General features: G+C 34.5%; 2 protein-coding genes across 3 annotated transcripts; both read left to right on the forward strand.

The window, feature by feature from the left end:
* The first annotated feature begins 17,792 nt into the window (after window positions 1–17,792).
* On the forward strand, window positions 17,793–21,293 carry LOC140890546 (exocyst complex component SEC15A). Of its 2 annotated transcripts, XM_073298416.1 has the most exons (3): window positions 17,793–17,808; window positions 18,007–18,194; window positions 18,768–21,293. In XM_073298416.1, exon 3 carries the CDS (start codon window positions 18,792–18,794, stop codon window positions 21,156–21,158), a length of 2,367 nt encoding a protein of 788 aa, XP_073154517.1. In that variant the 5' UTR covers window positions 17,793–17,808; window positions 18,007–18,194; window positions 18,768–18,791; the 3' UTR covers window positions 21,159–21,293. The 2 variants fall into 2 exon arrangements, with proteins under 2 accessions (XP_073154517.1, XP_073154516.1); XM_073298415.1 differs by lacking the exon at window positions 17,793–17,808 and having other exon boundaries at window positions 17,837–18,194.
* Window positions 21,294–28,427: 7,134 nt separating this feature from the next.
* Window positions 28,428–51,207, forward strand: LOC140889738 (protein NRT1/ PTR FAMILY 3.1-like). Its single transcript, XM_073297459.1, has 8 exons — window positions 28,428–28,574; window positions 32,357–32,568; window positions 34,452–34,510; window positions 34,588–35,494; window positions 45,457–45,565; window positions 48,220–48,437; window positions 49,347–49,906; window positions 50,271–51,207. Exons 1-8 carry the CDS (start codon window positions 28,454–28,456, stop codon window positions 51,205–51,207), a joined length of 3,123 nt encoding a protein of 1,040 aa, XP_073153560.1. The 5' UTR covers window positions 28,428–28,453.
* Window positions 51,208–72,089: the final 20,882 nt, after the last annotated feature.

Consider the following 72,089-nt stretch of genomic DNA (forward strand, 5'->3'; position numbering starts at 1 on the left):
CGGTCCAAGTGGTACCCAAGAAAACCGGAATTACTGTGGTGAAGAATAAGGATGATGAGATGGTTCCCACCCATATTCAAAATGGGTGGAGGGTTTGTATTGATTATAGGAAGCTTAATGCCGGAACCGGAAAGGACCACTTTCCTTTACCCTTTATTGATCAAATGATTGAAAGGTTAGCGTGTCACCCTTACTATTGTTTTCTTGATGGATATTCTGGTTATTTTCAGATTGCTATCGCACCGGAGGATCAGGAAAAGACGACATTCACATGCCCATTTGGTACCTTTGCATATCATGGATGCCCTTTGGACTTTGCAATGCACCTGCCACTTTTCAACGGTGTATGGTTAGTATTTTTTCTGATTTTATCGAGCATATCTTAGAAGTTTTTATGGATGATTTTACTGTCTATGGTGATTCATTCGAAAACTGTCTGTCTAACCTTGCTCTTGTCCTTAAGAGGTGTGTCGAAACCAACTTAGTCTTAAATTTTGAAAAATGTCACTTTATGGTTGGGCAAGGTGTTGTGTTAGGTCATGTTGTTTCATCTAAGTGAATAGAGGTAGACAAGGCTAAAATTGATATTATTCAGTCTCTTCTTCATCCCACGTGTGTGCGGGAAGCGCGTTCTTTTCTTGGTCATGCAGGTTTCTACCGGAGATACATTCAAGACTTCGCCCAGACCGCATCCCCCATGTGCAAGTTGTTGCAAAAAGATGTCCCGTTTGAGTTTGATGAACCATGCAAAACATCTTTTGATAAACTCAAAAACTCCTTGACATCTGCACCAATAATCCAACCACCGGACTGGAGCCAACCATTCGAGATCATGTGTGATGCCAGTGACTATGCAGTTGGCTTGGTTTTAGGCCAGAAAGTTTGGAAAGCATCGCATGCTATATACTACGCTTCGCGTATCCTGAACGATGCCCAATGGAACTATTCCACCACTGAAAAAGAGCTTTTAGCTGTTGTTTTTGCATTAGAAAAATTTTGCTCTTATTTACTTGGTGCTAAAGTCATTGTTTATTTTGATCATGCAGCTCTTCGTTTTCTGATGGCGAAGAAGGAGGCAAAACCAAGGCTGATAAGCTGGATACTACTTTTGAGCGAATTTGATGTGGAAATCAAGGACAAAAGAGGGACCGAGAATCGAGTTGCTGACCACTTGAGTCGTCTAATTCATGTCGACGAGGAGCTGAATTTGCGAGAAGAATTTCCTGATGAGCAACTGTTTTCAGCAAGCACGGAATTACCCTGGTACGCAAATATCATTAATTATTTAGTTACTAATGGGTTTCCCTCTGAATTTTCAAAGGCGCAAAAGAACAAAGTGAGAAGCGATGTCAAGTACTATGTGTGGGATGATCCATACTTGTGGAAACACTGCGCTGATCAAGTTATACGTTGATGTGTACCCGAAAGCGAGGTAATCCCTATCCTTACGTTTTGTCATTCTTATGCATGTGGTGGCCACTTTGTAGCTAAAAGGACCGCAAGAAAGGTATTGGACAGCGGATTTTTCTGGCCATCCTTATTTCGAGATGCTTACGTGTTCTGTAAGTCGTGCGCTCAATGCCAAAAGACAGGTAATATCTCCCAGCGTAATGAGATGCCCCAGCAACCCATTCTAGTTTGTGAAATCTTTGATGTTTGGGGCATCGACTTCATGGGACCTTTTCCAAGTTCATATGGATTTATCTATATATTACTTGTTGTGGACTATGTCTCAAAATGGGTGGAAGAAAAGGCCACCCGTATTGACGATTCTAAAGTTGTTGCAGAGTTTATCAAGCATAACCTTTTCTCTAGGTTTGGAATTCCGAGAGTCATCATCAGTGATAGAGGAACACACTTCTGCAACCTAACTGTGGCTACTTTGCTTAAAAAGTACCATGTGATGCACAGGGTCTCCACTGCATACCATCCACAATCCAACGATCAAGCTGAGGTATCGAACCGTGAGATCAAGTCCATCCTAGAAAAGACCGTGAATTCTACAAGAAAGGACTGGAGCTTGCATTTGGATGATGCCTTGTGGGCGTATGGAACCGCGTTCAAGACGCCGATTGGAATGTCCCCATATCGGCTGATTTTTGGAAAATCATGTCATCTTCCTGTGGAATTGGAGCATCGAGCCTATTGGGCTATAAAATACTTCAACATGCAAATGGATGAGAGTGGCGAGCACCGAAAGCTGCAGTTGCAAGAATTGGAAGAGATCCGCAATGATGCTTATGTCAGCTCCATGATTTACAAGGACAAAACAAAGGCCTTCCACGACAAGATGATCTCTAGATGGGAATTCGAAGTCGGTCAGAAAGTTTTGCTCTATCATTCACGACTTCGGTTATTTTCAGGTAAGTTACGTTCATGTTGGAATAGTTAGTTTGTTGTTACTAATGTCTTTCCCCATGGTGCAGTCAAAATTCAAAGTTTGGACACATCCAAGACATTCAAGGTCAATGACCACCGGCTTAAACACTTCTATGAAGGAGTCCAAGCGAACGTCGGAGGGGACTAGCATGATATCACTCTAGATGCTCCGCTCAATATCGAATAAATCGTGGCATGCAGTCGAGCTATAGACTGACTGTAAATTTAGCACTGACTGGCAGACGACCCAGTGTTTCTTTCCCTTTTGTTTTGGATTGATTTTCTTTATTGGTTTCTTTTTCTTTTGTTTGTGTTTTTTTTTCGAAAATTTTGAAAATAAATTTTTCTGAAGGCATTGTGCGCTCGATCCTGTGAACTCATAGGATCGAGCGCACGGTTTTACCCCAAATCTCTGCCCCGGATTTTTTTATTGGGTGCGCTCGATCCTGCGTACTCACGCAATCGAGCGCGCGTTTTTCCCCAATTCTCTGCCCCTAGTTTTAAGAAGCGCGCTCGATCCTGCATACTCACGCGATCGAGCGCGCTCCCCTGCGCATGTTTTATTCCCTCTTTTCTCTCTTTTCTCCCTCACTTCTCCTTTTCTCTTACTCGGTTTCCCTAGAACCCTAAACCCCCAAATTTTGAATTTGTTCAATCTTCACCAATTTTTCCTCATCTCTTGCAGGCATCATTCCAAGGATTGCATTCTTCATCCCTTCTCTCATCTCCACTTCTCCATCGCATTATTTTCCTCAGAAACACCGGAAATATTAGTGCACGCCAAGTGTTCGATAAATTGCCCCTGTCAAGTTTTCATGCAATTCTCACGACATTATGGCTCCAAAACGCAATCGCGAGGTAGGCAAATCTTCTCGCCAGGGTACCCATGCTTCAAACGCTCCACTCCACCCAGCCGGCCAATTCGTCAACCAAGCGGCTCGGGACCGGCATGATCATGCAAAAATCCATCGCTCCCCTATTACTGAGAGGGGTTTTGATATCAAGGCTTACGACAGTAATGTGGCTACCCAAATCTTGAACCGTGGGTGGGGAAAATTTAGTCAACAACATTCTCCGGCCATTGTCTCTCTTGTTAGGGAATTTTACGCTAATGCTGCAGAGCGCACGGATAGTAAGGTTTTCGTTCGAGGAATGTTGATTTCTTATGCGCCCAAAGATCTGAATAGTCTGTTGGAGACGCCTGACATTGATGATAGCTTGTACCAGAGCATCGCCCTCGACCCAGATTTGCACGAGGTCCTTCAGCAATTATGCATGGTAGGGGCTGCCTGGCGGGATCCCGTTACGTTCAAATGATTTAAGGAGAAATACCTACTGATGGATCCGACCACTTGGTACATTTTCGTTGCCCGTCGTCTGATGCCCATCTCCCACACTAGTGAAGTCCATGTAGAGCGTGTCGTGCTCCTCTACGCTCTCGATCTAAATCTGCCGATAAATGCGGGCCAAGTGATTCACGCACAGATGAGGCATTCCATCACTACCAGGACATCGGGTCTTTTCTTCCCAATGATCATCACACATCTGTGCTTGCGTGCCGGTGTGCCACATCGACCCGGCGAGGAATGGTTGCCACCAATGCGCCCCATTGACAGTGCGACTATCGATGCCAAGCGTGCATATCAGATGAGCCAGTTCATGGTGGATGATCGTTTTGTACCGGTCCCCGATCTCGTACGACCTATGCCTCTTCCCCTCCACACTACTACCATCACTGTTCGAGAATTGGCCCAACATGCTCGGTACCAAAATGAATTCAATGCCGCCATGGCTTCCAATTTTCAAGTCCTGGACTCCATTTGTCGTGGCATTTCTGAGCGGCTCGGGATTGACCCTACCACTCTTACACCGGATGTCCCATTCCCGCCACCTTTTGCATTTCCCTTTGCCGATCCTGTCCCTCCTCCCGAGCATGAAAAGGAGGACGACGCCGACCGCTAAACCAGGGGAGTCTTATTTATTTTCTTTGCTTTGAATTTTGTCTTTGGTTTGTTGGTTTTTTTGTTCGTTTAGTTCTTGAGCAGTGAGGACACTGCTTAGTTTAAGTGTGGGGGGTGTTTCATGCATTTGTTTCTTGCATTTTGTGTGCATCCATGCATTTCGTTAATGTTAGTATCATATCATTTTCATTGTATTGCATTATCTTGTTTTTTTATTGCATATTGTTGTTGTCGTTTGTGTTGTTCGAATGCATGAGTTGAGGATGAGTTTGTTAGCCTATGATGAGGTAATTGAAACAATGCGCAATTTTTGAACAATTTTCACTCTTGATCAGATTTGAGAAACCGTAGGTTGTTTGTTGAATATTCTTAAGCACGCATGTTTAACCGGTGAAGTGTAGCGATGTATTGGATATTGTGAATGTTTGTTGGACCATTGCACGACAATAGGTATTTGTGGAACATGATAGTTCTTGAATTTTGATGATTTCTTTGATGTGGCATATACTTTCTTGGGCGCACCTAAAATTTTTGGTTTTTAAGAAGGAAAATTAATTTTTGGAAACTAATTAACTCCATCCGGGTTGCTAGCGAGATGTTTGAAATTCTATTCATCTTGTTTGTGGCTAAGTATGCGGATTACATGAGGTTAATCTTTTGAAAAAAAAAATAATAAGACTTTAATTCCATCCGGGTTTGGAAAGTGATTGAAATTCTAGTCACTATTCCATAGCTAAGTTTGCGGACTTAATGGGATTGTAGTTCCATCCGGGCTATAGACGAGGGGATTGAAATTCGAATCCTATCTAGTTATAGCTAAGTATGCGGGTAATTATTGGGACTTTAAAAATGTCGGGTGCAAAATCCGACGGTGCGTAATTATTCTCAAGGAAGTTGTGTTGTGTTGAAGGATTGTTGAGAGGAGGGTTCTGGATTGTGAGGCTTACACTGAATTATTCTAGGTCGACGAAAAGTCTTGAAGTTTTGTCTTTTGAAGTTGCATGTAACTGGGATAACATGACACGCACACACATTCGCATTCGACTGAAGGTGTATCATTGATGATTGAGAGTAGCTATGAATTTGTTTTAGATGAAAGTAGTCTTCTCTGAGGCTATGTTGTGTATGCTCATTCTTGCCTATGTATTTGCTTGTTTCTTTTGTTTTGCATGACGTGCTCGAGGGCGAGCAAGGATTAAGTGTGGGGGTATTTGATAGTCGTGTTTTGTTTGCATTTGTTAATGTTATTTTGTTAGTAGTTTGCATGCATTTATTTGTTTTAATTCATGTTCTATCTTAGTTTTGTTGTTTGTATACATTTATCTTCATAACATGCTCCCGGGTTTAATGTGTAGGAGGTATCAAATTTGAAGAAGAAAAGCAGAATTTTGGCAAAGTTTCATGCGTTCGATCCCACGTACTCATAGGATCGAGCGTAGCATCTAGAGATTCAAGACAGTGGGCGAGACATTTTTACAGCGCTCGATCCGAGGAACTCATGCGATCGAGCGCGGCCAAGGAATTTCAAAACAGAAGATTCCTAATTTTCATGCGCTTGATCGGACGTACTCATGCGATCGCGCTAGTCTGTTCGGGAAGATTTGTTTTAATTTTGGAAACTTTGTTATTTTAGATTCTAGGCTTTATTAGGCTTTTAATTTCGTTTTGAAGGGATTATTATCAGACTTTGGAGATCTCTAAGGAGGCTAGGTTTTATTCTTACATCTCTCTCAAGTTTTCTTCTTTTCTTTTGAATTTTTCTTGAGTTTGAGATAAATCGCTGTAGCTAAACTTTTATTCTTGGTTGAGGGAGACGAAACCTTGATATAATTTATTCATGAGATTTGATTTTCAGTGTTTAATTCTTATTCAGTATCAATTTCTGATCTGTTTTATTTCATGTTTGTATGTGAATTTCTTAGACTGGTCATCTTAGTATTTTGCTATATAAACTATAGCTAAATTAGAATTCAAATCCGTAATTGTTTGAATCAACTAATTTGCGAAGCAACAACGTTAGATATTTTTTGCTGTTGAATTTATTAAATCGTAGGGTCAATTATTGACTAGGCTAAATACAACCGCTGGTGTTTGTGTTGTTTAGATTCGTCAGTTTTACTCGTTTAAATGCTACCTTAGATTTAAATCTAGATCGCTGGAATCCGGATTAATTTATTGGTAAGAGTTAATCTAGAACGCTGGTGTTTAATTAACTAAAATTAAGGTGAAACAGGAATTTGGTTTTCAATGACGAATATTTGATAGGATTAATTATTTTTAGGGAATCGATGATTAAATGAATAAATATCAAGGGTGTAGTCGACTGATACCAAGGCTTGTCTCCTATTGATTTCTTCAATTTAATTTTCATTCTTGCATGCTAGTGATTTTATCAATTTTTAATTGCTTAAATTTTTAGTAGTTAATCCAAAACTCAAAAACCCCTTTAGTTTACTTAGGACACATTAAATTTACCTTTCCTCGTGGGAACGATCCCTACTCACGCTACTACATTTTTGTGGTTATCTGATTGAGTTGGGTAATTTGGGTGCGATACGGCTTAGCGCTACCGGTTTGGATCAACTCAGATTCTCAAGGTTTACATCAAATTTGGAAGTTATCTTCAAGATTCCAAGTTCCATTTCAAAACAGAGACACCGGATATTTTTGACAATTACTGCAAACTTTATTCAAGAATGGTTATAGACATGCTTCAAGATGACTTTGATCCAGAATCAATTAATGATGATGAGCATTATGACCTCATGGATCTTTTAGGAGAAGAAGGATTACATAATATTGATACATAATTCAATGTTATGTTCCATTTTAAAATTCAAGTTCCTTCGAATTTTCAAAACCCCGGGGAGGGAATAGTAGTTATGACAATATTTTCAAGAAGTTGTATTATTGTAATCAATTATTGAAAAGAAAAAACAAGAAAAAACAAGACAAGAAAAAGAAAAATAAAAAGCAGACTACACGAGAAAAAATCAGTAGTCAGTTGTCAAGAAAAAATACATTTCAAAAGCAAACTACACGTCAATAAAAAGCAGTAGTCACAATTTTATTTTCAAAAGATGCAAAAATTATGTTGGCCAATTCAAGCAATTATTTTGCTTTACGACAAAGAAAAAAAAAAGAAGACAAGACATTTGCTTCAAGACAAAGCAAAGGAAAAGAAGATAAGACGTCCACTTCGCCACCAAAAATGCAAAAGAAGATCAGACGTCCACTTCGCTCAATAGTCAAGATTTCCCTCAAGTGCTTTCAAGAAAGAAAACGAGACAAGACCCTTCATTATCTACAAGAAAGGAATTCTACTACAGGCGTTCCTCATTCTCTATAAAAGGAGACGAAAGATCAAGAGCAGAAAAAGAGCCAATTTAGACAGAGCAAAACATAGAGAGATAAATTTTAATATTTTCCCTCTGTATCTATTTTAAATTCCTCTGATCAATTCAAGTTTTTGTATTCAATCTTTCAAAATCTTTGTATTTCAATTTGTATTTCAATCTTTCAAACTCTATCAATGAAATTATTCTTCGATCAATCTATCTAAATACTCTATTACTACTCCAATCATGCCTCTGATTCACTTCCATACCCTGTCCCCCCGTCATCCTGGTACATCTGGTATCTCTAAGCTAGATCTCAAGATGTCATATAAGCGCAAGAGTCCAGTTTCACAAGATAGATCACAAGATGATAAGTTTTTAGAATTTGGAGATATGTCTCTTCCTTTACTCCCAGAGTCATCAAACAAATGTTTCAAGCCAAGCCAGCCTTATAACCTAGATCAATATCAAAAAACCCTTTTAAATTCCTTATGAAATATTTCCTCAAATAATTCAAAACAAAAAGCCTTTGTTTTAAATGCTTTAGCCAATTATTTTTCTTTCCAGTACAAATATCCTCAACCACAACCCAAGTATTTTGTCCTATTTTATGAGAAGTTTCAGGAATTTGCATCTCGGAACTTGTTGGAGAAAATTCAGATTCTTGATCCGTTTTTTCGTAAAAAGGTTGAGGAATATTTGGAACAAAATTAACTCCACGAAGGTGTTCAAACGATTTAGAGTGTCTTGAAGGTTGATGAATATTTTCAGAGTTTGAAAATGGTGAATATTTTGATGAAAAGTGAAGTTCAACACTTCCATCATCATTTTCACTTATTTGAGAAATGTTTTTATTTGATGATTCTTGAGGACGTGTATTGACATGCTCAAGATTCCAAATTGGAGAATTAGTTATAGTTTCCCAATTTAATCTTTTAGGAATTATAACACTTGTATGTAATGGATTTGATTCCATTAAAAGAGTTTCTCCTTTTGGAGAAGATTTGAGTGTACGCGGTGCGAGAGTCGTACTCATTACCTTGTAATAAACACGGTAAATAAGTGCAACAGCTTTTGATCTTTCATCAATTTGTAAATTTTTACTTTGAATATCTAAAGTAAGAGAATTTAAAATTGCACCATCATCTAATGATATTGAATAATTTGGATAACAGTTAAAATAAACTGGACCACTTTCTAGATTTGATTCTAAAATTGATAATAAGGAATTTGAAAATTTTAAATGTCTTTTATCTTTTAAGAGTAAAAGAATTGGAATATCTAAGCCTAATCTAAATAAAGGCTTTTCTGCTACTTGAACTAAACCGATATGAAGTAAGTCTCGTTGATGATAGAGCAGTAAGTCGATTGGTGTTCTCTCTACGTCAGATCTCAAGGTAAACTTAAGCGATTAAGTTGCAAGGTAAAATTTAATTGTTTGAATTAGCTATGTCTTGGTCTATTCCTTTGTTCTCTAGGATGTCAAGGTCCAGTAGTATGAATTCAAGTAAGAACTATGATTGTAATGGTAGTATTATTCAAATAGATGAAGAAGACGAAATAAACGTTGATAGAAATCAAGAAATTAAGTTTAAATTGTAAATAAATACAAATAGCTCAAATCGAACAAAGATTACAAAATTGGTCAATTCCTAAAATAAATTATAAAATAATTTATGAAGTAGAAAAGTTTGATTTTAAACAAGATTATTCAATCAAGATTTGTGAACAAACAATTTCAATTACTAAAAATCTTACACAAATAAGATTATTTTCAAAAGAAACAATTTTAGAACATCGTAAGAAGCATAAGTTTCTTCATATCGGTTTAGTTCAAGTAGCAGTAAAGCCTTTATTTCGATTAGGCTTAGATATTCCAATTCTTTTACTCTTAAGAGATAAAAGACATTTAAATTTTTCAAATTATTTATTATCTATTTTAGAATCAAATTTATAAAATGGTCCAGTTTATTTTAACTGTTATCCAAATTATTCAATATCACTAGATGATGGTGCAATTTTAAATTCTCTTACTTTTGATATTCAAAGTAAAAATTTACAAATGTATCAGGATGACGGGGGGACAGGGTATGGAAGCGGCGGAAAGGCATTATTGTAGGTATGTAGGAGTAGACAAATGGATTGATCGAAGAATGATTTTATTGATAGAGTTTGAAAGATTGAAATACAAATTGAAATACAAAGATATTGAAAGATTGAATACAAAAACTTGAATTGATCAGAGAAATTTAAAACAGATACAGAGGGAAAATATGAAAATTTATCTCTCTATGTTTTGCTCTGTCTAAATTGGCTCTTTTCGCTCTTGATCTTCCGTCTCCTTTTATAGAGAATGAGGAATGTCTGTAGTCGGATTCCTTTCTTGTAGATAATGGTGAAGGGTCTTGTCTCGTTTGCTTTCTTGAAAGCACTTGAGGGGAATTTTGACTATTGAGCGAAGTGGACGTCTTATATTCTTTTGCTTTTTTGGTGGCTAAGTGGACGTCTTATCTTCTTTTCCTTTGTTTTGTCTTGAAGCAAATGTATTGTCTTCTTTTTCTTTTCTTTGTCATAAAGCAAAATAATTGCTTGTATTGGCCGACATAATCTTTGCATCTTTTGAAAATAAAATTGTGACTACTGCTTTTTTTGACGTGTAGTCTGCTTTTGAAATGTATTTTTTTCTTAACAACTGACTACTGTTTTTTTCTCATATAGTCTGCTATTTCTTTTTCTTTTTCTTGTCTTGTTTTTTCTTGTTTTTTTTTTTCAATAATTGATTACAATAATACAACTTCTTGAAAATATTGTCATAACTACTATTCCCTCCCCGGGTTTTTGAAAATTCGAAGGAACTTGAATTTTAAATGGAACATAATATTGAATTATGTATCAATATTATGTAATCCTTCTTCTCCTAAAAGATCCATGAGGTCATAATGCTCATCATCATTAATTGGTTCTAGATCAAAGTAATCTTGAAGCATGTCTATAACCATTCTTGAATAGAGTTTGCAGTAATTGTCAAAAATATCCGGTGTCTCTGTTTTGAAATGGAACTTGGAATCTTGAAGATAACTTCCAAATTTGATGTAAACCTTGAGAATCGGAGTTGATCCAAACAGAGTGTAATTTTCTCATCTATGGTCTAGGAAATGGTGTTTGAAAGCAAAAGTCTTGAGTCTTTGATGTTTCATCTGTTCGTCCATAGGTCTTGAACAATTGTCAATATAAATTGTTTTCATTGGATCTGTAAAAATATTGAAAATTGAAGACCTCTGACCCATACTCTATGAGTAGCTGGGTGATGTTCTGTGTTTTTCCATCTGTATCTGTTTTAAATTCCTCTGATCAATTCAAGATTTTGTATTCAATCTTTCAATATCTTTGTATTTCAATCTTTCAAACTCTATTAATAAAATTATTCTTCGATCAATCTATTTGTCTACTCCTACATACCTACAATCATGTCTTTCCGCCGCTTCCATACCCTGTCCCCCGTCGTCCTGGTACATCTGGTATCAATATTGAAAGGATAATTATTCCTTGATATCTTTCCATGTTTTGAAAGATTATAATATTGTGTTTTGCCTTTCTAGGATTGATAGTTGATAATTGTGTTTCCTATCTATATGTTTGATATATTTTAAACTAGGAATTGTTTTGATTTGAATTGAGATAATATAATATTCCTAAATTTAAAATATGGTTTCTTGGACTTGAAGTTTAGATATTTTTAAATATCTTATTGGTTGAGATATTTTAAATAGGAATTATTTTATATTGGATTATAGAATGATATATTCCTATATTTTAAAGGGCTTAAATATTTCTATATTTACTTGATTATTTGTAGGAGATATTATGCACTTATCATAATATATCTCTATCTCCTAACTTATCTTTGTTTCCTTATCATTGTAGATTCAAGTTTGAATTAAGGAAACAAGATCAAGACTCTTTTTGAAGATAAGTTTACACGCTTAAATAGAAGAAGATCGTAGAGATTCAAGAGGCTTGGAGAAAAACGAGAGAGAGCAGAAAAGAAAGATCTCAAGCCGTAGAAGAGAGATTTAAGCGTACAAAATAAAAGAGAGAGTGATACGACCAAGAGAGCTTTGAGCGTACATTGTGAGAGACTTCAACATACGCATAGAAGATCTGGAGAATCATAGAAAAGCTGAAGGACTCGTAATAGCTCTGGTCGTTGTTTTCCGTAGATGTCTTGAAAGTTTAGAGAGCACATGAAGATTGGAGATTGAAGTTTGCGTTGCTCTCGTATTTTGGCCTCTAAGGGCCAACTCTATTCTTTTGCTTTTATTGTCTACCTATAGTAGACTTTTAGGAGTTGGTTTATCTGTTTTGTTTATTTATTTTCTCACATGTTTTGAGAAAATTGATTTTTACAATAATTCACTAGTTTTAGGGTTTGTAAAACTCTTTGATTATTTTCTAGTGAAAATTTTGCCCTGAGGCGCTGCAAGAGTATTTTATACTCTTGCTTAAATACTTGAGTCTAATTTATTTGGTTGCTTATCTATTTTATTCATGCAAAGCAAAATTCTGATGCATGTTAATTAAGGTGTTATTGAAGATGTTGTCAACACCTTGTGACAACACCTGAATCTGTTTTATGTGCAACCTTTTATTACTTTAGTACTTGTGCATATTTACTCTTGAGTATTTATATTGTTGGTTTGCTGTTACTATTCACGTTTTAATATTTCCGCTGCATGTTGTGTAGGATATTGTCAACACCTAGTGACAACATCTGATTCTGATAATTTTTATGGACTATGATATCCCTTACTAATATATATATATATATATATATATATATATATATATAGAGAGAGAAAGAGAAAGAGAGTTTCTTTCAAGTGCTCACCTATCATGCCCACTACCATGCCCACCAATGATGTGGCACTATTCTATTGGATGTGATCCAATAAAATAGTGTCACATCATTGGTGGGCATGGTGGTGGGCATGATAGATGGGAACTTGAAAGAAACTATATATATATATATACCATGTAGGGGTGGTATACTGTAACGTACCGAAAATCGTATACCGTATATCCTACCGAAAATTATGGTATAAGAAAATGTTACACCGATGCCGTACCCAGGAACGGAGCCAGGATTTTATATTTGGGTGGGTTGAACTTGATACAAATTATAAACTTTTAGTGGAAATATAACATATCAAGATTAATATATATATATATAATAAATTAAATATATCATAACATATATATATATATTTAAATATTAAATGCTAAAAATAAGTAAAAAACAATTTTTAGTACTCTAGTTTTTTGAGGTATTTTTGTATATTCTTAACCATCATATAATAACATATATATAGTTGGACTAATATTTAAGCCAACTATTATTTTTTTGAAAAATTCTTGAGTCAATTTGGATCGATTAATATTGATATATTATTTTGAAAAATATAGCATAATTAAGTAATAAATTCACTATCATTTTATATACATTTCAAGTACAACCACATATATTTACATTAAGTTCAATATCTATATTCAAAATTAAGCTCAACCAACACATATAAAAAATTAACTAATAGATTTTCTACCATTTTTGTTAACATGGAAGCCCAATAAATATAATTTCAAAAACAAGCCCAATAAATATATATATATATATATATATATATATATATATATATTCACACATAAACCAAGAATTGGGGTGGGCTACAGCCCACCATAGCCCTTACATAGATCCGTCCTTGAGTCCGTATTGAAACTCTCGGTATACCGAAAATCGATATATCGAAATTTTTGGTACATATAAATAGCATACCGATCATACCGAAATTTCGGCACGGTATCGGTATATACCGTTTCATACCGAAAAAAACCTTATATTTTTAAAAAAATTAAAAATTTATTGTTTATAAATATTATATATATTTTTATTTTTTTATATTTTTTGGTATATCAATATACCGGTATATACCGAAATTTTTAAAGTTCATACCGTCCGTACCGAAATAATTTGGTATTATTACCATACCATACCGAAATCTTCGGTATACCGAAAATTCGATATTTTTCATAGTCTCTAGCCCCAAGGTGGGCTCATCATGCAACTATTTTAAAAATTTTATAAATACAGAGTTCATCCTAATTTTCAAGGTATGCTTTCTAGTTTTCTGAGTATATATCTAGAGGTTATCACTAACTTAAGCGTCATATTGGGTATCTCCAATGCTTTTAGCTCTATTCATAACGCAGGTAACGACCCTTAAAACTTACTTGTTAAAGACGTGAAAGGATCTTATGTCCACCCGAATTGACTAATTAGCGGGATCTTTAATTTCAGATAACATATTTGCTTAATCATCAATGAACATGCACATTCAACTATTATGATATGATCTCTCGTAGCTCTCTGTCATAAATCTGAAAAATCATTATAATTTTATTACGACCATCTCTAAAAATTTCTTTTCAAATTTAACATAACTTAACTAAAGGACACATGCAAAAGACAAAAATCTTTAATACACGGAATTAATTTGTAAACCTAACACAATAAATATGGTATATAATTGCTACTATTATGAGAGTGATCGAATGTAAGGCTTTAACTACTTTATGATTTAAAAGATTGGTATTACATCATTACTGTTTGGTTCGATCCTACGTACAAATAGTATATATTGCAGTTACAATTTCGTATGTTCTTCTATACATGTCATATTAAAGTATCCACATTATGCTTACTGAAGAGAATTTTGTTACTAAACTACATGCGTGCACATATTATATATACTATTAATAAAATAAGAGATTTTGATGTTACCAAAATTTTATCTCGGGTTCGGTCTGATAGAGCGGATCTCCAAATCTTCAACAAAGCAGGTTGGGTCGGGTATAACGTGGTTCTGCACAGACAGGGACGCCGAAGGTATTTTCGGCGTGACCTATCCGATTCCTAAATTAATGCTCAGAAGATGAAGAGAGCAATAAAACGAGAATAAAAGTGAGTGAATATGTGAGCAAGAATGAATGTGTCAAACCATAAGAAATATCTGGTATTTATAGGGGCTGGAGGGTTGAGTTATTGTTGCAGTAGAATTCTTGCTAGGGCAAAATTTTACCCAAGGTAGGAAACTAAAATAGGTACGTAGGACTCAACCATAATGGCGACCAGGACTCTTGAGCCGACTTAATATTTGATCATATCTCGAATTTGTTATAGCTTATCCTTATCTGTTAAAGATTCTCAAGTATTTCTGATTACCAAGCTTTTAAATGTTGGGCTCGGGTCGGGCCTCTATATTGCTCAGTCCTGGCTCGGCCCGTTGGGCCTCGGTAGGTCTTAAACTATTGCCTTTCACCTTGACAAGGCTATTCTAGCCTGGGCTTCTCATAAAATAGGGTTTGATGGGCTTCGGAGTACCCTTCCAAGAACATGGATTATTGAATTCGGGTTGGATCAGACCCATATATTTTTAAGGACATCAATAGATTTTATTGGTAAATTATTTTTTGGTGAACCAATATCATAATTCTAATACTGCTTCTGCAAGAGATCCTATTAGTTTGAACACTAAATTGTTGGGGATCAGGTGTGTGTACGTAGAGGGGGGGGATGAAAACACACTTTTAAACTATTTTGAGCTACAATAACACGTTCTCGAAATGTTCAAATATGAACCGAGCACTGAGAAATTATTTCGAGTTTGGTTACAAAATCAAGAGAAAAACACTCGAAATAATCCCTCTAAAAACTAATTATGCATTTGAGAATTCGTTTGAAAAGATTGCAAGTTTAGATATATAGTAAAAATATTTTGGTTGAAGCATTTTATCAAACATTTTGTATGCAATATTTTGGTATTTTATCAAACACATAAAATGCTTCAACAATGCATCTCAAAACATCAATGATAAGTAAATACGATAAAGTAAAGAGACAAGAATTTGTTTATGGATGTTCGGAGACTCAACCGCTCTTACGTCACCCCTTCTTCCCCATGGAAAGATACATTAGAAAACTTTGGCTATTATAACGTCATGTAATACACCCACTCCAACCTTAGGACTTATCTCACAGTCTGAGTCGGAACTCCTAGATTCTCAATCTCTCTCCAATGACATAATACTGAAGATACAAAGTTTACACAATCTATACAAATTATTTTGCAAATGTGTGTGAGTGAGTTGGGGTTGAAATGTGAAGAACTTGACTGTGAAAGGAACTTGACTGTGAAAGCTCAAGAAATCTGTTGTGTTCTTCACACCAAGGGCAAACTCTAAACTGAGCTGAATTATCTATTTTGCACCCTCTTTATCTGGAAAAGCTCTAACTAGTTGAATACTCTTTTGGTTGTCCACACTCTCTTCTCCTTAATCTTCAGATCTTGTATTTATAGCCTCCAAGAATAATATAAACATTAGATACAAGAATATGATTGGTGAGTGGTCGGGTGAGAGCTTCACCGGTTGAGGAGAGCTTCACCGATGAGTGAATGATTTCTGTTCTGATGCTTATAATTCTTGTTGCGTTGATTTCTAGACAAAGTGATAAACATATAAAAGTTGTAGCCCTTCATCTTGGATTTTCAATTTCATTAAGAATCACTCAATTTGGAGTTCATATGAGAAAGTTATGCTAAAAATACCAAAGCTGGTCGACAACAGTTGAGGAGACTTTTCACCGGTTGAGGACCTCAACGGTTGGGGAGATGTTGCCCGGTCGAGTGCTTATAGATCTTGATGCATTGATTTATGGGCAAAGTGGTAAACATGAAAATTGTAGCCCTTTGTCTTGGCTTTCAAATATGTAATAAAAAATCACTTTATTTCGAGTGTGTATGAGAGAGATATGCTCGAAATACCAAACAACGTATAGACTTGAGTTTTGTCAGCAACTTAGGCTCTGATTCAGACTTCGACTTGTGAAGATTATGTGTAGATCATATTCTTAGCTTTGCAACATATACTGAATCATTTCATTTGAATAACAGAGTTGAAAGATATGACCATTAAATCAGATCTGGTCTGTCAATCCATTTTCCGTTTCAAGTTCATCAAACCCTAATCTTCCAAAATATGATTTTGCAATTGCACACTTGAGTAAATTAAATATGTTGGAAACATAATTGCAAGTTTTGTTATAACCAAAATCAAGATTACTTGTGTTTTCGGAGCCAACATAAATATATAATAAAAAATATATAACAAATATTTTTATAGAATAAAAATTCATTACGTGCTAGGAGTGTTCACGGTGTGATATTGCAATTTTTTTAAAAAAAAATTCAAAGTGAATTGCCATATCTAGTCGACTAGTATTTTAAAAAAATAATCGCGGTTTTACACGCAGAATTAATTTTACGATTTTAACCGGTTTCAAGCGGTTGCGGCGGTTTGCGGCTTTTTTAATGAAAGATATTAGAATATAAATTCAAATTGATTCGAAAACAATAACAATATAGTATTTTTCAAATACAAAATATAACTCAAATAGTATAAAAATAAAACTAGATAAAACAATAATTAAGATTCAAAACTAAGTTAATAATTGAGCATAACAAGACACTCATTAGAAAATGATATTCACACTATGTTGTTTACGTTCAAGGTTCAAACAAAATATTTGCAAACAAATAAATACTTTAACAAATAAAGAAACTAATTTGAAAATATTTAAGAATCAAATGAGTATTCTTTGTCGGAGGAATAATTGTCAAGAGAGTTGAGATATATTGAATTGCGATTTCTTTAATTGAGTATTTTGTTTACAAATTATTATAATCTTATGTCAAAAACTATAACAAACGATTTAGAAGGTGTGGTTCCTGACCAAAAAAAATAAGCGAATCATGTATGCGATGTTCTTTATGATTATTAATTTTAATCACGATTTTTAGAAAAAAAAAATAGAAAAACATGATATAATGCAATTCGGTTCGGACGATTACGGTAGTTAATAAAAAAAACTTTGATCACACCCCTATTACATACACACAACTAGTGTGATTGAGTGTGTGTATATATATATTATAGTACCGAAAACAATTTAATATTTCGGAAAGAAAATGTATGGTAACATGGGGCATTGCCATTGGACTCGTCACTTTTTCTTTAAAGTGGGAATATCTGTCTCACTTTCCTAAATTGATTTATGGATTTCTTAAATGAAATACAATTGATTTATGGATTATGATTTCTAGATGCTTGCTTTGATTATGATATCATTATCTACAGATTAGTATTAATAAAGAAACACAATTCGAAGAAATTAATTAATTACAGCTATTTAACCAATAATTATTGATTAATGTCAGCAATCATAAAAATCATCGAAAAGAATTAGCAAATCCTCGGACGTCAACAAAGAGAAGAACCCAGAAAGATTATCAATGCTGAGAGCCGAGGAAACAGAATTTTGGGCTCACATTCGATCGAAAAGACAAATCGGAATTCTCGGGCTCGTTTCTTGACTTTGATCAGAGTCGATCTTTCTCTGTTTCAGGTAAATGGAGTAATTTCTGTGTGTGTGTTGGCGCTTGGTTTTTTAAAAAAAAAAAAAAAAATTACCTCAGACTTTTGTATTCTACTTCTTTTTAGGTGTAATCTCTATTTTTATTTCTCATTTTTCGTCATATCTTCGTTGAGAAGAAGTGAAACTCAATTTCATGGAATGTAGTCCCCTTGCCTTGCAGTGTTTTGTTTTTTGGGTTCTATTTGGTTTTTATTTTGTCAGGATTTGAAAGACTAGATCTTAATAATGGGATTGTAAAATTCCCCAAAAGGCAATTTCTTTCTGTGATGGGTTATGGCTATTTGTTCCTTTTTAAAATTTTCTTTTTTGCCTTTGGTCTAGATATCAAATATTGAGGAAACAATTTTCCAATTATATAACCGTGATTGTGTTTTGCTTTATATAGATGGAATTATTTGTTTAGTGTAACTGACTAATTGTACATTTCCTGTCTTTGCTATGCTTTTGGCTTTTCTTTTTTATGAAAATAATTCACCAGGTGTACGAGTGTTTGGAGGTACTGAATTGCTAAAGTATAATGAATTTTATTTTATTTTCCTACAGGAAGTTTCATTTGATATATCAACCATGAATGCAAAAACGAAGAGGAGAACCGTGACTGAGAATGGTGATACGGGCGAGGACTCTGTTCTTGCTACCATGATCAGTAATGGGGAGGATTTGGGACCTATGGTTAGGCTTTCTTTTGAGACAGGGAAACCTGAAGCTCTTTTGCAGCAGCTTAAGCATGTTGTTAAAAAGAAAGAAGTTGAGATTGAGGAGCTTTGCAAGCTTCACTATGAAGATTTCATTCTTGCGGTTGATGAGCTACGTGGTGTCTTGGTTGATGCAGAAGAGCTGAAAAGTGAGCTGGCGAGTGATAACTTTAGGTTACAAGAGGTGGGTAGTTCGCTCCTTATGAAACTTGAAGAGCTTCTTGAATCTTATTCAGTCAAGAAGAATGTTACCGAAGCCATTAAGATGTCGAAGAGCTGTGTTCAAGTGTTGGATCTTTGTGTGAAGTGCAATAATCATGTTTCCGAGGGTCGATTTTATCCTGCTTTAAAAGCTATTGATCTGATAGAGAAATATTTGCAAAACATTCCGGTGAAGGCACTGCAATCTCTTATAGCTAAGCGGATACCGTTACTAAAGTCACACATTGAGAAGAGGGTATGCACTGAAGTTAACGAATGGCTAGTTCAAATTAGGAGCGGTGCAAAGGATATTGGACAAACTGCTATTGGATATGCTGCATCTGCTCGGCAGAGGGAAGAGGACATGCTGGCTCGTCAAAGAAAAGCAGAGGAACAGAGTTGTTTGGGTTTAGGAGATTTCACCTATACACTGGATGTCGAAGAAATTGATGAGAATTCTGTTCTAACATTTGATCTAACACCTCTTTATCGAGCTCATCACATTCACAATTGTCTTGGTATCCAAGATCAATTTCGTGAATACTATCACAAAAATCGTTTTTTGCAGCTGAATTCAGACTTACAGATATCGTCAACCCAGCCATTCCTTGAATCCCACCGGACCTTCTTGGCTCTTGTTGCAGGTTATTTTATTGTTGAAGACCGGGTCTTAAGGACTGCTGGTGGGTTACTTTCACCTACAGAGCTTGAGACAATGTGGGAAACTGCTGTAGCTAAAGTAACTTCAATCTTGGAAGAACAGTTTTCTCATATGGATACTGCAAGTCATCTCCTCCTGGTAAAGGATTGTGTGACCCTCTTCGGTGCAACCCTTAGGCAGTATGGTTATGAAGTGGCCACAATTCTTGAGACCTTAAACAGTAGTCGTGACAAATATCACGAACTTCTTTTGACTGAGTGCCGACAACAAATTACTGACGTCATCGCAAATGACACGTATGAGCAGATGGTGATGAAAAAGGAGTCAGATTACCAGGCAAATGTTCTGTTATTCCATCTTCAAACCTCAGACATAATGCCGGCCTTCCCATATATTGCTCCTTTCTCCTCCATGGTGCCTGAATGTTGTCGCGTTGTTCGTTCATTTATCAAGGATTCTGTTAATTACTTGTCCTATGGGGCGGAAATGAACTATTTTGATTTTGTCCTGAAATACTTGGATAAGCTCTTGATTGACGTGTTAAATGAAATCATACTTAACACAATTCATGGTGGCAGCATTGGTGTATCTCAGGCAATGGGGATTGCTGCTAATATGGCTGTTTTAGAGAGGGCTTGCGATTATTTTCTCCAGCATGCTGCGCAACAATGTGGAATTCCCCGCAGATCAATCGATAGACCACAAGGTGGTTTAACGGCCAAGGTTGTTTTTCGAACCTCAAGGGATGCTGCTTATCTTGCTCTGCTGAGTTTAGTTAACTCTAAGTTAGATGAATTTATGGCACTTGGTGAAAATGTGAACTGGACTTCCGATGATGCATCTCAGCTCTCGAATGAGTACATAAATGAGGTCATCATTTACCTTGACACTGTTTTGTCCACCGCTCAACAAATTTTACCTCGGGATGCTTTGTACAAAGTTGGTAGTGGTGCCTTTGAACATATATCTAACTCTATTGTCGGAGCTTTTCTCAGTGATAGTGTGAAGAGATTTAGTGTTAATGCAGTCATGAGCATCAACAATGATTTGAAGGCTTTGGAGTCTTTTGCAGATGAAAGGTTTCAATCAACTGGCGTACATGAAATATACAAAGATGGGAGCTTTAGAAGTTGCTTAGTAGAAGCCAGACAATTGATAAACCTTCTTTTGAGCAGTCAGCCTGAAAACTTTATGAATCCCGTGATACGGGTAAAGAATTACAATGCTCTTGATTATAAGAAAGTGGCTTCCATCTGTGAGAAGTACAAGGATTCACCTGATGGACTTTTTGGCAGTCTTTCAAACAGGGCCTCGAAGCAAAGTGCCAGAAAAAAATCCATGGATGTGCTGAAGAAAAGACTAAGGGATTTCAATTAAAAGAGCTTGGAATGTTAATGCTGGAATTAATTAGCTGATATTTTCTAGTTATTTGACTGTTCAAAATTTTGCAGACATTTCAAATATTTCTGAAACATTCTTTACTAGAATATAGTTTGGATAGAATTTTTCTCATGTCTACTTAGTCCATTGAATTCAAGTAACTTGGGTATTTATGTCTCGATTATTTGGAAAGTTACTGATGAGAGCTGAACCTAATTATTCCATGCTGCGATGGATAAATGCTTGGAATGCTCCTTTATAGCTCTAGTTTTCATTCTGAGCTACCTGGAATTTATGATGGACTGGTATTTGTTTATTTTTGATTGCTTTTATTGAGCTTTATGCATAACTGTCATATCTTCCAATTTGTCAGTCCAATTCTTCATGATTTGGTGAACACTGAGCAGACATATCTAATTTGCCATTGCATTGGCGCACCAAAATTTTTTGATGTTGGTTTGAACGTACATCAGACATATCTAATGGCTAGTACTCAAGAAAAAGAAGGTATCTAAGTACTGCTAGTCCAAATATTGCTATGGGTTATCATAATGTATGTGCAAGTTGCCAAGATTTCTGCATATGAGTTATTTTTGTTTTGTATCTTCACTTTTACCTTAATTACACGGCCCTATCAAATGTGCTTTACATATTTAGGTTCCTGTTGTTTGACTTGAAAAATATTATTGATTGCCTCATCAACTTATTTAATTTTCCATAAAGGGCCAGAAGTACAAGGCCGAGATTCATGGATTGTGATATTTGTGCAAAATTTTGTATACCAGGTTTTCCTGAACTCTTGTAAATGCTACCGAAGTTTTACTTTGTCCCTGCACCAAGATTTATTCTCATATAATTGATGCGTAACTCATAACTTATATGAATGGTACTTAATGTTTCTGGTTTACTTTCTTTGGACTCATAACTTATGTGAATGGTACTTCATGTTTCTATTTTACTTTCTTTGGATTCCTTTCAGATGCCATTAAATTTCAGAGTATCTGTTGCATTTACATTGACGAATAGGATAACATGATTCTTGGGCTAAACTTTAATTCTTCAGTTGTGTCTGATTACGGTTCAGTGCTGTTTTGTTGTGTGGATCTTGTAATATTCAGGTGGTTGGCCTCCCATTATTTCAATAAAACATCAAAATATAGATGGTTGAGGGCTTGAGGCAGCTTTTGATGGGGAATTTTTCGGGTTACTATTCTTATTTTGTTTCATTTCTTGCACGCGTGGATTATTCTTTAAATAAGTTATTGCCAACCCCTCGAATGATCAAACTCTTCTGTTTATGATACTCGCACAGTTTTTTCAACAATATCGAATAATTGTGCTTATGAATCTTTAACATATCAGTGTGCTACAATGATGATTTTATGCATTGGGATACATCTTTTTTCTTGAATTATCTGCACTTCTTGTGGCTCCAAATGCTAGTGATTGATGACTGTAGACGACATTTCCTGCAAGAAAAATGTGAGCTCAAGGTTCATCAACTAACCAAATGGCCTAAAAAACTGGCCAATGACGACCAAATGCATGCATAGTTCTCCGTTGCTCCCATTCCATTATCATCAGTTGGGTGCGTGGGAATAGGAAGAGGCACTTAGACTTGAACGGCCCCGCATTTCACTCTAAGCAGTGTTCCACTCTTAAAGGCAGGCTAGGTTTTGGAAATGGCCATTTTCTTTTTTGATTGGCTTTGGTCCCCTCCCTCTTATTTCATTGCTATTACTGAAAGGACATTCGTTATCTGTTATATGTAGTGGATTCAAGGATGCTTGTTGGTTGTGTTATCATTGCTTCATTAGTGCATGTTAGCTTCTTGCACCTTCTCTGGACAATTTACAGAAGATGGCACATCTTGATTCTTGGCCTAATTCGTGTATCCCCCCCCACATCATAGTGTCTTTATTGCATCGAGGGCAGTTTATTTTACTAGTAATTGCTTGGATGGATGCATTTGATTTGGATGGAAGAATTCGATCTTGGGAATGATTTGATGAAGGAATTTTTCAATGACGTTCATCTTGCGTGTTTGAAATCCACTATGAATTATGTTGAAATGGCTTAGGTAGTGTTGGGATTGCTTTTAAGAAGTATTTTTGCAATATCAAACACTACCTTAATTTGATATAAAGTGGATTTGAGATTTCACCAACCTGTCAGACGACGGGTTGCCCTGTCTCGCCCCGCCCGTCCCGTTTGATGTTCGGTTGGGCCAATCCTCCGAATTGACAAATGTAATGGGGAAAATTAAAAATACTCCCGTTTTAGCATGTCCTCGTGTGAAACCTGCTCACATGGTTGACATTGATCGATACACAGTAGCTCTTGTTTAATTGTTCGTTCTGCTAAATTGATTTTTGAAGCACAAAATGGTAAAGAGTTTCGGAATTATTTTCTATGTCTTGGGGAAAGAGTTCTGCAATAATACGGAGATATCTATACATCTATACCCACGTATCTTTTCTATTATGGTCAACCCCTTTACTTTTATCCCTTTGATGACCATGTAATTACAAAAATACCACTTTCACATTTTTTTTTTCTTCAATTTTTAGAGATATCCATTTACAAAATTTCCATTTTTCATTCCACCATTTTTTTGTTTTCATTTTTCAATTAACAAAATTTACAAAATTTCCATTTTTTTACTTTCACTATTTTTTTCCATTTTCAATTAAAACATTGGAACGTATAATGCACGCAACGTGTGCGTTTATGTGCTAGTTCTATTTATTAAGTGAGAGGGCCTTAGAAAAACCAACTTGGTCTCTTGTTATCACCTTAATTTGAATTTTAAATTATTTGAAAAAAATGGTGGGAAATAACTAATATAAATGTATAATTCATGATCTTTTAACTACTCCTCATAGACTTATGACAATATTTAACTCAAGGAACATTCATTTTTTGTTCTCATAAATTTATTAGATTTTTTTCTAAAACAAATCAAATTTTTCGTCATACACAACGGATGTGCAAATACGCTAGTATTTATTATGTAAGAGGGTCATAACATGGTCTCTTGGTATGATCACAAAAAAAAAAAAGTAAAACAAAACAAAACAAAACAAAACAAAATTTAACCGCACCCTTCAATTAGGTTGGGAAAAAAACGTGGGAAAGAGGTTAAACAGCTACCCCAACCTCTCCTCTATCACAATATTCATCTTTACACTTCAAATCAAACATTAATATCGACTCATTTTAGCAAAAAGTATAATATATATAAAAATATAATATTTTTTTGGTTACATTGCACACACAATGCGTGTACGGTGCCGCTAATATGATTTATGAATCGATGCTAATTTGAAATTCTCTTATGCGGTTTTGCTAGATTCAATGATCTTGCGTATTTGGAGATGTGGATCCACATGATGATATCAAATCATCACATTATTATTTTATTGGATTGAAGATTTCCATCGGATTTTTGTTCTCAAGCCATAACATGTTAAATTTAAAAAAAAATGAAAACTGCAATTTTGGTCTTGTATGTTTGTCACTTTGCGATTTTGGTTCTATGTTTTCATATTTCAGTTTTAGTCTTGCATGTTCTGATTTTTGGAAATTTCAGTCTCTTTTTTTCGAAAATACTTACGTCGCAATATATACGTCAGCTCCACGTCAGCACTGCAATTGTGCCACATCAGCGCTACATCAGAAAAAAGACTAAAATTGCAAAAAAATAAAGATAGCGGACTAAAACTGAAACATGAAAACCTAGAGTACCAAAATCGCAGGACCAAAAAAATAATTTTCCCTTTAAAAAATTATTTAAAAAATCATAACGGCTAGGATTATTTTAATCCAAAAATGTGGTCGGGACTAAATTGAGAAATTAAACAGACCATGTAAGATTTTAACACATTTAAAAATAGATGAATATAATCCATAAATTCCATGTTCCGCTTTGTAGCAAGTACATATTTCGTAAGAGCGTGAGTCATTTTTGTAAATGCTTAATGATCTATACAATTTCATTTAAAAAAAAAAAGATATTAAGATCAAACGGGGACTTTTCCCAAAAGTAAATGTTGTCACCACTATATATTGATCAAGAACCCCGGACATTAATTTCAAACAACTCTTGCGTACTTACCCAATAATCATCTATCGAGAAAGATTAATAAAAAATGTGAGGTTCATTGAAAAATCAATGAACATTGTATTGATAAATGTTCATTTTTACATAAATAATTAGGATAATAGCTTAACGATAGCATCTAAGAAGTGGGTTCGCCATATCTTTCCCATACTATTTGTTATTATTATTATTATGTACCAATGTCATAATAAATGCTTAAATACAAAAAGCTCAACCATATTTATTTGTGTCTTTTTGACGTAAGAAGATATGTCAGCAATTTCGTCAATTCCCCAGAATTATTGCTCAAATATTTCCGTGTAAATTTTGCGGCCACTGCTTAATTGGATTTCATTCTGTTCTTCACATGGGAATTTATTTATCTTCTTCTTGTTGAAAGGAAAGTGTTTCTAATAAAATATAAATGTCCAGAAAATGCAGCTTCCTCTGTCCCAAGATATAAAAATTATTTTACTTTATTTAATTAGCTTCGTTAAAGAAAGAAAATGTTTGAGTATTTTATAAAGAAATCTACTAGGAAACATAAATGTCCATAAAATGCAGCTTTCTCTGTCCCAAGATATAAATATAAAAAAAATTGGAAACGATGGATGATTTGATTGATGGAACTGCTAAATATGCACACTTGCCTGTCACAAACGAAAAAGGGAATGTATCTTCTAAATATGGACATTTGTCTATATTTGAAATAAATGAAAAAAGGAGATATATATAATTAAGAACTATCATGAGTAAATAGTATTTATCAGCCTCGAGTGCGTGACAAATGCTGTAGCTGATGCATGGTAGTAATTAGGCTGTCAATTTGAGTTATGTCCGTCGGATCGGTCAGTTCCTTCGTATCATTTAAGTGGGTTATGTGAGCCTGGAGAATTTTTGTTTTAATTTTTAATTTTTAATTTTTTTACTTTATGGTTATATATGTATTTTTAAAATAAAAGTTGTGAATTTTTTTATATTAATTACTTTATATAAAATTTACACGTATGACATCAATGATTAGAAATTTTATTAATATGTTTCTATTAATATTTATTTATTTATGAAATTTATAATTAATTATAATGATTTTATTTTTATTTGTAGTGAGTCAACCCGTGAGCTGGTCTACCTAACCTACAACTCACAACCCACCTTGAGTTGGGTTGGGTTGAGTTGAGGATTTACAGTCTGATCCATCGGGATGGTGGGTGGCCCGTCCTCGACTCACCAAACGATGGGTTTTTGGTGCGCCAGCCCGCTCTGCCATTGATTGGCCCGTCTAACAAATTGTATGGTAATGCTTGTTGATTTACTAAAACTATAACTTGTGATTAACAATGCAATTCAAATTTTTTAAATAGTACAACATCTTAAACACCACAACTCGATTGCTCTATGTTAGATAAATAAATATTGCACCTACAACACACAAAAAAAGTACATAATTTATTTATATAAAATAATTATATGTGATATTTTAAAAGAATGTATTTTTAAAATCAAGCATAAAGCCTCCAGTAAATGAGGCAAAATGCAAATGACTTTTGAGAACATGAGGTTTTGGACGATGTTTAATTTTATGTAGGGGTTTTATAACTGATAGAGACAATCCATCCTAATTATAATATTTTACAAATTAAAAATCCTTCTCAAAAATTTATATATTTTCATGGATCTAGCGATGGGATTGCACGAAGAGCATTTTCTCGTATGAGAGAGAATCTATACGTCTGCTTCACGGAAAATGGACTCAATCATGGTTTCATTACAATTAAAATTTCGGTTAATTATAAATTTCTTAAGTTGAGCTTATCATGATTTTAAATTTCTATTCAGATTTCAGATCACACATATTGTGTTTTTTCCCTATTTTTCATAATCAACTCACACATATTGTTGTGCATGTTTGAAAATATTAGAATTTGTTTGTCAGGGGCAACAATTAACCCATGATAGGACAATGATTGACACGTGACTCTTGAAATACTATACAATTGCGTTTACTTGTTATGATAAGCATATGATTATATTAATAATCTTATTAATTTCACGTTTAATTGTTTGTTTAGGGCACGTATTAACTCATAAAACTCATCCATATTTATCTTATTTAAACTCTAAACCTTGATTATTTGTCACAAATAAACGGTGTGATTAATTAACTATTTTTTCATATAAGAAAATTTATATTAATATCATTTACTTCCCAAAATATAATATATTTAAAAAATGATAAAACATGAATAAAATTCAAATAATTTAAGACATATTTAATATATTTCATTTGATTTTAATATATGAAAAATCCATTAATTAAAATATTATAAAGCATGAATAAAAATTCAAAAAATTTAAGATATAATTAATACATTTCATTCGATTTTATCCTCATTCATGATTTTTTACTCAAATTGTTTTTAAAAAATAAATAATATTTATTCTCAATAATTGTGGTGAATTAAATAAGTTATATGTGGATTAATAATAATTTAAATTTTCAGAAAAAAAAACACCATCCCAATTTTATAAATACAAACTAAAAATAAGATTATATATTATAAGCAGATAGCAAAATTGTAACTCTTCACTAAATCATAATTTCAATCACAAAATTGATCAATCAAAATACATGTTATTACTTATCTATCATTATTAATCAACATCCCATAAAATTAGTTTAATAATCACAATATTATTTATCTATATATAATCAATTTCACCAACTAAACAATATAATTACATATATATTAAAATATTTGAGTTACAATATTATTGCTAGGATAAAACGACACTCGCTCGAGTAGTACCTCTCACATCATATATGTTTGTGCGGATGTATATATACAAACGCACTTTGTTGATTACAATCTTAAATGCTGCTTTCATATAAACAATGATGAAAGGATAGATACCTCAATTCTTATGTGGGTAATTATGCATATATAATTTTAGGTGGGGAAACAAATAAAATATTAATTTTTTTAATTATTTCTTTTACTGCTTTATCCTCTGTCTTTCAATACAAAGACAAGGAATAAGAGACAGCCAATTTGGGGTCCCCATCAATCACTAAAACTCACACACTCTTTAGGCAAATAAAAACACTGAACTAATTAGTTAAGTTCCCACACTAGTTTCTATAAATTCCGTCTACATTTTGTTCCAAAGTCTCGCACCTGAATCAATCATGGGGAAGCTTGATAAGTTTCTGCAGAAGGGGAATGAAAACGGAGATAACGAAGAAGAAATCGAACAAGAACGGCGAAAAAGGAAGTTGGGAGGTGTTAGAACGATGCCATTCATCCTTGGTGAGAATCCCCATATATATATATTTTCTCGTATTCTCTAGTATTATCTTTTGGTTGGTTGGAGAGAAGAACTATCTCATATGATAAACTTACGATGATCATCTTGCACGTATCCAATTACTCACTAATTTTATTATATTTGCGTCTCGAACTTGATATCACTTTCCAAATTCGAGATTTTGATGTCAGATGCACTACAAGTCATTGACAGATAAAAAATAAGGGTAAGTTGCATATATCACCCTTGTGAAATCCCGTGTTAACTAATAACCCCTGTGAAAAATTTTTAAGCTAATAAACCCCTGTGATTCTAGATTTGTAGCATACACACCCCTTCTGGCTAAAAAATGACGAAAATGCCTTTGAATTTTATGAACTATTTAATTTATCATTTATTTTATGTAGGGGTATTTTCGTCATTTTTTAGCTGAAAATGGTGTGTATGCTACAAATCTAGAATCACAAGGAGTTATTAGCTTAAAAAATTTTCACAGGGGGTTATTAGCTAATACGAAATTTCAAAATGGTGATATATGCAATTTTCTATAAAAATAACGATTGTTTAATGTATTTTAAAGGTAATTGGTGATAGAAAATAGGAATTTTAGTTAATCTCGAACTTGGCAGCATTTAATATCTTCACATGGTGAACTACACTAAGGTGTTGTGCTGTCTGATATGCAAAAGTTCCAAGTCATGAATTTTTGGTAGCCCTTTTAAATTAACTTATAAGTATATTTTAACTCAAGTAGCATTGATCGTGTGTTATAGAATTATGATATGATAATTATACCGTAATTATTAAGTAATAAGGATATGGTGATAATAACAAATGATTTTGATTATAAATATAGTTTTTGGTGCAAATGGTTTGGCGTGATATGATGAGTATGATTGAATGATAGATTACAACTAAACCTTTATTTTTTTTTAAAAAAACTTATATTTTAGTAATATCCAGTATTATGTTAGTATTTTAACAGGATAAAAAATTAAAAAACAAAAGATAATCAATTACGTACACTAAAAGCATACTTGTAAATCATTCCTTATCAAACATGTTTATACTAGCTTTCATGTAAAAATTACGTAAACAGTACGTATACATAACTTTATTATTGAATGGTAAATAAATCATATCTGAAAAAATATTGAGTGTGGCTTAGGGTGGAAAATTATTCCAATAAAACAATAATTGTACCCTCTAAAGTTCGTATCAAATAGGCCCGATATATAAGCAAGTTAACTATAAATATAGACATCATTTTCTTGAATAGTTTCCTTTCGCCTAAATAATTTAGAGTAGGTCTCCTGTGAGACGGTCTCACAAATGAGACGGGTCAACTCTATCCATATTTGCAATAAAAATTAATACTTTTGGCATAAAAAGTAATATTTTTTCATGGGTTACCCAAATAAGAGATCCGTCTCACAAAAATGACCCATGAGACCGTCGCATAAGAGTTTTTGCCAATAATTTATATGATGCATGGGTGATCCATATTTTTCTTTAGTTAATTATTATTTCCACAAGATTTAAACCAAAGCAAAACTTACAAGACTAGATCGTGATAGCTGGCTACATGGGCGTCAAAACATAAATTCACAAAAACTTACAGACGGTTTATATGATCCGACTTATAAAAAGTATTTTTTATGCCAAAATATTTTATTTATTTTTTTATTATAGATATGAGTCGAATTAACACATCTTAGATATAGATCTGTGACACCGTCTAACATGAAACTTACTCATTAAAATTTCACAAAAATTGACGGGCTCACAGAACAAGCATGTATTATCTTCCTACCTCGAGGATAGTGTCTTTTACAATCAAGGTATAGATTAATGGTGTCACGCCCCAGCCTCGAAGAATTGGACACCAGTGTTGTTACGAAATTGTAACTTTGAAAACAACGGCCTTAGGAATACAGATTCGAAAATAACACCAATCTATCCATTCATAAAACTGAAATGCATCGTCTTTATATAATCAAAACGTTAACAGGAGTCTAACGCAGCGAATTAACATCATAAAACTGAACTGATATAATATGCAGCGGACAAGTTTTAATCAAACTGAAACATATACTAAACGTTAGAAATCATTGGTCTTCTTCACCAGCCTCAGAACTGATTCATCCTCTTCAATTTCCTCTTCGTTCTGATCTGAGATGGTTTTAGGTGTAGGGATGACAACGGGACGGGTTCGGGGCGGGTTTTGCCATACCCGAAACCCGTTCCGCCAAGAAAAAATAGGACCCGGACCCGTCAAGCCTCTTTTTTGGACCCGACCCGGCCCGCCTCAAAACCCAGGTCCAACCCGGGTTTGGACCCGAACCCGTTAATATTATATTTTTTAAAAAAACTTAAATAAATTATTATTTATATTATAATATATAAATATATATACATGCATTTATATATTTTTATTTATTTTATATGAAATGTATATATATAGTGTATTAGCTTATATATATATTTTAAATATATATATATTACATATTATTATATATATATGATATATACATGCAATTATATATTTTTATTTTATTTATTTTATATGAAATGTATATATATGGTGTATTAGCTTATATATATATTTTAAATATATATACTACATACTGTATATATATATATATATATAGTTATACAGTATATTATTATTATTATTATTATTATTATTATTATATATTTTATATAAATATATATACGGGCAGGTCCACCCAAACTTGGGACCCGCTCCGGACCCGTTGACCTGGACCCGCCTTGCCAGGGTTTGAACCCGTCCCGACGGGGGCGGGTTTGAGACGGATTAAACCCAACCCATTTCCATCCCTGTTTAGATGGGTGAGTGATATGGTCGTCATTCAGTAAATGAGAGAATCATCTCATCTTGTAAAATCATTTTTTAACAGAAAATGTTATACATATAATTCAAAACAGTAATCATGTATATAGAAAAACAAGAATCGGTTTTATATGAACTAAAATGCTTATGATTTTCGTGGCTAATTGATCTCAGTCCCTTATATGATAATTCTCAAAAGGTGAGTTCGGTAATCAATAATCAGTAGTGTTCATAATACATATTCCTACCACTAGTTCATAAGATTCAGTGCATCAAAACTAAAAGTTTCAAAATTCATGCTTTGTATACAAAACAAACATGTTGGACTTGGAACAGTTTTAAAACATATTATCGAGTTTTATATCAGAAAGCTTACTTATGCATAATTTGCTAAGAATGTTTCAGTTGTCTTAGCAAAGAGTCTGCACTTGCTCAATTGCTCTACTTGCTCAACTAACTTCTTCTCCTCAACTGAGAATTTCCTCACTCAAATTTCTAGGTGTTTTTGCTCAGAATTTCGTGTAACATCCTTTCAAAAATCCGAACGCTATTTATAGGCAAAATCTGACTGTTAAACTCTCATTTATGTCATTATTTGTCATGATCTCGAGTTAATGTGTCAGTTACAACTTTGAAGCAGCTGGTATTTTGAAATTTTAGAGTAACTACTGGTCTTCCGAACTGATCCCAACGGAATTGAACTTGTCTAACTGAAATGAATTTTCCCCACTGAAATTTAGTCTAACTGATCCAGTTTCCCTCACTCCAACTGACCATTTTCTTCCCCATTTTCTCAACTGATTTTCGGGTTCTCACAAATGGTCCAAATTTTTTTATTAGGAAAGATTTGCAGAAAAAAATATAGACATTATGTGCCGAAAAAACCATTAGACACGAATAGAAACTGACAAGAAATGAGCATTTTTACAGCAAATGAAATGTGCGACAGATTTGCTGGTGCTGGATTTCATGCCAACATGATCACATACCTCACTCAAGTCTTGAACCTCCCTCTCGTTAAGGCCTCCAACACCATCACCACTTTCGGCGGAACCTCCAACTTCACCCCGCTTCTTGGCGCCTTCATTGCGGACTCGTTCGCAGGTCGTTTTTGGACCATCATCGTCGGTTCCATAATATACATCATGGTTTGTCGACCTCTTATATTTATTAACATACATGTACATGTCCATATTATTACGAGTGCGTTAGGAAGTATGCAACACATTGCACAATACTATTTTGACAAACAGACATCATCATTTAAAAAAAAAAACTATTTTTGTGCAAGAATATTTAATTTGCCCAAAAAATCTAGAGATATTAGCGTCCATCTTGCAGTTTTAAGTAGTATTGTACATACCCAATAATTTTGCAATTTTAAAGATATAAATTTGGTCTGTCAATACAAAATTTTAAGAACTGTATGTAGTTTGGAGCTATGTAGTATGTAATGAATATATATTTGAGTAAAATATATATTTGAGTACAGTGAAAATGTACTCTTGATTGTTGTATAATATGATGAGTTGTGATGACTGGATTGATATTATAATATACTCAAATTATAACGAATTATTTATTATAAAATTAGCTTCTTCTTCTCCTTGTTGTTGATGAAAAAATTAGCGAAATTTTAATTATTGATATGCATGACGTTTATTCCATTATGTACCTACACATGCACACATAAAATTATTTACTAAAAAATATATAACATCCGTATCCGTACAATATTACATAATTATTCTACGTTATTTTTGAAAATATTTTTCCAAATAAAGTGCATGAATCAGTGTTATAAAAACCGAAACGAACCGGCCGGTTCGACCGGTTCGACCGAAAACTGGTCCGGTCCGAAATACCCCTAAAAACAGTTTTAACGGTTTAACCGCTCAAAACCGGTCAAGAACCGGTCAAAACCGGTCGAACCGGCCAAGAACCGATTGAACCGATTTTTGAATTTTTTTTTAAAATTGTTTTTTTTTTAATTTTAAAATCTTAATTTAATATTTTATTATATATATACACATGATTATTTGAAATTTGTACTTCATTAAAAATATTATTTTATTATTATTATATTTTTTTAATTAATTTATTTATTTTTAAAAATATAGTATATATAACTATAATTCATATTTTGAATATATTTATATAGTTATTTATTTTTTAAACTATGATAAATATATTTTTGTTTATTTATATACATCTTTTAGAGTTTTAAAAAAAGATATTATTAATTATATTATATTATATAAACGGTTTTCCGGTTCGACCGTCCGGTTAAAACGGTCGAACCGGTTGGAACGTTTTTTTAAGGTAGACCAGTTCGATCACCGATCCAGTTATGAAAACATTGACATGAATAATGATAATTAATGTAATTTTAAAGCAAATCTGTAATCTAACCTACTTCTTTCAGCTTCTTATTCGGATTTCTATTTGGGAGATTTTTCAAGAAGCATATATAGAACCAACAAAAGTAGATCAAATAAAACCGAAATGAAATGCATTGTGACAGGGAATGGCTACCCTCACGGTTTCGGCGATCCTGCCTCGGCTACGACCGCCGCCATGCCCGGCTCAGGTACACTGCAAGGAAGCCTCCGGCCAACAGCTATGGATTCTGTACCTTTCCCTTCTTCTAATGTCGTTGGGTGCCGGCGGAATGAGGCCTTGTGTGGTCATGTTCGCCGCGGACCAATTCGACATGTCTAAATCCAAAGTAGAATCCAGGACCTGGAACTTCTTCAACTGGTACTACTTCTGCATGGGGATGGCCTCTTTTCTTGCTCTAACCATTGTAGTTTACATCCAAGATAACATCAGCTGGGCTTGGGGCCTCGGGGTTCCGACAATCGCCATGTCGGTGTCTATTGTAGTTTTCATCCTCGGCTCCTCGTTATACTGCAAAATCAAACCAGCCGGGAGTCCGTTCCTTAGGCTAACGCAGGTAATCGTTGCTGCTGCGAGGAAACGTAAGGCCGTTGCACCGCAAAACGCAAATGCCCTGTACGAAAACAGAGCATTGGACGCCGATATATCGACTACCGGAAGGCTCCTCTACTCCAATCAGTTCAAGTAAGATGCTAAATTATAAGTTCAATTTTGTTCACAACACGAGATTTTGAGCATGATTTCAATACTTTGACAAAAAGGTGGTTCGATCGTGCTGCTGTTGTATCCGAATCCGACACGAAAGAACCGAACAAGCCGAATCTATGGAGACTAGCAACAGTCCAAAGAGTTGAAGAACTCAAATCCATAATCAGGCTGCTGCCTATTTGGTCAGCATACATACTTCTAGTAGTTGCACATTCCCACCAGGTAAGCTTCACCATCCAACAAGCTCGAACCATGAACCGACGTTTATCGCCCTCGTTTCAAATCCCACCAGCCAGCATGTCCATATTCAGCTCCCTAACTTTTCTAATCGGCATCCCCCTATACGAGCGTCTATTCGTGCCCTTTTCTCGGAAATTTACCAACAATCCAGTAGGAATCACATACCTTCAAAGAATGGGTATCGGATTCGCCATCAACATATTCGCCACCGCTGCCTCAGCACTAGTCGAGATCAAACGGAAAAAAGCTGCATTAGATCACAATCTTGTCGACAAACCAGCAGCAATAATCCCCATCAGTGTCTTCTGGTTGCTCCCACAATACTGCCTCCACGGATTAGCCGAAATTTTCTACTCCGTCGGCCATATGGAATTTCTCTACGACCAATCCCCCGAAAGCATGAGAAGCACTGCATCTGCATTAAACTGGATAGGAATAGGATTCGGGAACTACATTAGCACACTAGTGGTAGCTTTGGTTCACAAGTATTCGGGACGAAACGGCCGGAACTGGCTACCGGACAGGAACCTTAACAGGGGACGATTGGAGAATTACTATTGGCTTGTGACCGGGATACAGGTGGTTAATTTGATATATTATGTGCTATGTGCCTGGTTTTATAAGTATAAACCGATAGAAGAGATGACTGATATCAAAAGAACAGATGAAGATCTTGAGTCTGATAATGGTAGGAAATTGATCCCAAATGGAGATAAACAAGTGGAGCTGGTAAGAAATTAGCTACACATGTTTTCAAGTTACCGTAGATTCATGTATTCAGTGGTATACATGATTCTTGATTATTCTAGTTTTAATGTTTAAGAATTAAGAAGCCATTTTCAACATTCAGTTACCAGTTATTGTGCATGATGAATGATGATCCCATTTAATTATTATTATTTTTACTATATACTTTCCTTTAAAAATAATATTAACCATTTTATGAATGAGTTAGGAAATGAAAACTTCATGTCCAAAATATTTTTTTGGGGAGTGGATCATATATATAGGTTAAAATTACAAAATTATCTCAACATTTAATTCGTAAAAACTCTTTCAAACTTAATAACAGTAATATGTATGGCCCATTTATAGTTATTAATTATAATTAAATAGTGCAATATTGATGCATGCTTGATATGTTTGTTGTTTATAATTCTCGAATTAATTTGATTTATATTTAAATAAAAATAATATTATAGTTGTAAACCACCGAACTTATAAAATATTTCTCCCGAATAAAATTAGTGTAGGGTTGAATCCACAAGGAATGATGAATTATTTCTTTCGAGTGATGCAAATAAAGGGGAGATTTTTCACTAGTACTTCTACCAAAATAAAATACGTACTAAACAAAAAATAAATAATTGATGAGGTGTAAAATTCAATCCGACCAAATTTGAAGGATTCCACTATTCAATTGTATCACCGATCATTGGTCATCAAATAATTTATTCATGCAATTTCAAGCAATTAACCTTAGAATCACAGTGATAACCATTAAAATTCTTGCATTTTCAAGCAATCAACCCTAGAATAACAGAGATAAACATTAAAATTCTTGTGTTTTTCTAATTTAATTGACTCAACCCAGCATCTAGTCAAAACTTATCGATATTCAACTGAGCACGATAACGCTCCATATCTATTAAAGATAGGTTTTAGCTATACGAAAAAAATTAATCCTAAAAATCTAATAATCAAGATAGATGCAATTATTAAATCCAGTTTCGTTCATTTATTTAGATTAATTATGCTATGAGCACAACATACTTAATATATCGGTACTTAATTACTAATCGTTCATGGTAATTACAGATCATTGAATTCATGGATAAAAATAGAAAAACGTAAATCAAATTAATTTTTCAGATTAATCAACATACAGTCTTCATAGAAATAAAACTTAAACCAACAAATACTTGAAATTAAACAAGAATATCAATTTAATCACATAATCTCACAGTGATTCAATTGAAATAAAGGAAAAATCTTTTGAATCAGAAATAGAACTTTAACCACACACGGTTGGTTTCATAATATCCATAAAAAAAAATGGCAAAAGAGGAAACTACGGTTATGGAGAGGAAAAAAAATATGCGGACCTTCTCTGTTTTTCATGTTGAAAGAGATTAGATAGTCCAAAAGTAAAGGCCTACAAACTAAAATAATAGGCTAATCAAAGATAAAGTTTATCAACGAGGAAATCTAGAGTTTTTATGGAATAAAATTCTTCCAAATATTTCTATCTTCCAACATAATCCTTCCCACTTCAAAAGTCTTTCTTAAATAAAATATCATAATTAGGATTTCTAAAATATGGTATTATCTTTGAAAATTTCGAGTTCCAATTGCAAGTTTTGCTGGTTTAGTAACCATAACATGTGCCCACGCGCCTTAACATAAATCATAATCATCTTCAGGTTTGCTGCTTCAACTTCTTTTATAAGGCGTGCCCACACCTTACCTCAAATTCTCTTTTGGTTTACTTTCACTTCAAGTTTTTATTTTGTGTCTTCCAAATATTACTAAATCCTCTTTTTTTAGCCCAATTTTGCTTCAATTATAAAACTTGCACCTACAACAAAATAACACAAAAATGCATCAATTAAGCATATTAAAATGTGAGAATATGGGAAATATGATAATAAAAACATAAATTTTACGAGTCTATCAGTACTGCCATTTGAATTGATTATATACGAGAGTCATACCATAATCTTAAAAATTACCGAGAGATTAAAATACAAGTTGAAATAAAAAACCAAAACCAATAAACAAAAATTTAACATCTGTATCATATAAATGGAATTTTGGAGGAAAAAAATGATGTTATGTTCTTTTTCTGTAAGAGATTTTTCATAGAGTAATTTGCATTAACATACTATATATACACTTTATGTTTTGGTATTGACTTGCCTTGAAAGTTATAATTTTTTGACTTGTTAAAAAATGTGAATGAAAAATACGTAAAATGTAAGAAAAATGAATCCAAATAATTCATTCTTTACACATAATGATAATATAGATAAGACTAGTCAATAAGTCATTCTGCTGTCATATCTTTTGTTTTGTTTTTGCTTTAATCCCCATTGTTGTACTATATATATGCGTGGATTAATGTTTTCAAAATTCATATTTATTTATTTGGGTGAATTAGTGTTCAGTCCCTAAACCAAAAGTCAACTTAAGAATCAGCCCCTTGTCAGAAAAAAAATTGTTTGCACTTCCTGGGCCCACATTATTTTTCTTGGATAAAATTGAATACAAAACATTGAAAATATGGTACATGTACATGATATTTGAGCACTAATTATTCAAGATCGAGTACAAAAAATAAGATTTTGAGTAAAAAATCTAAAAATCTTTATTAATGTGAACTTGCAACATATGTTTGAGTACTCAAAAATCATATATTTGTACCAAATCTAACACATTTGATACTCCAATATCAGATATGAGTACCATATTTTCAATGTTTTGTACTGATTTTCATCCAAATAAAATAAATGTGTTATTAATATCAATATTTTCTTAATAATAAAAAATTATATATTTGTACAAGATCTAATACATTTGATACTCAAAATCTCATATATTAGTACCGTATTTCTAATATTTTGTACCGATTGTCATCTAAAAAAAACAAACGTGTCATTATATCAATATTTGTTTACAAATTGTAGTACTCAAAAATAATAAATTAATATCATCATTTAAAATAGTTGGTACTCAAATATCATGTACTTGTACAATTTATGTTTTGTACCGAATTTCATCCATAACAAAACATGTGGGCCCAAAAAATTTAAACAAAGTTTTTTTCTGACAGGAACTGATCACCAATTTAAATTTAGGATTGAGAACTAAATTATAAATTACCGTTATTTATATAGTGTCTTTGTGTCAGAATCAGGTGATTGCCACTAACCTAGCTAAAAGTTAAATTTGTTAGCTATGATATCTTATTATTATTATTATTATTATTATGACCGTGTAGAACCTCTTATTAAGTACGAGGGGGCACCCAAGGAACTGCACTTATTTGAATGTTATTTGAATTTGGGAAGAGGCATTTTTTACTGTTCACTCTTATTATTTTTTATGTGTCTTCTTTCAGTAGAGACATCTTAATATTTCTTTTACGGTTCACATAGACAACCAAATTAAAACAATGTAAATATTTTGACATACTAAAGTTTCCACGATATCACTAATATCAGTACTACTATTCAAACATGCTTAACCCAACAATTTGTTTTTATTTCTAAAAAAGGCATCCTAGCAATAGGATTCATTAATTATTTATATTTTCTATGGTTCCTAACTTGTTCATGTATTTTTTTATTCAATAAAATTCATTTTGATACACGAACTATTGATAAAATGTCAAATTAGTAAATGAACTATTAATAATGGGTTGCTTGGTAACTAAAATGTCGATTTTATCCCTTAATAAATTTTCTTTTAAATCCGATTATTTTTAGTAAATTCAACTAAGTGCAAATTTTAATTTTCAAAGTAACTTTTATTGATTAAAAGTGTAAAAATAAATGTATATTGATTTAAAAATTATAAGAAATAAGTATCTTAATTTTTATAATATATTTATATTTTAATAATTAATAAATTATTTATTAAAATATAATATATTTTTAAATTATTAATAAATATATGATAAAATTGTATTTTTTCTATCTATATTAAATAATCAATTTTTTTTTGAAAAAAATTGATATAAAAATTATATATTAAAAAAACATCACAATAAATTAAGTATATACACGACTAAAATATATCTAATACCGATAAAAACATAGTAAAATAAATATTTATTTATTCATATTTAAATTCATGCACGAGTAAAAATATATAAACTACAAATTCTTAGATAAAGTGGAGAAATTTTAGTTAATTAGAATCACGTAAATCGAGATAATGAGTGAAATTTTTTTTATGAGAGTTGTTTTTTTTTATGATCTAAAACTTTGATGTTGAACATTTTTTTGAATTTCCAACAGAACAATACCATATTTCAAAAAATAAAATGGTGATTATGTTTGATTCAACAATTTAAAACAAGATCAACGGACTCAGCCGCTTCGGTGATATATATTTATTTATTTTATATTTTTATCCATATTTTACAATATTTGTTGTTGTATAATTTGAGTTGACAATTCTTTATCATGATATAATTTTAAATAAATATGATATTTTTAAAATTAATCAATAAATAACCTTGAAAATAAAATTAGGTACCTACTCAAATTTTAATAATAATAATAATTGGAATTAATAGAATAAGGATAAACTTAACTTTTTAATTTGATCATGTATCAATTAAACTATTTGTGATAGTTTATGTACCAATTTGAAATTTTATCAATAGTTTGTGTACCAAAATAAATAATTAAATAAGATGACATCTAATTAATATATAAAATACCAATATATATTTAATATAGACACTTGCATCACCTGGACGGCGCTACCGAATATTAATACTAATGACAGGTATTCATGATAATTACTTTTAGGTTCTTGGCATACCTTTCGTTTTTAAAATTTCTAAAATATTCTTTACAATCATAAAATTGACATTTTCTTTATTTCTCATTTCATGGACATTTATTTACTTAGGATATATTATTTTAAATTATAACAGGTAAAATCATTCACATTAGTTATATAAAAATTATTGGATTATTTTTAAATATTTTCCTATGTTTTAGATTTGAAAATCAAATATATTATGTTGGAATATAATATAAAATTCTAACATAGATATTATTTTTGAAACAATGAAATGTCAAACAAAACTTACATTCATATAGGATATGTGTCAGCTAATTTTGCTCCGAGTTATTTTATATGTACATACACGATTATATACAAGATTATACGTTGCATTTGAAAGCACAAAATTATTCAGAATGAATTAACATATAGAAAGATTTTTTCATAAAGATATTTTTGTAATCTAAAAAAAAAACGTATAGTATAACCATGTACATAACCTTATATGTATATTATATTTAACATTTCTCTTTTGCTCCCGCTTATAAGAGATCAAACATAACTCTTTACTCGTAATATGAGTAAAAATATTTATGAGTTTGTACCGTTAGTTAGCACTGGTTAAAACTCTTGACAAATTGATAAATGTTTAATCTAAGTTATCAGGGCTAACCTAGGTCTCATGTATTTGATTCTCATGAATTATAAGGATTGTAATTATTGCAGTGAAATTGCAAGAGAAATTTAAATTTTCCTGCAAGGAGAGTATTGATTCAGTTTTTTTTTTTTGGGACAATTTTTCTTAAAATTTTTACAATCCATCAAAGTCGGTTAAAATATTCAAATTCAAATTTTTTTTTTCTATTAAGAGAGGTTTACGTTACTGATCAGTTGCACAACAAATGAGATATTGTAATTTTTTTAATATGCCATAAGTTTGACTGTATTTTTTTCTCGAAAATATCTTTATTAAAAAAAAATAAAAATTCAGAACTATTGTTTTTTTTTTAAAAAAAAGATTCAGAACTATTTATAATTATGATCTAAATTTTTTTTAAAACATGGTTGGCTCTTAATAGGGACATCACACGAGGAAAACTCCTCGTGCGATGATGCAGGTAGGGCCGCGGAGTCCCTCCTCGTGGTGACCCCCCTGCAATCTTGTTTTTTTTTATTTTTTATTTGTTTTTAAAACTTGAAATTGATCTTGGGTCAGATTAATCTGGACCGTTGGATTATAAAAAATAATTATAAAATTATAAAATTAATGATAAAAAATTAATTTGATTTGGAAAATAATTTATTTTGTTGTTGGTAATTTGTTTTAATTATTTTTAATTTTTAACATTTTTTAATTTCATGTATTTATTAATTTTTTGTAATATTAAAATTTTAATTATGTGTAATTTTAATTTTTTAATTATGCAAATTTATTTTGTGTTTAAATAAAAATATATTTAATAAAATAAAAATTTAAATATTTCAACATCCTTCTACAACATTATCTCACCCTTGCAGAACCAAGCAATGAAGTTATCATCGCTGACATCATCATGCAATGAAGTTATAACTTCATCACACCAACTTCATCTCACCGTTGAACATGCTCTAAAATGGTATTATAGTACGAGGTATATAGATTTCGAAGTTCGAAGTACTGCGTGCATCTGGTCTTTTCCTTGTTTCACGGGATTCCTTTGATATGTTGAGGAATATTTCACCTATTTAAACATTTGCCCAAGCACGGCCGTCTATAGTTCTACTAATTTAATGAAGATTTTTTTATTTAAACTTAAAAAAATATTAATCCAAGTGTAATCGGTTTTTGATAATATAACTTGTCAAAGTTTGATTTTTCATTTAGTAAATTTCATTTTTTTTGCCCGAGCGGGTAAATGAGATCTTACATGTATAGGTAGTGTCGCAAAGAATATCTAAAAATGAAGATTGATCAATACATATGAGGTCCATCATTTTCTCAGTGTACCCCTCATATATTTATTAATTTCCACCTTTGGATGCATAATGAGAGCACAACCTATACAGGTAAGTTGAAATAATCTGCCGAGCGAGACCATTTAAATTTAATCCATCAAATATTGTTATGGAAACTATATAATAGTTCTAATGATTAATATGAAATACTATAAGTTTGGAAGATCAAATCAATCAAATATTTATATATAAATAAAGTCCTACTCACAAGTACTTTTGCCAAATATTATAATGAAATGGTTAACATTTTTTTACTTTTGTCAAATATTATAATAACATTAACATATAAAATAAAATGATTAACATTTTTTGGAATATAAAAGCATTTCATATTTTCCTTAATAAATATATACTAACATTGTGAGTACCAACTGTAGTTGAAAACATTTTTTGGAATATAAAAGCATTTCATATTTTCCTTAAAAAATATATAATAACATTGAGTACCAACTGTAGTTGAAAAATATGAATTTACTTTTTGACTCATGTTTCCTTTCAATACGATAAATGATAGAGATGGACCCGTTAGGTGAGATTGCCGAAATTTTCATTTAAATCTTGTCACATCTAAAAAATTTGTTTGATACCATGTTGTTTTCACAAAAGCTAGTATATTAATTGAATAATACCACGATTTGAAAAAAAAAAAAACAATAAAGAGAAAAGTCACATGTTTATTCTACATATCGATCTTATTTTTGTAAAACAGATTTTTGACCAAGTTTGACTTATAAAAAATATTATTTTATATATAAAAAATTAATATTAATTTTCACTGCATGTATGGCCGTATGGATCGAGTCAACCCATCTAATATATATACAAGAACATAGCCATAAAACATTTTAACCCTGATTGACTGATCCGAATATCCGATAAAAAAATAAAAGACGACACAGACTAACTGAAATTTCAGATTGCTTTTAACTCTTCTTTAAATGCAGTGGGCATGAAATAGACGTGAACTGACTTCGAAAAAAATTTGGTAGTTGTAAAAAAATATAAGGTTTGCATATAAAACATATTAAATTTTGCTCTTTAATCATATCTTTACAGTGTGCTCAGAATGAAAAATATGATATTTCAAGTAATAGATCACACTGTATAAATTCACACATGAATCACTACAAAAAAATCGCATTACCGATATAAGACAGGAAGATTTTCTAAATGAAAAGCAATAATTATAAACCCTACAAGTAAAACATTTGAAAATGTATTATAATAATTTCCATTTTCCAATGAAGAAATACAAAAATGAAATAGAAAATCATAGAACTAAATAAAATTGAATTTTTGTAATTTGATAAAAAAAAAATATGTTATTAGTATATTAAAAAGAATATCCTGTTACTAAAATTAATAATAATAATAATAATAATAATAATAATAATAATAATAATAATAATAATAATAATAATAATAATAATAATAATAATAAAAGTTGATGCATATATTAACTAAATTTTAATTGATTCAGTGCAATTTTATTTTAAATTGCAACTATAACCTCACTGATTAAATTTATTGATTATTTTTTTTTTCTAAAATAACATTTATTCAACTCAAATCTTTTAAACCGCACAGCAGACCAAGTGTCATGGTTCGATTGCTCTACCCAGCAGTGACAATTATTGCACTCCAACAATCTCCATCCCAATAATTGCACTTTTTGCAATCAATGAGAATCGAACCCATGACCTTGGCTCTGACACCAATTATAGGATCGAGCGCTTGACGCTTTATCAAAAGTTATAGCTGGTGGTAATGGTGCAACTCAAATCTTTTAAACCACACAGCAGCCCAAACGCAATGGTTCAATCGCTCTACTCAACAGGGACAATTATTGCACCCCAACAATAATTTAAAATATTTAGATAGCCAATCACTCCTAAAAAAATTGAGTAGTCTCTGGTGAGACGATCTTACAAATTTATATGTGTAAAACGAGTTGAACTAATCTACTATATGCAAATATATATGCAATGAAAATTAATATTTTTGAAATAAAAGAATAATAATTTTTCATGAGTCAATGAGAGTTGAAAATCAAATATTTCACAAAAATTGATCAATGAAACGGTCTTTTAAAAGTTTTGTGATAAAATCATGTGGAAAATCATTGATTTGAAAATATTAAAAATATTATGTTTAGATAAATATTTTAACTGTATAAACACAAAACATACAATTACTGAAAATGCTTAACCTTGAATAGTGGATTTGAAATTCATTCAAATTTAACATGTATACAAACAAGTCAATAACTTCAAAAGAATGGTATCAAACTCATCTTAATGGGGTGATCGAGTTAGTAGAATATGCGAGTTTTGTTAGTGGTCAGGAGTTCGATTTTCCTACGAATATCTTTTGAGCAACCTATTGTACATGACTAATTCAGTACGATTTACTTGCCCAATATGATTCATAAACTATTATGTTAATATGAAAGATTTATACAATACGGGATAACGACTGCGGTCTCTATCTTCTTATAAAAAGAAGAATAAAGAAAAGAAATTAGAATTTAGATATCAAACAAATTGAACCGCTAAGTCATTTTCATATTTCGTACACTTTTTTCTTTGCAACCGCCAAGTCATTTTCATATATATATATATCGTCCACTTTTTTTTTAACATTATATCGTCTACTTAATATGCCGTAAACTATATATATATTTCGTGCAAGGCACGCACAAACACACATATATACCTTCATGAATCGAACGACAGTTAATTATCTTAATTCGCAATGATTCTTTCCTCCAAACTGCTGCATGGTAATAATTAATCCACTCCATTATAGTTTATTTGCATTAAAAATTTGGCTCATTAATTATCTATTTATTTATGTTTAAAGTTGAGCTTGATGATTTTTACATATGTGTATCTTGGAAAATTAAATTTTCTTATACTACCCCTCATTTAAAAACTATTATTTAATTAATACAGAAATTACGATTTCAAATATATATGTGTGTGTGTACAACCTTTGTCGTTTGATACCAAGACGATCACATCACATGCTTATAAAAAAAACCCAATCTGGAGTCCCTATTCGTAACTCTCATTTATTATTTTATGTGGCATAATTCCTATAAATTCCATCTTCATCGTATACCGAAAACTCACACTTGAACTATGGAGAAGGTTGATAAGTTTCAGAAGAAGGGTTGTGGAGATGGAGATTTCAAGGAAGAAACTAAAGAAGAAGATCATGCTAAAGTGCAAAAAAGGAAACTTGGAGGTCTTAGAACAATGCCTTTCATCCTTGGTAAGAAAATCCGTCTCAAATTTCGTATTCTCCGTAAGATAAATTTTATTTATACTTCATTTCTTGTTTTTGGCGTTTCATTTTATGTATATGATAATAATTTTATTCTTAATAAGTTGGAGTATGTACTATGAGTAGGTCTACTGTCTCATGGATTTATGAGACGTGTTGATCCGTTCCGTATAACCTAGAGTGAAAAGTAAAAACTTTTTCATGGGACGGATCGCGTTGGAGCATGAGATGATCTTATAAGAGTTTCTGTGACGTAACATAAAATGCAGCGAAAATAATACTGCTCAATTTTAATTTCATAATATTCTTTTAGTAGTACATGGACAATCTAGTAATTATAGTTGATATATAATTCGAAAATTTTCATTATAATAAATCACGCCCTTTCTTTTTTTAGTTGATTGTGGGGATCATGAATATGAATGAATTAGCTGCTTTAATTTGTTTTTTTAATTTGAATGTTTTAAAAGTGACGATCACCCACAAAAAAAAAACCACTTATATGTTACATTCCGAGATTATATTTTCCCGAGAAATCTATAATTACAAGAAAAATGACAAAAAATTTAGCTGTCATTCTGTGCCACTGTCGGGAAAATGGAAATTACTATTTTAAAGGTAATCGGTTATAAGAAATAGGAATTGCAGATAATGATCTTGTAATAGACAGCAGGTATGTGTGTCTATATATATATATATATATATATATATATATATATATAGAATAGATGAGAGCCACACCAGATAAAGACTGTCTAATAATACATAGATGAAATCAGCACCAGATAAACACTCGAAGCTATCAATAAGATATAATTATTAATAAAATATTTACACACACAAAAACTCACGTGAAATGATCATCTCGTTAGTTAATTTTATGATACTGATCTCTTAATCGACCGGACCATGAAAAATATTATTTTCTATGCCAAAAATATTACTTTTCATTTTATATATGGTTCAGGTCAACCCGCACCACGGATAAATATCTGTGAGAATGTCTCACAAAAGCCCTTACCCAATTTAAATAAGTTGGAACTCCACGTGATTTATAAGAAGAAATCATATAATTAATCAATGCGTATTCTAATGATTATATTAATTATAATTTATAACTCATGGTTAACTATCATACAAGTTTTTTTTTTGACATAAAACTATCATACAAGTTGAAAAGGCACTCAGAGGTGTTTCACTCAACTCGAGCGTTTCTCAAGAGTTTATGAGCTTTCCACCTTTGTTTGGTAATTTCTTTTTAAAAAATGATATATGAAATATAAATGGTCGTCAACAACATTAATAATAATAAATGTTTTAATTATATACTTATTATCGTACTAATTAATATTTATAATAATATTACCTATTATTTATAAAGTATAATTGTAATCATTACATATAATCTTTCATCTTCTATAACAATATATACATTATTATTACTATTAAAATATTAATAATTGTAGTAGTAATAATATTTATAATAACAATTAATACAATTACACTTGTAATTATTATACTTAATACTAATATGTTTCGATTTAATTAAAAAATACCCATTTACTGATTAATTTTAAATCAATTTAGTGAAATTTTAATTAATTTACAAAAATATCCTCAAATTTTGATTTCATTTAACTTCCTCTCAAACTCATTTCTAACAATATCTCATCATTAATCCATTATGTTTATCAAATTTTATCTATTTTTTAGAAAGTTTAAATTACTAATATTATATATATATATTTATCTTAAATATCTAAAATTTTAAATATTTAATTAATCATGTAATAATAATAAAATTTCTACGTTCATGCACACACGTGAAAAGGAGCGCTACTTTATTATTACTATTATTTCATAAATCTGAATAAAATTTTAACAACAATAATAAGTTTATGAAAAACAAGTATTCTTTTATTTTCATATTGTTATAATGTTATGTCCTTGTTTGATAATTATCATCAACGTTTTTAAGGTCCAACAGTCAACACTCTCTTATTTTAAACACTTTAAATAATTATCTTTGAAAATAAGACTTCATAGCTAGTTGTTTTAAATAAATTTAGACAAATAATTAATTGTTAGAGATTTAATAAACCATGTGATTCAACTAAATATCACATCAGCCAAGAATTCATGTCGAATTACGTGAATCCATTGAATATTAATCTAGCATGCATCAAAGTTATGGATCTTCCAAAACAATATAGAATCAACCATCTTATTCTTGCTTGGAGAGATGATAGCATGATAGAGATATAGAATATATATGTATTGTACCGTATATATTCTCTGCGACCATAACCATTTATATATAACCTAAGAAGTCTTTTGCCCGTTACAGAAAACCTAACTGGGCAGGGTTTCTACACATAAAGTAGACCATATCAATTTATTTTAATATTTTAGAAACCCATAATTAATTAGATCATTTTATTAGGTTATTTATTAGATAGCAGGTTAATGTACAACCCACAAAAATAATTCCAACATTAACGTCTTAGAAATTATGAACTTTTATGTTTTTATGACGTGAGAACCCACCGCTACGCTGGATAATTATGAATTTTTATCATACTTGCACAATCTGTATTTCTGAGTCTCAAAACTGACAGAAATGAGCATATTTTGAATTTCAGCAAATGAAATGTGCGACAGATTTGCTGGTTCTGGTTTCCAGGCCAACATGATCACATACCTCACTCAAGTCTTGAACCTGCCTCTCGTTAAGGCCTCCAACATCATAACCACATTTGTTGGAACCTCCAACTTCACCCCGCTCCTCGGTGCCTTCATCGCCGACTCGTTCGCTGGCCGGTTTTGGACCATCATAGTTGGTTCCATAATATATGTCATGGTTCGTTATCTTCTTCAAAAAATGCAATCTACGTACAGTTAATTTCTTTAGTTGGAATGGCGTATATATATTTTATGTTGCTTTGTGTTCATTACAAATTTTGCTTAGTTTTAATAATTGACAAACGTACATTATATTATTTTCATTATTCACTCATAATATGTGTTTATTTTTGAAAATATTTTTTTTTTTTTGCATACAAATTGTCGCATCTTTCCATGTATCATATATATACGTACCATGGGGATTCTATGTTTCTTCTGGTGTATTTGTACAAGATTCGAGCGAATATCTCACCCAAAAAAACAAAAAAAAATACTGATGAGTTTCACGTATATTTGTTTTCAAGTAAGATGTTCGCCTAAATATCTCGTACAAGAAGACACCCGGAGTTTCCTCTTGATATAACATAGAAACACCCCATACCATGTGCGCGTAACGTCACATGCATTATTACCCATGCATGCAAGATATACATCTAGCTCATCTCATGCAGCAAATATATATATAGTAGAATTTTGATGCATGATATGAATCAAAACTGAATACTTAGGGAGTGTTTGCAATCACTAAAAAAAAGTGATTGTTAGCTTTTGGCTTAAAAAAATTATTTTTGTGTGTTTTTTAAACCTAGATTATGTGTTAGCTTATGCTTAACTTAATTGAAATCCAAAAGCTAGTATGTGATGATTATGATTCTTAAAAAATGATTCTAATAAGAAGGTCATTGTTAAAATCACTCTAATCACTTATTTATCAAACACTACCCAACTTTGATTTTTAGATTCTCACATTGTTTCCAAACACTACCAACTTTTGATTTTTCTTAACTTTTTTATAATCTATAAATTAATCGCTTTTACAAAATCACAATCTATTGCAAACAATGCCTTAATTTGTTTGTGACAGGGAATGGTTGCCCTCACTGTTTCGGCAATCCTGCCTCGGCTACGGCCCTCGCCATGTCCGACTCAGGTTAACTGCCAGGAAGCATCCAGCCAACAGCTATGGATTCTATACATGTCCCTTTTCCTAATGTCTTTGGGTGCCGGTGGAACGAGGCCTTGTGCAATCATGTTTGGCGCGGACCAATTCGACATGACCAAATCCAAAGTAGAATCCAGGACATGGAATTTCTTCAACTGGTATTATTTCTGCCTGGCCATAGCCTCTTTTCTTGCTCTAACCATTGTAGTGTACATCCAAGATAACATCAGCTGGGGTTGGGGCCTCGGGATTCCCACTATCGTCATGGCATTGTCTATTGTAGCTTTTATCCTCGGCTCCCCTTTGTACCGAAAAATCAAACCACCTGGGAGCCCGTTCGTCAGGCTCGCGCAGGTTGTCGTCGCTGCTGCGATGAAACGTGAAGCCATAGCACCGGATAGCCCGAATGCGCTGTATGAAAACAAAGATTTGGATGCCGATATATCGACCACCGGGAGGCTCCTCTACTCGAATCAGTTCAAGTAAGCTCCTCTACTATAAATTGTTATTGTTGGGATATCTTTCATTTAGTTAGTCTTTTGGCTTTTCTTCGACAAAATTTCACAAAATTTCAAAATTCAAAATTTTGTTAAGGAGAATTTGAAAAGTAGTGCTTCCTAAAACGTTCTTCCAAACACTAACTTAGTATATTAGAGTGATGAGTATTAAGGTCTTAAGTAATTTACACTTCTGGTTGTTGAATTACAATTACAAAAGCTACTGTTAACCCATGCATGCATGCTACTCGATTGGAGAGAGCTTTTAAAAAAGTAGTCTAAAAAATGCGCATGGCTGTCATGGTCATTCACAAAAAGGGTTGTCTAATTCTTGCTGTGTTACGTAAAGATGGCTCGATCGCGCTGCTGTTGTATCCGAATCCGACATGAGTGGACGCAACCAGCCAAATCTATGGAGACTAGCAACAGTCCACAGAGTAGAAGAGCTCAAAACCATAATCAGAATAATTCCTCTCTGGGCAGCATACATACTCGTGGTAGCTGCACAAGCCCACCAGAACAGCTTCACCATCCAACAAGCTCGAACCATGAACCGACACTTGTCGCCCTCGTTCCAAATCCCTCCGGCCAGCATGACCATATTCAGCAACCTAACTTTTCTACTCTGCATACCAATTTACGAGCGCCTCCTCGTACCTTTTGCTCGAAAATTTACGAAAAATCCTGTAGGGATCACGTACCTTCAACGAATGGGTATCGGATTCGCGATCAACGTATTTGCCACGGGTGCCTCAGCACTAGTCGAGATTAAACGTAAAAAAGCTGCATTAGATCACAACCTTCTCGATGAGCCAGTAGCAATAATCCCTATCAGCGTCTTTTGGTTACTACCGCAATATTGCATCCACGGATTAGCCGAAATGTTCTATGTCGTTGGCCATATAGAATTTCTTTACGACCAATCCCCCGAAAGCATGAAAAGCACCGCAGCTGCATTAAACTGGATCAGCATAGGAATTGGGAACTATATTAGTACCCTAGTGGTAGCTTTAGTTCACAAGTATTCGGGGCGAAACGACAACTGGCTACCGGATAGGAACCTTAACCGAGGACGATTGGAGAATTACTACTGGCTTGTGACTGGGATACAGGTGGTTAATATGATTTATTATGTGGTATGTGCCTGGTTTTATGAGTATAAAACGATAGAAAAGACGACTGATATCGAAACAAGGGATACAGATGAAGATCTTGAGTCAGATATTGCAAGGAGAAAAGATGACAATGGAGACAAATTTAAAGAAGTGGAGTTGGTGCAAAACTAGAAGTTGTTAATTTGAGTTTGCTTAAGTTTGCAATTGTATTGTGGCACATTCTTGTTATAAATAAGTACTGTTATTCTTTATTATTCAAGTTTGATGTTTAAGACGAAATTTTCCATATGTATTCATGTACCAATTATGCATTATGATCCTTTGTTATAGGTACAGTGATTCTTGATTGTTAAGACTGATCCATCTTCATAATATATACTCATGTACGTATCAATCATGCATTATTAATTTTTTTTTTTGAGTGGAAATTATGAATTATGATCCCATTTGTAGGAACTGATCTGATATTATATTTTTTCCTTTCAAATATTTTATATTTAAGAAAAAATTTGCATGGAAAAAGTCACGAAATTAAAACTTTGGGAATATCATTTTAGGTTTTGGCATATGCATTCAAATTTTGGTTTTGAAGCGGAACTTTTAATTTTTGGATTGGATATTGGTCCAATTGTTTTGTGAACGTGACCTGGATATATGTCACATGTCATTATTTTTCGACGCTATGTTAGTAATTTTTTAAGTCACGTCAATATTTTTGAAAACTTTTTTGCAATCATTAAGGCTGATCATTTTTTTAAAAAATTCCCATAATTGCACCACCTTGTTTTATCTTATTTATTAAATGAAAATCAGCATATTTCAACTCCTAATCTAGTTTATTTTGGATTATGTTTAATAAAATGGAATAAATTAATTAAAAAAACCATCATGATCTGAATGCATAGAACTCATATTAAACAACCAAATATTTAATATTATTAGTATGTGGAAGCATGCTTGAAAGTTGAAACTATAATATATATAATTGATTTTGCTGAAGATATGTGTGTTTTGAACTTCCAAATCAACACTTTTACTTTGAGAAACCCTTTAATATCTTTCCCATGATCTATATATATCACAATTTATAGTGTGATTTGAGGATCATGACTTTTGTTTATATATTGGGTTATCTATTGAATTTTGTCATACAAATTGAAAATACCCTCTAATCTCTATGCATTAAATATGATCAACTACTAAACCACATATAATTAATAAATTGGAAAATAACTTTCTTGGTTTAGTAATTTGTATTTTTTTGGTCCACTGATTTTTTAACTTTTGAATTTTAGTAGCTATATTGGTCCATCCAACACCGGAATTTTCCCTTTTATCTTTTTTTTTTTAGAAAAACATTTCTTATAAGAAATTTGCGAATTTCTTGATTTAAGTTCTAATCAATTTATTTGAAAGCAAGTCAACATGAATAATGTCAAACAAATTAAATCACACAAGCTTTACAAGTTTTATGCATTCCATCTGAATCATTCAATGATTGTGATACAAAAAATGTGCTTTAATCATCATCAAATAGCGTTTGTTGGAATAAATTAAAATTGAACATTTTGGTGGTAAATGAACTAAAATAGCCCAAATTCAGAATTTATTACACCAAGATCGAAAATTGAGAAGTTAATAGATCAAAACAAAAAAATAATAAAAATTACTGGACTGAAAAATTATTTCCCCCAATAAATTAAAGCCCGAACAACAAAAAATCTTACTAGATCCCCCTTTTAATTTAGCTTAACCTTATATGATAGTCTAAGCCACTTAATTATCTAGACAAAAATTCAATGTAGATTTATGATCCAACCTACTTAATATATTGTGCAACCAGATTAATGTTAAGTAAATCAAGAATTTAATTCTTATTTTTGCAAGGTAATGATTGGACTCAGGTCCTTAATTTTGGATTATTATATATATACTTCACCTAGAATATTTTTCCCCTATAATGTGGTCAAATGTTAGTTTTTGGATCAACAACACACATGTCAACTTCTATAAAATGTGAGAGACTTACATGATCTAATGATATTGAAAGAGTGGGAGAAACACTCTCAATATTGTATCATTAACATTGAATGTGAGCATGCTTTTACCATGCAAGACATTAAACTTGATGGGTTATGATCCAATTTGACTTTCTCCCGGGCCCAAGTCCGGTGACTCAATCCATTTGGGTGTCATGTTATTTATTTTTTTTATTTGGATACTTTATCAAGACCCATAAACTCTTAAATGTCAATAAGAGGCTCAACCCCATAAAACTCTCCGACTATCTATAAATTGCTCAAATCCTCTCATTGTTAAGGTACTCTCTCTATAGTCACATGCTCTAGTTCTCTAGAATTTTTATTGGGCAAATACTGACTTGAGCGTCGGAGTGTCTTCGTCGAGCAACCCCCGACGCCACCCACTTTGCTTTGTAAAGCAGGTAACAACCCACAAATTTCTTTCTATGGAATTATTCGAATACTAATCTGGCCATCCGGATCTTCACGGATTACCCGAATCTTCTCCAATCGGATAATATCAATTTTTGGCTACATCAGCTTGGCGCCATCTATGGGAACTTGTTCGCTGCATCATTGAGAATGCATATTCCATCACAAATATCTCAAAGAAATAATCGCAATGGAGGCCCACCTCCCATCTCCGAACCACCACCTGGATTTAGTTTCACCGAGGAAACGATAACAACCTTAATGGAAGAAACCGCCGCACGCGCAGCAACAGAAGCGGTCGCTCAGTTTGTGGCATCCCGTCAACGTCAAAGAACCGACCAGAAAGCTCAAAGTGGAGGCTCCTCATCTCATGATCCCGGTAGAAAAGACCCGAATAAAACTGCATAAAAAACGAATAGCAAAGATCCTGAGGGAACTAAGAAAAATACGACTCGCAAAGAAGGCGAACCAAGTATCCACACAGTTCGCGACCAATCCGAAAAAGAAAAAATCACCAATCCAACCATAGGATATGGGTCTCACACATATATCAACGGAGAAGATTCATCAGCAATTTTGCCTTCGCTTCGAAGCCCTTTCACTAGCGCCAAGCATTACCAAAGAGATTCAAAATCCCCCGCCTACCTGAGTTCGATAGAACTAGTGATCCTCAAGATCATATTGACAAGTTCTACACGAAAGCAGATTTGTATGACATAATAGACGCTGATGCAAAATATTCCAAACAACCTTATCAAGGCAAAAACTCTCATGGTTCAATAAGCTACCGTCTGGATCAATTGCCAACTTGGAGCAACTCACCCAGCACTTCATCCAGCAATTCTCGATTAACAAAAAATTCTCAAAAACAACAGCATACCTATTCACAATCATTCAGAAAGAAGGAGAAAGCTTGAGAGAATATGTTCGACGATTTACTCACGCAGTTCACGAAATATTACTCGTGAACCACGACTTGTTGTCTGGAATAATGCAGCAAAACGTGTGCTCTGGAAGGTTCAAAGAATCTATAGCAGGAAAATCCCCGAATACCTTGGAGGAGCTATTGCATAGAGCCAAAAAAATACATATGCATAAAGGAAGCTGATGAGTTGCGCTCCTCGAAAAAAAAACGAGAAGAAAAATATGACAAAATATAACGCAATAGCATACGATAGTGACTTCGTCATAATATGTGCAGGGTTTTCTTCAATGTTATCTTCACGATGATCACATCTCCTTTTTTAATTACATCTCTGACAAAATGCATATTCATATCTATGTGTTTCGATCGTTCATGATAGACTTGGTGTTTTGTCAAGTGTATTGTACTTTGATTGTCACAGTGTACTACAACTTGATCTTGTTTCACACCAAGCTCCGTTATCATCCCTTTTAACCACAATCTTTCTTTTATGGCTCGGTTACAGCTATGAATTCTGCCTCAGTGGTAGAAAGGGAAACCACTGACTGTAGATTAGACTTCCAAGTGATCGTTGTGCCATAAAAGGTAAACACATATCCAATCAATGACTTTCTTGTGTTTAAGTTCCCAGCAAAATCTGAATCCACATATCCAACCACCAGATCAATTCCATCTTGCTGTTTCTCAAACTTCAACCCCAACCCAGTTGTGTTTATGAGATACCGTAGAATCCATTTCAAAGCTTCCCAATGGTATGTACCTAGGTTAGCCATAAATCTTGACACAACACTGATTGCGTATGCCAGATCAGACCTACTACATACCATTCCATATATGAGACTTCCCACTTCACTAGCATATGGAATACCGGTCATCTTCATCTGATCTTCCTCACTTTCAGGTGACTGATTCGTAGATAGCTTTAAATGTTGTCCCAGAGGGGTCAAAACAGATTTTGCTTGATTCATGTTATACTTCAGAACAACCTTTCTCAAATAATTCTTTTGACTCAGATGAATCTCCTACTTTTTTTGGTTTCTCATTATGTCCATGCCCAAAATCCTCTTCGCTTCTCCTAAATCTTTCATCTAAAACTATGAGTTGAGCTGTTTCTTCAAGGATGATATCTCTGTCCTACATTTACTTGCAATCAAAATATCAGCAACGTAAATCAGTAGATACAAGATAACCTGCCCTTCATCCTTCTTCAGATAAACACATATGTCATATTGGCTTCTCACAAAATCAATACCAATCATGAACTCATCAAACCTCCTGTTCCACTCGGACTCTGCTTTAGCCCATACAATGATTTCCTCAATAAGCAAACCTTATTTTGTGTTTTCTGATGTATGTAGCTCTTAGGTTGTTCCATGTAAATGGTTTCTTCCAGGTCACCGTGTAGGAAAGCAGTTTTTACATCCATCTGCTCAAGCTCAAAGTCGAGCTGGTTCACTAGTGCTAACATAATCTGGATGGAACAATATTTGACCACTGAAAAATAGACCTCATTAAAATCTATCCCTTCTACTTGAACAAAATCCTTTGAAACCAGTCTGGCTTTATACTTGATTTGATCTGTACCAGAAGTTCCTTCCTTCTGTTTATAGATCCACTTGCATCCCAACGTTTTTGATGATTCGGTCTGTCTACCAGCGTCCAGGTTTGATTCTTCTCAAGTGTGTTCATCTCTTCATTCATAGCTTCTATCCACTTGTCTTTGTGTTTACTAGCCATAGCTTCATTATATGTATTTGGCTCTGAATACTCCACCTCCTCAGCTACTGTATGTGCATACCAAGCCAGATCAACTTCTCCAAACCTCTTAGGAGCTCTAATCTCCCTTCTGGTTATGTCTCTTGCAAGATTATAAGTGCTCAAATATTCTTTTGGATCACTCACTGTCATGTTCTCATATTGCATCTCATCTAACCCTGTATCTGGCACAGAAGACTCCACCTCAAACGGTAATTTAGTATTCTCACTGATCTGACTGTCCTTTCCATCTGTATTCATTTTATATCCCAGTTTGGTTTCATCAAACTTTACATATCTGGTGTTGAAATACTTTGGACCTCTTGACTTTAGATTCCAAACTTTATACCCTTTCACACCATCTAGATACCCAATGAATATACATCTGACTGCCCTTGCTTTCAACTTGTCCTGTTTCAGATGAGCATATGCAAGACATCTGAATACTCTCAAGTTTGAGTAGTCTGCAGGCGTTCCACTCCACTTTTCCATTAGTGTCTTGAAACCAATTGCACTGGATGGACACTTATTGACCAAATAGCATGCAGTAGATAGTGCTTCTCCCTAGAAGGACTTGGGAAGAGAAGCATTTATCAACATACATCTGACCATTTCCAGAAGAGTTCTGTTCATGTTTTCTGCCAGGCCATTCTGTTGTGGCGTTCCTTTCACTGTTCTGTGTCTGGTAATGCCTTTCTCCTTACATAGTTTAATGAACTTATCTGATAAGTATTCCAACCCATTATCTGTTCTCAGGTGTTTCATTCTTCGATCACTCTTGTTCTCCATTGCCAGCAGCCATTCTCTGAATCCTTCATAACCTTCTTCCTTAATCTTTAAGATGAATATTCATACTCTCCTTGAGTAATCATCTATCAAAGACATAAAATATCTGCCTCCACCATGAGTTTTTTTTTCGAAAAGGACCCCATAGATTTGAATGAATGTAGGCTAATGGTTACTCAGTTGTGTGACTTCCTTGACCAAACGATACTCTTTTTGATTTCTCAAGTGCACAAATATCACACAACTCCAGTGATTCGATCGTATCTCCACCCAACAGACCCTGTTTAGACAGCTCATGTAATCCCTTCTCACTTACATATTCAACCCTCAGATGCCATATCTTGGTTCTGTCTTGATGTTCCTGAATACGTGATGTACTTCCAATGATTGTCTCACCTTATAGTACATACATAAGGTTCCTTTTGACAGCCTTCATTATAACAAGAGACCCTTTAGACGCTGAGAGACTTCATGCTCCTGATTTGAATGAGTATCCTGAGCATTAAGTGTTCCCAATGATATCAAGTTTCTCTTCAACTCGGGAACATACCTCACATAGTGAGTACTCGGTCAATCACATCATGCATCCTTATTCTGATATTTCCAGAACCCTTTTATCCTGCATGATTGATTATTCCCCAACAATACCATGCCATGATCAGATTCTTCCAACTTTTCAAACCAAGATCTTATAGGACACATGTGAAAGGAGCATCCTGAATCCAGTATCCATTCATGATTTGCATCTCTTTTACAAACCACTAATACTTCTGCTGAGTCATATCCATCTGAAGCTACGGCCAGAGTGTTGGAACACGGTCGTTCTCCGGATCGAAAAAGAAAGTGATACCCATTGCAGCAGAAGTTTTAAAATTTTATATGGAACGATTTCATATGGGTATCAAATTCCTACGATTAAAATTGATAACATAAAATTTAAACAATGTAAATTTTACCTTGAAATCTCGAAGCGAGATTATGGACACCAACAGATTAAACTGCTCTTGTTGTATATCTCAGGAACTGATGAACGAACGTTTCTTCAATCAGGTCCACGAAATAATATTTTAATTCAAAAATTAATTTATTGGATACCATGCAATGGCAATAAATATAAATAGATAAAATCATATTTCATACATAAAATCTTATTTTATATATAAAATCATATTTTATCTAGTTTATTCATAAAATCATATTTTACATACAAAATCCAATTTTATACATAAAATCATATTTTATTATCAATTGTACCAAAATTAATAATTAAAGATTTAATTTATTGGATTAAATTTATAAATTTCCAAAATTCAAAATTTATCCAAAAATTAATTTTTCTTAAAAAATTTTGGGCTCAAACAATTTTGAGCCATTGCCTCGTGGACCAACTGAAACAATTTTCAATCGGGCAAAAAATTGGGCCCAAAATCATTTTGGGCTAGAATTCATAATTCAAGGAAAAATTTATTTTTTAATAAAAAAAAATTTCTGGGCAGCCCGGGACAATCCCGGTGTGAGACCTCGGTTCTAAACGACAATTAAAGGAGTAATTCAATAAGTAGGCAATTAAAAGCCAAGAGCATTTTTTTTTTAAAAGGGGACGCGCGGGCGCGCATGGCGTCCTGCCCAAGCCCTCGCGCGGGCGCGCCACCCGAGGCGCGGGCACGCCTGAAGCTCTGCCCAAAACTTCCGAAACGAAGTGTGGGACGCGAGGGCGCGCCACCCTAGGCGCGGGCGCGCATGGCCTGCTGAATTGGCTCAAAACAAGCCTCCAAAAGTGCAATAACATAACCAAAAGAACTCTAACATGATCCAACAAATATATATCCAACAACGTAGCATTTAAATACATAAAAGTGAAGAACACGCATCGATGCTAGCTATTACAAGCCGAATACAGAATACAAGAGTTCTAACCACAAGCAAGACCACTTCCAATCCAAGTTCAAGTTCTTAACATGCTTCAAAACATAAACTAGATTGTCATGCTAACAAGACTTCTAAACCGAGTCTCACTTCTACATCATTTCCTCAAAGCTAACCATGCCTCTTCTGACTTGATCCTGCCCCACCTATTGCCAAGTACACACACAAAACAAAGCAACAACCGGATAACCGGTGAGAATGATAATCCCAGTAAAAGCAACATACAAGTAATACAACAACAAACATGCTTTCAAAACAACAACAAAAACAATAACAACGTAATGAAATGCATGTCTTTAAACCGGGATATCAAATCTGATAAACGAGGGATTGCTGCTGTGCTTTTGGGATCCCGAGGGTGAGATTACGTAACGACTCACCGACTCACCCAATCGAGGTGGTGCCACGTATCCCACTCCTCCAGATTTTGTTCAACTATAATGAGTATGCTAGCACTAGGCGAAACGACTACGACCTAGGCCACTCAATCATAATTCCCAAACGTCTAAACAAAAAGGGCGGTTCTGCCCGCTGAAAACAAGATTGGCTCAAGATGAATGCATAACAGAAACATAAACATAGCCATATAACAAAAGCTCAATCAAAACAACAGAACACAAGTTCCTCATGCTAGAACGAGTGTAGATGCAAGTATGTGCTTTTAAGGGAAACTCGAGAACCAACTTTCCCGAGTATGCTATCCCGCTATCGATGACTGCTTTTACCTTTCAATGTCGTAGATCTAACTCCGGACAAGCTACAACAAAAGATTGTATCAACAACTATACAACCTAAACAACAAACAACGGTTCAAGGAAATCTCTTTACCGATCTTCGTCCAACTCTTGACGAACAATGCTGCTAACACGGGCTTGACAAACTCCAAACGAATCTGTTCAGATACAAATCAAAGATCAATTACCATGATCGACTTACAAGCCAAGTTCAACAACTCAATCACGGTTCGAAATCCCCAAAACTCAAACCGACGGCATAACGGCTATAAACTGAACAAACCGACAACGCAGACAGCAGTTCAATGGCGATATCAACTCAATTCAATGCTAATACAACAACAACAAGACAAACCCAACAAATCTCAAAATCATGATTTTCGAAAATAGCTTCCAAAAATCATAACAATTCCGAACGTCGCTCTAATTCAAAACCGACAGATAATAAACGATCAGAACTCCGCCAAGAACAACATACTAGAATCTAGATCGATTCTAACAATCTCCGAAAAACAAAACATATCTGATCGGAGAAATACTTACGGTATAACGGAGCTCTCACTGCAGTGATCACTAATCTGCCTTCAGAAATAATTTCTAACGGCCGGATCGAGCTCGGAAGGAAATCTGGAAGCTTGGAAAAGCTTGAAGGCGTCTTCAATGGAGGATCTCGATTTAGGGAAGAGGATGAAATGATTTCCAAGTCAAACAAATGTGTAGATAATATATAAAAATCAATATTTGCGTTTTAGTCCCTGAAATTTCCAAAATTTGCAAAAAGGACCCTGATCAAAATCAAACCGGCTCGAGAACTCTGAAATCTCTGATTAACTCAAATAAACTCATTTAAGATAAAAACAGGGCGTTACAATTCTCTCCCACTAAGAAGAGATTTCGTCCTCGAAATCAATGAGAACCACAACTCATAAGATAGAATAAATAACTAAAAACAGTAAGAAGAACTCACGTCATCCGAATAACTCCGGAAATTGCTGTCTCATGTCAGACTCTGTCTCCCAAGTTGCTTCCTCGACGCCGTGACGGCTCCACTGCACTTTCACCAACGGAATCGACTTGGTCCTGAGTTGTTTCTCCTTCCGATCAAGGATCTGAATTTGTCGCTCAAAGTAGCTCAGAGTCTCGTCTAACTCGGCTTCGTCAGGCTGAAGGATATGTGAAGTATCTGGATGATACTTTCGCAGCATAGAGATGTGAAAAACGTCGTGAATACCAGATAAAGACGGAGGAAGTGCAAGTCGGTAGGCAAGATCGCTTATCTTCTCCAGAATCTCGTACGGACCGATGAATCTCGGAGATAACTTCCCTCTCTTACCGAATCGGACAGTGCCCCTGAACGAAGAAATATTAAGGAAAACGCGGTCTCCCTGCTCAAAACTCAGAGGTCTACGTCTGACGTTCGCATACTTTGCCTGTCTATCTTGAGCTGACTTCATTCTGGTCTGAATGATCTTAACCTGCTCTGCCATATCTCTAAGCATATCCGGTCCCAAATCTGGTGACTCGGACAAGTCATCCCAAAATAGCGGAGATCGGCATTTCTTACCGTACAATGCCTCAAAAGGCGCCATACCGATACTCGCTTGAAAGCTGTTGTTGTAAGAAAACTCGACAAGAGGCAAAGAATCCTGCCAACTAGTGCCAAAATCTAGCACTACCGCTCGCAGCATATCCTCTAACGTCTGGATAGTCCGCTCTGACTGTCCATCGGTCTGAGGATGATAAGCTGTACTCAAATGCAATCGAGTACCAAGTGCCCCCTGAAGACTGTGCCAGAAGTGAGAAGTGAATCTAGGATCTCTGTCTGAAACGATCGACTTCGGCACACCATGCAATCTCACAACATTGCTAACATACAACTCAGCCATCTGATCATGACGATACGTCATCCTGTACGGAATAAAACACGCAGACTTCGTCAATCGATCGATCACTACCCAAATGGCATCGCATCCTCGAATGGATCGTGGTAGCTTCGTGACGAAATCCATGGAAATGTGATCCCACTTCCATTCAGGAATAGATAGACTGTGCAACAGACCTCCTGGTCGCTTCCGTTCTGCTTTCACATGTTGAAAATTCAAACACCGAGATACAAACCTTGCTACGTCGCTCTTCATTCTCTTCCACCAGAACTGGTTCTTCAGATCGTTGTACATCTTACGACCTCCAGGATGAATACTAAACCGACTGCAATGAGCCTCTCGGAGAATACGCTGTCTCAACTCCGAAATATCAGGCACAACAATACGGTTATTCACGAACAAAACATCATCTCTAACCTGGAATTCAGACTGATGACCCGATCTGACTTTCTCTACTGAAATCTGGATGCTCGGCTCAGACTTCTGTGCTTCTCTGATTGCAACAAACAACTCTGGCTCGGCTTGAATAGCAAACACTCTGATAGTCTCCCTATCTGTTTCAAACTCTAAGCCAGAAGTGCAACAATCATCGATCAACTGAGAAACACCGATAGTAGAAAGAGATAAAGAACAAAGCTTTCGGCTCAAGGCATCTGCAACTGCATTAGACTTCCCCGGATAGTACTTGATTTCACAGTCGAAATCCTTCAACAGATCTAACCATCTTCTCTGTCTCATATTTAGCTCTGCCTGTGAAAACAAGTACTTAAGGCTCTTATGGTCAGAAAAGATCTCGAAAGACTCACCATAAAGATAGTGACGCCAGATCTTCAGAGCAAAGACGATCGCAGCTAGTTCAAGATCATGGACCGGATAACGAGTCTCGTGCGATTTCAGCTGCCTCGATGCATACGCTATCACATGCTTATGCTGCATAAGAACACAACCCAAGCCTCGGTTAGAAGCATCACAATAGACTGTGAAACCTCCAGTACCCTTCGGAATAGAAAGAATTGGAGCACTGGTCAGTCTTCTCTTCAGATCAACAAAGCTAGCCTCACAATCTGGAGTCCAAACAAATGGCGCATTCTTCTGAGTCAACTGGGTAATAGGCTTGGCAATAGACGAGAAACCCTCGATGAAACGACGATAATAACCAGCTAAACCCATGAAGCTTCGGATCTCCGGCACTGAAGTAGGTCTAGGCCAATTCATAACCGCTTCAATCTTGCTGGGATCGACAGAAATCCCATCTTCAGAAATAATATGACCGAGAAAGACAACTCGATCTAACCAGAATTCACACTTAGACAGCTTGGCAAACAACTGCTCAACTTGCAAAATCTGCAGTACGGTCCTCAAATGCTCTGCATGGTCAGTACGGTTCTTCGAGTAGATAAGAATATCATCGATAAAGATAATGACGAACTCATCTAAATAACGCTGAAAGATACGGTTCATCAAACCCATAAAAACCGCTGGGACGTTAGTCAAACCAAACGGCATGACTATAAACTCAAAGTGACCATACCTCGTTCTGAATGCGGTCTTAGGAACGTCTTCCTCTCGCACTCTCAACTGGTGATAACCTGACCTCAGATCAATCTTAGAGTAGACAGAAGAACCCTGCAGCTGATCAAACAAGTCATCTATTCGGGGTAAAGGATACCTGTTCTTAACTGTAGCCTGATTCAATTGACGGTAGTCGATACAGAGCCGCATAGAACCATCCTTCTTCCGAACGAATAGAACAGGAGCACCCCAAGGCGATACACTAGGTCTGATGTATCCCTTGGCAATCAAATCCTCAAGCTGCTCCTTCAACTCTCTCAATTCAACAAGTGCCATACGATAAGGAGCTTTTGAAATAGGTTGAGTACCTGGCACTAAGTCAATGCTGAATTCGATTTCTCGAATAGGTGGCAAACCAGGAACATCTTCCGGGAACACATCCGCAAATTCTCTAACCACCGGTAAATCTACCAAAGCTGGGCTAGATTTCAGTACATCAACTGCATACACCAAAAATCCTTCTGCACCTTTCTGTAGCAAACGAGTCATAGATAACACTGAAATCAAAGGAATTCTAGATCGAGAACCCTTACCAAAGAATTTCCACTCGTCTACCATTTCCGGTCTGAACCTGACAACTTTCTGGAAACAATCAACTGTCGCCCTGTACTTGGTTAAAGCATCTATCCCGACAATACAATCAAAATCTGACAGTCCCAGTACAATACAGTCGAATTCTAACAAATTTCCTTTAAAACACAGTTCACAGTTCCTGACTAATCTGATAGAAACAATTCCTCCACCCAAAGGTGAAGTAACAGCTACTACTGTAGGCAACAATTCAGTTGGCAAAGCATGCAATAATACGAATTTCTCAGAGATAAAAGAATGGGAAGCACCTGTATCTATCAAGACATGAGCAGAATAACCGAAAATCGAACAGTTACCTGCTATAACATCGTCAGGTGCTGCTTGAGCCTGATCCTCTGTCAGAGCAAAGGCTCGTGCTTGCTGTCTCGGAGGCTGATTTGCACTGGTACTACCTCCCTGTCTGTTCTGCTGCTGAGGCTGGAAAGAGTGCACTGTAGAAGACTGCCTCTCAGGCTGAGCTGCAGGTCTAGACGAACTCCCACTCTGAGCTCTATCTCTGTTACGCTGAGGGCACACCTTAGAGAAGTGTCTCGGTTGCTGACATGTGTTACAATTGCCGAAGACCCCCACACACTGATCCGGTGAGTGTCTTCCTCCACACTTGCTGCAGTACAAGGATGACGACCCAGAACTCGGTCCTGAACCGAATTGCTTCGAACCACTGGAACTGGACGAACTGTTCCCCTGCCTCTTGAACTGTTTACCTCTTGCCTTGTACTGATCCTTTCTGTTTCCCCCACTGTTTCCACCTTCATACCTTTGCTGCTGGTTCTGATGTTGCGGTGGCTGATTCTGATACTGAGATGGTTGGTTTTGATACTGCCTCTGCTGCTGAGGTGCTACCTGATTACCTCTTTGCCTCCACAAGCCTGCTTCTGCTCCCTTTGCGTGATTCATGGCGTCCGCAAAGTTGTCTGGCCTAGCAGTGTTCACCAAAGTGAAGATGTCAGGATTCAAGCCATTTATGAAGTGATCTGCTTTAGCTTCTTCATCTCCGACAATTAGGGGTGCAAAACGCAACAGACTATCAAACTTGGCAACATACTCTTCGATGTTCAGATTCCCTTGTCTCAAATTGGAGAATTCTGCTCCCTTGTCCTTACGGTACGAGATAGGGAAAAACCGCTTATAAAATTCAGATTTAAAAAGAGTCCAAGTAACTTCCGTACCTCTATTCTCTACTGCTTTCTTTGTCATGATCCACCAGCTCTTAGCAACCCCACGTAGCTGATGAATGACTAACCTGATTCTGCGGTCATCTGTGTAATCAATGGAATCGAATAGCTGATCAATATCATCCAACCAACTTTCACATTCAACTGGATTTTCTGAACCTAACAGCAACGGCGGATTGAAAGACTGAAACCTCTTCAGCAAGGTTTCCATAGGCGTTGCTGAAGCATCCAACTGATCAACTTCAGTGCTAGCTTGCTCAGTTGCAGGGATAACTGGCGGTGTGTTTCTGTTTATCACTCGACGAGGACCCATATGATAATCAAAGGTTAGGAAACGAGATATCTTAATCGCTACAATCAGTGCCCTTACAACCGCTTGAAATACCGAATACCAGTCGATAACAGAAACAAATATATCTCAAGTAGATCATGCTTTATTAATTTAAATCACACAACCATATAATTCAAATAATGCTCAAACAATAAAGCATGCTCGTATGGAATTAAGTATACAATAAAATAATTCAAACACATGCGAGGAGCCAATACATGCAGACTCGATCTACCTGCTCACTCTAGTTCGACCAAGAATCTTAACGCTCTGATACCACTTAAAGTGAGACCTCGGTTCTAAACGACAATTAAAGGAGTAATTCAATAAGTAGGCAATTAAAAGCCAATAGCATTTTTTTTTTAAAGGGGACGCGCGGGCGCACAGCTTGAGGCGCGGGCGCGCATAGCGTCCTGCCCAAGCCCTCGCGCGGGCGCGCCTGAAGCTCTGCCCAAAACTTCCGAAACAAAGTGTGGGACGCGCGGGCGCGCCACCCTAGGCGCGGGCGCGCATGGCCTGCTGAATTGGCTCAAAACAAGCCTCCAAAAGTGCAATAACATAACCAAAAGAACTCTAACATGATCCAACAAATATATATCCAACAACGTAGCATTTAAATACATAAAAGTGAAGAACACGCATCGATGCTAGCTATTACAAGCCGAATACAGAATACAAGAGTTCTAACCACAAGCAAGACCACTTCCAATCCAAGTTCAAGTTCTTAACATGCTTCAAAACATAAACTAGATTGTCATGCTAACAAGACTTCTAAACCAAGTCTCACTTCTACATCATTCCCTCAAAGCTAACCATGCCTCTTCTGACTTGATCCTGCCCCACCTATTGCCAAGTACACACACAAAACAAAGCAACAACCGGATAACCGGTGAGAATGATAATCCCAGTAAAAGCAACATACAAGTAATACAACAACAAACATGCTTTCAAAACAACAACGAAAACAATAACAACGTAATGAAATGCATGTCTTTAAACCGGGATATCAAATCTGATAAACGAGGGATTGCTGCTGTGCTTTTGGGATCCCGAGGGTGAGATTACGTAACGACTCACCGACTCACCCAATCGAGGTGGTGCCACGTATCCCACTCCTCCAGACTTTGAGCAACTATAATGAGTATGCTAGCACTAGGCGAAACGACTACGACATAGGCCACTCAATCATAGTTCCCAAACGTCTAAACAAAAAGGGCGGTTCTGCCCGCTGAAAACAAGATTGGCTCAAGATGAATGCATAACAGAAACATAAACATAGCCATATAACAAAAGCTCAATCAAAACAACAGAACACAAGTTCCTCATGCTAGAACGAGTGTAGATGCAAGTATGTGCTTTTAAGGGAAACTCGAGAATCAACTTTCCCGAGTATGCTATCCCGCTATCGATGACTGCTTTTACCTTTCAATGTCGTAGATCCAACTCCGGACAAGCTACAACAAAAGATTGTATCAACAACTATACAACCTAAACAACAAACAACGGTTCAAGGAAATCTCTTTACCGATCTTCGTCCAACTCTTGACGAACAATGCTGCTAACACGGGCTTGACAAACTCCAAACGAATCTGTTCAGATACAAATCAAAGATCAATTACCATGATCGACTTACAAGCCAAGTTCAACAACTCAATCACGGTTCGAAATCCCCAAAACTCAAACCGACGGCATAACGGCTATAAACTGAACAAACCGACAACGCAGACAGCAGTTCAATAGCGATATCAACTCAATTCAATGCTAATACAACAACAACAAGACAAACCCAACAAATCTCAAAATCATGATTTTCGAAAATAGCTTCCAAAAATCATAACAATTCCGAACGTCGCTCTAATTCAAAACCGACAGATAATAAACGATCAGAACTCCGCCAAGAACAACATACTAGAATCTAGATCGATTCTAAAAATCTCCGAAAAACAAAACATATCTGATCGGAGAAATACTTACGGTATAACGGAGCTCTCACTGCAGTGATCACTAATCTGCCTTCAGAAATAATTTCTAACGGCCGGATCGAGCTCGGGAGGAAATCTGGAAGCTTGGAAAAGCTTGAAGGCGTCTTCAATGGAGGAGCTCGATTTAGGGAAGAGGATGAAATGATTTCCAAGTCAAACAAATGTGTAGATAATATATAAAAATCAATATTTGCGTTTTAGTCCCTAAAATTTCCAAAATTTGCAAAAAGGACCCTGATCAAAATCAAACCGGCTCGAGAACTCTGAAATCTCTGATTAACTCAAATAAACTCATTTAAGATAAAAACAGGGCGTTACACCCGGGCTGCCCGCCCGTCGCTGGGCTGGACTCGTCCAGCCCAGCCAGCGGCTCAGCTGCGCGGGTTAGGGTAACGCTTGCCCTAGCTCGCGCAGGGCTGCTGCGTGCAGCCCATCTGCGCGCAGCTTGGCTGCGCGCGCGCTGCTCGCTGCCTTCGGGCAGCGGGCAGCCCCAAAAATAATATTTTTTTTTCTTTTCCGTTTTATTTTTTTGAAAAATCGAGGCTTTGTTCAATCGATAAAATTTTAATCGTAAAATCCGAGAACAACCTGGCTCTGATACCACTGTTGGAACACGGTCGTTCTTCGGATCGAAAAAAAAAGTGATACCCGTTGCAGCGAAAGTTTTAAAATTTTATATGGAACGATTCCATATGGGTATCAAATTCCTACGATTAAAATTGATAACATAAAATTTAAACAATGTAAATTTTACCTTGAAATCTCGAAGCGAGATTATGGACACCAACAAATTAAACTACTCTTGTTGTATATCCCAGGAACTGATGAACGAACGTTTCTTCAATCAGGTCCACGAACGGAAATTTAATCCCTCTGATAGACTTCACTAGAAAGTCTATCAGAAGTTTCTACGAAGAGAAAATTAACAGATTTGATCCGTTAAACCAGACTGCAAATTCGAAATTCACAGGCTGGATTTTTCGAACAGAGAGAGGAGAGGGGGCGGCCACACCTAGAGAGAAAAACTCTAGGGTTTTCGAAAAATTATGCCTTGTGTTGTGTAATTTCTGCACTGCAATAACTTATTTATAATGTGGGCTGCTAACAGCTTAGGGCCCATTAGTCATAAGTTCAAGCCTGACAAGCAAAGCCCGCATGTTAAGAAATTAATATAAAATTCATCGTGACTCAGATTGATAAACCAATTTCACCAATGTGCACAGAAACCATTTCTGCATCTTTCAAAGTCAAGATAAATTTTCTGAATCCGAATTCAGTGATTTCCAAAAATGTCCATGACTATGTCATTTTAGGAAATCTTACTCCCTCTACTCTTAAATAAGAAGTCCCACTTCTTTATTCACTAAATTTAACTCTTTAAATTTAATTATCTCAACGGGGATTAAAAATCCATTACTTGTGTGACCCTCAATGGTTCAGGGATACAGCTAGCCGTGGGCTCACAACTCCTTGTGACTCGGAACAACAATTTCCGACTTACCCAATGAATCATGGTAAGAGCGCCTAGGAACATCGCCCCATGATTCCCTAGGTATCACTGATAGTGCCTGCAAGAACCAATAGATTTTGGTTAGCGTACAGTACGGTCCCTTCATCCATATATCCCGATCGAATCAACAACCATTGGTAAATCGAGAGTCGTTCGAGATTCGATAACTATGCATTACATCTTGAAGATCAAATAGTGACATCGCATGTGTTACTAGGAACATCGAGTAACCTAAAACACATCATGTACTCTGGCCAGAGATTCGTCACACTAATATCTCCTCATATCGCATAGGATATCCACACTTGCAAGTATGTGGTGAATCCTTGACAACAAAGCATCGACTCCTATATGTGTCATAACTGTACCCAATCCCGATACCTGATTACCCCAATAGAGTCGGTAAACGAGTCAAAGTACAGTACTAGCATATAGAGTCTCAATGATGTTTCAAGTAGTAAGGACTAATGGTGTACAACAAAAACCGCGGACTTTATCCACTCGATAAGTGATAACCACTTGAAAAGTCCGGATAGGATAGTTCGATCATTCATCATATGAATATCCATTTGCATGCTTTGAACATCTCTATGTTCCATACCAATGAAACGTGGTACTCGGCATCGCAAATGCTAGTCTCAATCTCGAGCGATCCTTATCCTTATTAACGGAACTGTTTAGAATATACAGTGACTATAAGATATGTTTCATGATAGCCATCCCCATGTGCTACCACATCTTTCTTTAGTATATTCAAGGTCTTTATCAAAATAGCAATAGTATATCATTATATAATAATAAGATAAAGTGAACGCCATTTAAAGAACGTATATTATATTAAACAAAGATTGTTTACAAAAAAAGACTCTCAAAGCCCTTAGCCACAAGTTGGCTAGCGGGGCATCAACTCTTTCACAGAGTACCTTCTTCTTTGGTTTTTTCCTGTTGCTTCCCTTTCCCTTCAGGACTATCTCTTCTCATATGCCCAACCTTATGACATGCATAGCACTTCACATTCCCCAAATTTCCGTTTTGGTATCTTCCTTGACTCTTCGATATGGATTTTGGCCTATATTTTCCATTGGATGTCCTCTTATCACTTCTGCCCCTTGCCGTATGATCGAGCAAATACTACCACTGAAAATCAACCTAAATATATATATATCAATTAAGCTCGAATATATCGCAAGTGCACGAGTCAAGTAATAATATAGTGTACAAAGTACGAGTATCGTCCCACAGAGATTGATGTTTAAAAAAATTACTCAAGTATTATTCTTTAGTTAATTAAGATAACATGATAATAAATTAATAAACTAAAATAAAAGATGAAAAAAAAAACAAAATAATAAAATTAAATTCAGAAAATAAATAAACGATTGTTAGGATCTCGGTTCACCTACCCTTTTTTCTTCTCTAATGATTGAAATTCAGTTCTCAAGTCATGCTTTTGACGAAATTCCCTAATCTATCAATATACTATGTCGAGTTATATTAACCTAATTAACAAATTGCAATAACCAAGTGTCCTTGTGTTATTTAACAATTTCAATTGCATTACGATTTGTGGAATCCTCTAGCTTTCGACCTATTGGACTATGACTATCAACATGTATCCAATCTCATATGTCTATTTAAGTTGTAGATCCATGGACTATATTACCCTATCATGTTATAAAATCTCCTTTTAGTATCAATTATAACACATAAAATCAATTCGAAGTTGATCAATCTCCAAATAATCAATAAAAATAGTAATATAATCAAGAATGCATAAAAACCAAATTCAATCTTCAAGAAGAAATCAAAACAAAGTTTTGGGGATAGGATCCCCTAAATCCCAACAAATATAAAAAAAAGAAGAGAAAACTAGTGTTGCGATTCTTGAGTTCTTCAAGTTTCCTCCCTCTTCACGTTCTTCTCCTTGGATGGCCGCCTCCTCTCTTGCGTTTCTGATGTGTGGAACTTCGGAACCCTTTCTCACGTCTGATATGTCCCCTTTTATATGTGGTTGAAAGCCCATCCAATAAAGCCCCAAAAAATCGCAACTTTTAATATTAAAAAATTAATATTTTTTCAGTCTGCGTCGCGCCATGGCGCAGAAAAGTCACGCCATAGCGTGAAAAGTTCTGTTTTCACTTCTTCAAAATCCTCGGTTCACGCCACGGCGCAGGAAAAATCACGCCATGGCTTGAAAAGTTCTGCCTCCAGTTTTCAGCGCGCAGTTAACTTGAAAAATTCATAACGTGAGTTCTAACCGTCGAATTGAGCTGAAATTTTGACAACATCTTCAAAACATCTTGAAATTTAATTTGGACGGTGGAGATTTGATTTGGTGGTCAAAAAGTTAAATTTTAATTTTTGATCAAGGCTGCTCCGTAATTCATTCTTCAAAAACCCATTTTCCTACAAAATTAACCCGGAGAGTGAAATGCTCATGCATGAGATTAATTACAAATAAAACATATAAAAACACACATGAAACCATATGATTGCATGCCAAATAGACATAAAATAATGCACACAAAATGCACTTATCAACACCCCCATACTTAAATCTTGCTCGCCCTCGAGCAAGACATGCAAAACAATATGCAAACAACTACAAAAGTAAGAATGAATCATGAACGTGCACAGCCTCCGAAAAGTTCCCACATTCAAAAATTTAAAACCACAAACTTTTGATTGTTCACAATACACTATCAGTTTAACGTAAACGTGTGTGTGTGCCATGTTATTCCAGTTTTGTGCAACTTCAAAAGAATCCATCCTAAGAATGTTTAGCGACCTATGGCAATTCAATCAAGTATCACAATCCAGCACTCCTTCATCCCAACAATCCCAAACAAAACATGCATTCTCTTGAGAATAATTACGTACCTCCGGATTTTGCACCCGGTTTTTTTTCTAAGCCCCAATAATTACCCGCAAACTTAGCTATAACTAAGATAGAATTCGAATTTCAATCCCCTCGTCTATAGCTCGGATGGAACTACAATCCCATTTATCCCGCAAACTTAGCTATGGAAAATTGATTAGGATTTCAACCATTTTCCAGGACCGGATGGAATTGTTATTTTAAAATTTGTTTAAAAATTTTGTATTAACCCCATGGACTCCGCATACTTAGTCAAAAACAAGGGATTAGGATTTCAATCCCTCACTCGTAACCCGGATGGAGATAACTTAATTTTCAACAAAAGTTTTTTTTTTCAAAAAATTTATAGGTACGCCCAAGATCACACATGCAATGTCTAACAATCATCAAGAATCCAAAGACACTATCATGATCAACAAGCATCTATTGTCATGCAATGGTCAAACAAACACGAACTTCATCAATTATTTCGCTACACTACACCAATCTAACATGCGTGCTTAATATGATTCACGATTCAACCAACAGCTTCTCATGTTCAATCAAAAGTAA

This window comes from Henckelia pumila, chromosome 3 (assembly GCF_033568475.1).
Source record: "Henckelia pumila isolate YLH828 chromosome 3, ASM3356847v2, whole genome shotgun sequence".
NCBI lineage: Eukaryota > Viridiplantae > Streptophyta > Magnoliopsida > Lamiales > Gesneriaceae > Henckelia > Henckelia pumila.

What these genes read in the sequence shown, in the direction of transcription:
- LOC140889738 (XM_073297459.1), top strand. Translation starts at nt 28,454, where the DNA reads ATGGGGAAGCTTGATAAGTTTCTGCAGAAGGGGAATGAAAACGGAGAT. An exon ending in TCGTCGGTTCCATAATATAC is followed by an intron (nt 32,569 to 34,451) that starts ATCATGGTTTGT and finishes CTGTACGAAAAC; the next exon opens with AGAGCATTGGACGCCGATAT. An exon ending in AACAATGCCTTTCATCCTTG is followed by an intron (nt 45,566 to 48,219) that starts GTAAGAAAATCC and finishes TTTGAATTTCAG; the next exon opens with CAAATGAAATGTGCGACAGA.
- LOC140890546 (XM_073298416.1), top strand. Translation starts at nt 18,792, where the DNA reads ATGAATGCAAAAACGAAGAGGAGAACCGTGACTGAGAATGGTGATACG.